The 72,089-nt window shown below is 50.8% G+C and overlaps 2 protein-coding genes across 2 annotated transcripts; both read left to right on the top strand.

Annotated features, from left to right (window-relative positions):
• The first annotated feature begins 33,510 nt into the window (after positions 1–33,510).
• On the top strand, positions 33,511–35,487 carry LOC140222417 (uncharacterized). The gene has a single exon (XM_072292939.1). It carries the CDS (start codon positions 34,286–34,288, stop codon positions 35,348–35,350), a length of 1,065 nt encoding a protein of 354 aa, XP_072149040.1. The 5' UTR covers positions 33,511–34,285; the 3' UTR covers positions 35,351–35,487.
• Positions 35,488–43,446: 7,959 nt separating this feature from the next.
• LOC140222418 (uncharacterized) lies at positions 43,447–45,340 on the top strand. Its single transcript, XM_072292940.1, has one exon. It carries the CDS (start codon positions 44,222–44,224, stop codon positions 45,284–45,286), a length of 1,065 nt encoding a protein of 354 aa, XP_072149041.1. The 5' UTR covers positions 43,447–44,221; the 3' UTR covers positions 45,287–45,340.
• Positions 45,341–72,089: the final 26,749 nt, after the last annotated feature.

Consider the following 72,089-nt stretch of genomic DNA (forward strand, 5'->3'; position numbering starts at 1 on the left):
TCGGTTCCCACCGTAACCGCGGACGCGATAATACCCACAACAATGACACAGATAAACCTCGTCATAACGATGCTCGGAATTCCTATCCAGGTAATCATAATCGCAAAAGGAAGCTCGACAACACTGTTGCTGCCATGACCAGCTCCAGGAAAAAAAAGATAGCGCATAAACGACGACGGACCAACTTTCACGGAGCTACTCAAAAAGCAGTGCCCATGGCACCCGACTAGCAAGCACTCCGCATTGGATTGTTACAGCATGTGCCGAGTCATGCAAGATCTACCAGCACCACCAACTCCTGAAGAGTATGCCAAAAACAGAGACAAGGGTAAAAACAAAGCCCGCAACAATGAAGATGAAGACGGCGATTTCCAACCAGCCTCAAAAACTGTCAACATCATTTTTGGTGGCATTCCTGGCACAGTGTCCAAGCGAGCCAACAAACTCGTACTCAGGGAGATCATGGCCATCGAGCCGACGGACCCCACACCGCTAAAATGGTTGGAAGTTCCAATTTCTTTCAGCAGAAAGGATCAATGGACAAAATTTTCAGAACCCGGCCGTTTTCCACTAGTCTTGGATCCAGTCGTGGCAGGTTCAAAGTTAACCAAAGTACTCATCGACGGCGGGAGCGGCCTCAACGTTATCTTTGCCAAAACATTAAGGAAAATGTGCCTCGACGTCACGGACATGCTTACTCCAACGGATTCACCTTTCTACGGCATTGTGCCCGGTAATGCGGCCATACCATTGGGGCAAGTCGTCCTTCCCGTCACCTTCGGAACAAAGGAACATTACCGCACCGAGTACATCAGATTCGAGGTCGCCGACTTCGAGACTTCTTATCACGCCATACTCGGACGGCCAGCACTTGCCAAGTTTATGGCCATACCACACTACGTCTACCTGGTACTCAAGATGCCAGGTCCTAAAGGAGAACTCACGCTCCGAGGAGATCTCCGGAGATCCTACGAATGCGACACCGAAGCCGTGGAAATTGCTGCGACTACTCAATCTCCTAGTCCCATGCAGCAAGTCTTCATAGCTTCAAAGAAACTCCACCCAACTGAACTCGAGATCCCGGAAAACAAGTCGGGCTCCACAAAGGTGAAACCCGCCAACGAGTAAGACTTCAAATCGATTGACCTCCATACTGGTGATCCCTCCAAGACAGCCCTGATCGGAATAGGGCTGGATCCTAAATAGGAATTCGCGCTCATCAGTTTCCTTCGGGCTAACCACGATATCTTCGCTTGGAAGCCAGCCGACATGCTAGGTGTGCCCAAGGAACTGATCGAGCATTCCCTCAACGTCGATCCCAAAGCTACTCCAAAATGGCAACGACTACGCCGGTTCGCTCAGGACAGACGCGACACCATCAAAAAAGAGTTAGCCAAGCTACTCGCGGCAGGATTCATCAAAGAAGTCTTCCATCCTGACTGGCTCGCCAATCCTGTGCTTGTTCGCAAGAAAAACAACGAATGGAGAATGTGTGTCGACTACACCGACCTCAACAACGAAAGATCCTTTTGGGCTACCCAGGATCGATCAAGTGGTTGACTCCACCACTGGGTGCGCCTTGCTATGCTTCCTTGATTGCTACTCCGGCTATCATCAGATAAGCCTCAAAGATGAAGATCAAGCCAAAACAGCGTTCATCACGCCCTTTGGAGTTTTCTGCTACAAAACAATGTCCTTCGGACTCAAGAACGCAGGAGCAACTTACCAAAGGGCCATACAGATGTGCTTTGAAAAACAACTTCATCGCAATGTCGAAGCTTACGTTGACGTCGTCGTTGTCAAAACAAGACACCGGGAGGAACTCATCGCCGACTTGGAGGAAACTTTCTCCAGTCTCCACGCTTTCCGATGGAAACTCAATCCTACTAAGTGCGTCTTCGGAGTACCTTCCGGCAAATTACTTAGGTTCATCATTAGCCATCATGGCATTGAAGCCAACCCTGAGAAGATATCTGCCATCACAAACATGCAGGCACCAGCCAGCATTAAGGATGTGTAGAAACTCACCGGCTGCATGGCCGCTCTCAACCGGTTCATCTCGAGACTTGGAGAACGGGGACTACCCTTCTTCAAGCTTCTCAAGCGCCAAGACAAGTTTAAATGGACGGAAGAGGCAGATCAGGCTTTCACACAACTCAAAGACTTCCTGTCAAAGCCTCCTGTACTCACCGCTCCCTCGCCGAACGAGGACTTGCTCCTATACATCTCCGCTACTACTCATGTCGTCAGCACGGCAATAGTAGTCGAGCGGTCTAAACCGGGCCACGCTTACAAGGTCCAACGACCTGTCTACTTCGTCAGTGAAGTACTCTCGGACTCCAAAACTCGGTACTCACCGATACAAAAGCTAGTATATGCTATTCTGCTCACCTCCCGGAAGCTACGCCATTACTTCCAAGAGCACAACATCACAGTCATCTCCGACTTCCCGCTTGGCAAAATTCTCCATAACAGAGACGCCACGGGTAGAATCTCCAAATGGGCAGTCAAACTCGGAGCTCTTACTTTGAGTTTCAAGCCGAGGACAGCCATCAAGTCTCAGGCTTTGGTCGATTTCATAGCCGAGTGGACCGAAAATCAAGTTCCTACTCCAGTCGAACGACCAGAGCATTGGGTAATGTACTTCGATGGATCCCTCAAACTTGAAGGGGCCGGCGCAGGTGTCTTACTCATCTCCCCCAAGGGAGACCAACTCAAGTACGTGCTGCAGATATTCTGGGAAGCATCCAATAACGAAGCTGAGTACGAAGCACTACTACACGGCCTTCGCCTTGCGATCTCTCTCGGCATCAAACGACTACTGGTGTACGGCGACTCCCTAGTCGTCATAAACCAGGTCAATGACGAGTGGGACCACAACAAGGACAACATGGACGCTTACTGCAAAGAAGTTCGTAAACTGGAAAACAAATTCTCCGGCTCGACTCGTGCAGAAGTTCCAGCAGGAATTTTTGTACACGAACTACGCAAGCCATCCATACCTGAACAGGTCACACCGCTAGTAGTCCCGACTACTGACACCTCCTGAGAGATCATGATGATAGAAGTCGACTGGAGGACACCCTTCATCGACTACATCAAAGATCACCAACTACCATCCGATAAGAATCAAGCTGAGCAAATCTCCCGACGAGTAAAAAATTACGTTCTAGTCGGAGACAAGCTCTACAGGAAAGGTGCATCATCTGGAGTACTCATGAAGTGCGTCACCAGAGAGGATGGCTAGGAAATCTTAGAAGAAATTCATAGAGGAATCTGCGGCAACCACGCCTCTTCGAGGACACTAGTCAGCAAGGCTTTCAGAGCAGGGTTCTACTGGCCGATGGCTCTGGCCGACGCCAAGCAACTAGTCCAGAAGTGCAAAGGTTGTCAATTCTTCACAAAACAGCAACATGTGTCGGCTTACAAGCTAGTCACAATACCTCCAACATGGCCATTTGCCTGCTGGGGGCTCGACATGATTGGCCCGTTACCAACTGCGCCAGGAGGAATCAACAGAGTACTCATGGAAATTGACAAGTTCACCAAGTGGATCGAGGTCAAACCGGTCACTTGCCCCAAGGCAGACCGAGTCCTTGACTTCTTGGATGAAATCGTACACCGCTATGGTTTTCCCAATAGGATTATCACAGATCTCGGGTCAAACTTCAATAATCACGACTTCTGAGAATATTGCAAGAATAGCGGCATCGATGTTCGCTATGTATCGGTTGCTCATCCGCGAGCCAATGGTCAAGTCGAGCGTGCCAATGGCATGATACTCGATGCTCTGAAGAAACGACTACATGACGTCGGCAACACCAAAGGTGGCCGATGGCTCAAAGAGTTACCCAATGCCTTGTGGGGCCTACGTACCCAACCATGCAAGACTACGGGGCTATCACCTTACTTTCTGGTATATGGCTCAGAAGCCATACTACCCGCCGACATCATGTGGCAATCACCATCCGTTGAACAATACAACGAAGAGCTTGCAATAGAAACACGGCGAACGGATCTCGACAGTTTGGAAGAAGCAAGATGCGCAACACTGGTGCAATCTGCCAGGTACCTTGACGGTTTAAGGCGTTATCACGACCGCAACGTCAAGGAAAGATCTTTTAACACGGGCGATATGGTCCTCAAGTGTATTCAAGACACGTCAGGATTACATAAACTCAATTCACCGTGGGAAGGTCCTTACATCGTATCAAAGGTTACAGGACCTGGATCTTACAGGCTCCAAGAGCTCTGAGGGGAAAAGGTGCCAAACTCCTGGAATATAGAACACCTTTGTCGCTATTACCCATAGCAGCTCTCGAGTACTTACTTCAAGGCAACTACTTGGGACGACTACTCGACTGCCGACTTCAAGGGGTGTTCGCTACGACACGCTACCAGTACAACGAGGATCATTGCCTTGATACAAAATCTTCATATCAATCTTTACTAAAACAAGAGTACATCAAGTTACATACGAGTACGAGGACTCGGCTCAACAAAGACTACAAGCAACTGCCTACTGGTGGGCTGCATTTAAGTCTCAGGCTTTTACTATATCACAAGGCCACTCAGGTCTGCCGACCGCAGGAAGGGCCTACACGCAAGGAAGCTGCGCAAAATGCAGCCACGCCCAGGTATCCTACCCAAGGCACGTCCAGGTACTCCATTACCGCCATCACCAGGACAGCGGCAATGTCAAAACCGGGAAGACGCGCCTAGAGGGAACCAAGGCTGCTCTTTTGCTAGCCTTGCGAAGCCTATCTACTCTATGGCCGCACCTCCACCATCTTTCAGAGCGGGATGAAGACTGCGACACTCGTTACCCATCACTCGCTACGAGTTCCAGTGCGTACTCCGTTGGATCAGTAGCTGGAAGATGAGGCACGCGACGAACCCTCCTACGAGGATTCTTCTAGCATCGCGGCTATCCCTACGAGCGCAAGAGCCTGTGGAGGCAAGGTGGCCTTAATCTACGAGGAATCTTCTAGCACCGGTGCGCTCTTTGCTGGCTCTCTACACTCAAACAGAAGCAACCGCAGGCAATCCATTGCTACTTAGGAGCTTGAGTTGGCTCAACCAGCAGATGGCCCTATTTATAGCCGAAAGCTACACCTACCACCGGCTCAAGAGTTACTATGCACCCGTGATCAATGAGTCTGACAACTCCTGACTCTACCCATGTGACTGCACTCATGCTGCAACAGATAAAGGTGCACAGTACACTCGTGCCTCCGCAACGGATAAAAGAGCATAGTACACCTGTACATCAACAAAGGACAGCCGAGTATAGTACACCCGTGTCCCTCAGAAGACGAGTACTCAAACAACATTACGACTACTCGACACTCGAGACTACTACAAGCCAAGGTTAGCCTACGTCCGGGGCTTCGACTACTCCAACCCAAGGACTCAGGGTTGGGCGAAACGGAGCCTCACTCGGGGTCGGGCGAGGCGGAGCTACCCTTCCACAGGGTTGGGTTCCGCCAACCCCAGGCCTCGGGGTCGGGCGAGGCGGAGCCTCACTCGGGGTCGGGCAAGGCGTAACTGCCCTTCCAGAGGGTCGGGTTCAGCCGACCCCAGGACTCAAGGTCGGGCGAAGCCGACCCCAAACCTCAAGGTCAAGCGAGATGAATCCCCTCCGCAGGGGGTCGGGCACAGCAGAGTTGCAATACATTGAGTTTAGACAAACTGGAGTAAACAACAACTGCTCTTTGCAAGACAACGACAACAAATCCAAAAGGCTCGACATTTCAAAATATCAATGTATTCAAATATAAGAGTACACAAACAGTTCAAAGCTCTTCTAAGGAAACAAACTCCGACATCTTGGCTGCAATGGGCTCCGCCTCTTCAAGGTACTGCGCATAGGCCTCCTTTGTGCAGTTGCGAGCCATGCCATCACCAGCTGCCGCCAAGTCTACCCTCGGGTAGTAGGACTTCACAACTGCAAGAACCTGTTTGCAAACAGTCTTGCAAAGTCTCGCTACTTTACTCGGGGCAGCTCTTAGTCGCTCTACTAGCGATTGCGGTCCTGCGCCTTCCTCCACGGGGGCTATGGCATTCACCAAATCTTCGGCCACTCCAGACAGCTCTCGAAGTTCGCCCCGAAGTCTTCCCAAGGTCTGGGCATGATCTCTACATACCACCATGGCCATGGCGAGCATCACGCCATTCTGCATCTTTCGGTCCCGCCGGTGCTCGCATGCAGCTTCTGCTTCAGTGAGCGCGGCCCGAAGATGTTCGGCTTCATCTGCCACTCAGTCATGAGCGTTCCTCCAATCAATGACTTGGTTCCTTGCAGACGCCTCCTGTTTCTTGAGCTCTACAAAGCAAAATAACTCAGGCCACAGCCAACTACAGTTGGACACACCCAAAGTAGTCGCAATGCTTACCTTGATACTTCTTGTTCAAGGATTTATAGCGGCTCTCCAGTTTCTCCTGTAGAATGGTGTGATCCGCGCGTTCCACGGCAAAGGATTTTGCCCCGACTTCATGAACCCGAAGCGCTTCTCTTAGTTGGGCACATTCCTGCTCCAGCTGATGGTTTCTTTCCTGAAAGGATTCGAGTACACTGTGGTGAGTTTCACGCCTCACGACTACTCGGATCATGAAGTAACATTGGCAATATCTATCTGGACGCCCCGGAACACATTCATGGCCCTCTGGAGTTCCAAGTCAGAAGGCAGGCTGAGTACTGGCCTTTGGGTACTCTCCACAAGATGAGGAATCGTACCCAGAGCAGCACCTACAACATTCACCATATCAGCTACCGACTACGACTACAATAACAAATTACAGGCACTTAACTGGAGCAGTCGTTTCTTTGGATTTCTCAACAACAGCCAGTGTTCCACCAGAGGATGATGATAGGTCGGCACTCCCCGAGCCTGACGCAGCAGCGGGTTCCTCTACTGAGCGAATCACGTCTTGAAGCATCGACATGGTAGCTCCTAGATGACCATCGTCAACCTCGGGTATTTCTTCAACAATGAAGTCCTCTAGCGGAATAGATGTTGTAGTTGTTGGAGGTATGCCCTAGAGGCAATCATAGAGATGATGATATTCCATTTGTATCCATGATTTGTATGTTGTGTTCATTGAATATCCATTGAAGGCTACTTGAATTGATTTGCAATTATGTGAATTGTATGTGAAACTCTTTACTTGTATGGTTATTCTAAAGTTGTCCCTAGTCGGAGTTCATGTGAGGACACACATGAATATTAGACTAGCACATGTATTAGTTGATGACTATATTTCACAAGTCATGGACATGGAGATGTTGAACTAATAATGTGGACACATGTGGAGACATGTGCTAGGACTGACCCAACACGAGAAGTAGTTCTCTCTTTAAACAACATATACGCTTTGTCCTTAGACCTGAGATTGTCGCATATGTTCTAGATGTGGATCGACCTACTTAGGGGCTATCAAACGCTACGCCATAACAGGGTAGTTATAAAGGTAGCTTTCGGGTTTGTCATGAAGCATGCTATGGGACATGGTCAATCAAGATGGGATTTGCCCCTCTCTGATTGAGAGTGATATCTCTGGGCCCCTTGAGTGATCGGATCCGAAAATGCATGGCCATGCTACGTACGGTTAAGAGTTAACCTACAAAGGGATTCCAAATCACAGGATCGAGAAAGAGCGGTCGGCTTGAAGCTAGACCAAATATCGTGAGGCAAAGGGAATAGCATGTATATTATGTTGTGATGGTTCGTCTGATATGATCTTCGTGTGCGTATAGGAGTTGGCACGTCTTGCTAGAGGCCGCTGCCGACTATTGGGCCGAGTAGGAGTACTCGGGCCATGTCTATACGTATCCGAACCCATAGGGTCACACACTTAAGGGGCTGGAAGCCCAATTCGGATCAGATCCGAGTTGGATTAGGTTTAGAAGTACTAATGGGCCTCGGATCCAGAGGCCCGTCAGGAACCTCTATAAATAGAGGGGTGGGGGCGCCCTAGGGCACACACCTTTTTGGCGAAACACACCTGCCGCGCCTCCCACGCCCTCGCCTGTTGCAACTCGCGGATCTAGCAGTCCGGCTTGCGACGCTTCCTCCCTGCACGTGTGGATACCTTGGAGGTGTTGCGCCTGCAGCACTTGGACGAGCTGCGACGAGCCACCGACGAGCCACGACGAGCCGACGACGAGCCGCGGCACCGGAGGCGATCTTGCTGCATGTGGACGAGCTGCTGAGGAGCTGCTGGACGTGATCGACTACGTACGACTACGTTGATCGACTACGTACGACTACATGATCGTCTTCACTGCATCGACGCATATCTACATCTTCCGCACCAGTAGTGCGTCGAGTGGTAATCCCGTGATCCTTATACGGCAGTTCTTCCTGGTTATACGCGGTAGAAATTTTAAATTGCACTAGTGTAGCCTACCTCGTATCCTAACAGTAGTCACAGATTTCGGCACTATCCCTGTCTCCACAAGGATAATCTCCTCTACGTCCTTGCACCACCAAAATGTCACTACTTGAAATTAAGACAATCCAACGGCATCCAGCAAGACAAGGAGGCTCACCGGGTTAAACGCGGCGGCAGTCGCACACGTTTTTTCTCAGCGACAGGCGGCCGAGTACTAGGAGCCGCGGGAACAACCGTCGACACCGTTTTCTCACCAAGACCTATAAAATCAAAGTCAAGACCAATAGTACTACTCAAATGACTACAATTGGAAGGGGCAATGCTTACCACTGGCGATCACATTGGATAGCAAGGTGCCAGTAGCAAATAATGGAGACACCTCCATTGCTACTCCAGCCGGCAGCCCCAGAACTGCCTGGTCGGCAATGGGCGGCATGGCAGCCGGAGGAGTTGGCGCAGTTAACTCGGGGGCTACCATAGTTTCTATTGATGGTACCCTCTCCGGCACCATGTCAACAGCCGCATCACCGACTTCAGGGTCGGACATGACTATTTCTTTAGAAGCAGCCTCATCTACAGCCTTCGCGAACCAAGACAAGATTCATCACATCAAAAATGCATCTCAAGTTCATCAGTAATATACAAGTTTTTGACTACATACCTTGATACCCCGAGACTTCTCAGTGGTTGCAACAGACTTAGCCGCAGCCATCTTGCAGACTACTCTGCGTCTCTTGACAGGAGGAGAAGGCTCGTCCTCCGACTCCTCGACAACGGCTTCTGATTCTTCCTCTGACTGTGCCACATAGCCGTCAAGAACTCGGGACTTCTAAACAACAAATCGGTGTCAGCAACAAGAATCCCAAGTCAAACGAAAACAAGTCAGGAGGGAAATACTTACCACCTCTGGCTCGTACCAGGACTCATACTGGCGAAGGGCTGCAGGGATTACTGGTACTCCCTGATAATTCCTGAAAAACTTGGCCAGTAGCGCCTCCACGTCATCGTCAGATATGTCCTCCTCAGACATACGCGATGGATCCTTCAGACCTCTGTACTCACTTCCCGGGTGAGCATGTTTTTGAAGTGGCTGGACCCTTCTCTTCAGAAAGCTGGCTGCCACATTGATCCCAGTCAGACCGAGTGCTTTCAACTCGGTGATCTGCTGCATCTGAAGATCAATCTCCGGGGTATCCTCAGGCTCGCTTATCCAATTTTCTGCATGCTTGGGCACGTGACCAGTCACCACAGGCAAGCGAGGATCATGGTTCCCGATGTAGAACCACCTTTTCTTCCAATCCCCATGGGAGTCGGTCAGATTATACTCAATATATGCACTCAAGTTCCTGAGTTGGAACCCGGCACCTCCAAAGACCTCTGTCCGCTGGGCACTCGGCTGAGGCTTGCAACGAAACAATTTCCTGAATAGCTCGAGACTTGGAGGTACTCCCAGGAAAACTTCGCATAGATGTACAAATATAGCCATGTGCAGTACTCCATTGGGATTCAAGTGGACGAGCTGAAGATTGTAGTACTCGAGAATACCTCTGAAGAAGTCGGAGGTGGGCACGGCCAGTCTCCTTTCCACGAAGTGAGCAAGCATCACCGTCTCCGCCGGATGCTCCTCAAACTGCCACGCATTGGGAAATGCGGGGCACCACTGCACGATTTCCTTTGGCTGAAGGAGCTTGGCATCGACTAGCGCTTGGACTCCTTCTTCCTTCATCACTGAGTGTTGCCAAGTTGCCCCAGGTGGCGGCGGAGTAGTCTGGTTCGTCAGCCCCACCTTCGGCACCGGCAGCACCAACTCCTTCCCCTTCTTGGATCTAACCTTGCCCGTCGCCAAAGCCTTGCCTTGGATCTTCTCGGGTTTCTTGCCCATCTTCTTGGAGCGCATTCGATGGACTCGACCTCAAGTTAAGGAAGAGGCTTCCACTCGGATCTATTCTTCAAAAGTGGAAATGGCGGCGGCGAGAAAGCAAGCGAAGGCGCAGAGGAGGAGGAAGAACAGATCTAATGCCCGTGCAGTGCCACAGCAACCGAAAAGGGGCTTTCCAGATTTATCTCCGCCGGCTCCGGATTCAACGCGTCAGTTGCGCAACGGACAGATTAAATCCCGTATTAATCGCAATAAACACCCAACGGTTACTACATTCAACGGATTGATGACCACTTCAACGACAGGAATCGCCTAAGTGCTCGGGGGCTGCGGGTACCGTACCCGTTGGTCAGTTTTTTCTTTTTCAACATCTCCGAGGGTAAATGGACAAAAGCTAGTTTGACCCTAAGCCTGATTCTTCGCTCAACCTAAGGCTCGGGGGCTACTCCATATGGAGTGCGATTGACATCGCACTACCATATAAAAACTACTCGGGACGGAGACAACTCGAAGCTGCAGAAAGAGTACCTTCCAGCCACGCGATAGTACTCGAGCACTTCAGTCTACAAAAACTACTCGGGTAGTGCCTGCAGTGCCTAAGACTATGGCGCACGACTACAAAGTACTCGGGGGCTTGTCGGGACTACTCCCCAGACCCACGAGTAGGCCTTGGACGGCCCACTAAGGGACGTACTCGGACGTGATCAGAACAAGGATGGGCGTATCCTACTCGGACTAGTCTTGTATGTTTATAGAAAACTACTCGGACCGGTACCGAGTAGAACTCTGTAATAGTACCCGACTAGGACTCAGACTTGTAACCCTGCCCTCCCGGGTATATAAGGCCGGGCAGGGACCCCCCTCAAACAAAAATCTCAGGACCAAGACATACATCAATACAAACCAACACACAGGACGTAGGGTATTACGCGATCTAGCGGCCTGAACCTGTCTAAATCATGTTCCTTGCGTCACCGTTGATTCCTTGATTCTCGATGACCCTTACCGCATAAAAGACCACCTAGGGTACCCCCTAGGCGGGTTGCCAGTCTAAAACACCGACAGAGGGGAAGTAGCGGGGGAGGGTAGAGGAGGCCATGGAGGCCCCATTTTGCTACTTACCCTTGGGATTTGGGTAGGGAGGGAGGTGCGACCGGTGATGGGTCCTTGGGCGGTGGCGCACGGGCGAGCGGCGCTACTGGCGGCGGCGGCAGCTTGGCACATGAGGAAGGGTGGTGAGCTAGGAGGAGGTGGAGCGGTGGGAGAGGCCGGGCGTTGAGGCCTTTTATAGGCCGGCGAGGGGCGGCCAGCGGTAGGGGACCGCCAATGGCCGGCGGGGTGGCTCGGTCGGCACGGCACCGGTAGCGTGCGGCGGGCGGCGCCGGAGGGGAGGTAGGGGCCGACGGGGCATGCCAGAGGGGCTGTGCGGGGGCCTGGCGTGGGGCGGCGCAGGGGCGTGCACGCGGGGCTGAGGCGGCCAAGCGCCGGAGCGGGGCGTCGCAGGTGGCCGGGGCCGGGTCGGGCGGCGCGGGTTCCAGGGCGCGTGGGGGGCCGGCCGGCTTGCAGTATGGCGCCAGGGGAAGGTGGGCGCCGGGAGGAGTTATGGCGTTGGGGCCGGGCGTGCGGTGCGCCAGGAAGAAGAAGGAGGAGGAGAGAGAAGGAGGAAGGAGGAAGAAGAAAGAAGAAGAAGAAAGGAAAAAGAGAGAGAAAGAAAAAGGAAGAGGGAAAATGGGAGGAAGAGAGAAAAAGAAAGGAGGGTGTCGGCGGCGATTGCGGCACGCGGTCGGAGCACGCGCGCGGCGGTCTGTCAACGGCACGCGGTGAAAATTACGGAAGGGGGTAAATGATGGCTCTCGGCGTAGGTGCCGGGGTGGCGAAATCGCCGGGAAGTGTTTAGATTTCCGGGAGCTCAGCGGTAAAAGGATTTTGAAAACGATTTTTAACGGGTGATTTAGGTTGGTGATTTTGCGGATGTTACAAACCTACCCCACTTAAATTGAATCTCGTCCTCGAGATTCGGCTGAGTCCTGAAAAGATGGGGAAATTCCTTCTTTAACGCGTCCTCGCGTTCCCACGTGGCTTCTTCTTCACCATGCCTACTCCATTGCACTCTGCAAATCCGGACTACCGAATTTCTTGTCTTCCTGGTGACAGTGTCCAAAATCTTGACAGACACTTCCTGATACCAAAGTTTTTTTTGCAAATCTATTGTCTCCGCCGGGACTTGTTCCTCCGGTACTCTCAAGCATTTTTTCAGCTGGGAGACATGAAATACCGGGTGTATATCCGTCATTTCTTTGGGTAGTTGGATACAGTATGCTACGGTTGCAACTCTCTTTAACACCTGGTACGGCCCAATATACCGAGGGGCTAGTTTTCCTTGCACTTGAAACCTTCGAGTACCCCGAATCGGGGAAACCTTGAGGTAGACAAAATCTCCCTCATTGAAGCACAATTCCCGTCTCCTCTTGTTCGAGTAGCTCTTTTGTCTGGATTGTGTGGCCTTTAGCTTTTCTCGGATTTCTGCCACACGGTCTTCTGCCTCCTTGATAAAAGCAGGTTTGACTAGGGAGCATTCTCCTACTTCTGACCATATCAAAGGGGTCCTGCACTTTCTACCATAGAGGGCCTCAAATGGTGACATGCCTAGACTGGCTTGGTAACTATTGTTGTATGAGAACTCTGCATAGGGTAAACTCTGTTCCCAATCCTTGCCATAGGTGAGGACACATGCTCTCAACATATCTTCCATGATTTGATTTACCCGCTCTGTTTGGCCATCAGTTTGGGGTGATAGGCGGAACTAAAGTCCAATTTAGTGCCCATGGCTTTATGCAAACTTCTCCAAAACCTAGAGGTGAATTGGTCCCTCTATCCGAGACGATCCTACTGGGCACACCATGCAGCTTCACTATGTTGTTGACGTAGAGTCGGGCTAGTCTTTCTCCACCATAGGTGGTCCGTACGGGTAGATAGTGAGCAACTTTAGTGAGTCGGTCCACCATTACCCATATGGAGTCATTTCCCTTCTGAGTTCTGGGCAAGCCTACTACAAAATCCACGCCGATCTCATCCCATTTCCAAACCGGGATAGGCAATGGTTGCAGCAAGCCATCCGGCTTCTGGTGCTCAGCCTTGACCCTTTGGCAAGTATCGCAACGGGCGACAAACTGAGCTATGTCCGCCTTCATTCCATTCCACCAGTACCTCTATTTTAAGTCCATATACATCTTGGTGGACCTGGGGTGGATGGAATATGCCGAGTTATGGGCTTCATCCATGATGGTCTGCCGGAAGTCACCTTCCTTGGGGACACAAATTCTGTCCTTGTACCATAAGGTTCCTTTGTCATCCACTCTAAAATCCGGGGCTTTATTTTCTCCGATTTGCTTGCGGATTTTTACTAAGTCTTGATCTGTGCCCTGGGCTTCTCGGATTTTATCCTCCAAGGTGGGTTGGATACTCAACTTACGGCCAGTATTCTGGGGAACTATGTGCACATTCAACCAGGCCATTTCCTCCTGTAGGTGAGCATTCTCGGGTCCGGGCTGTCCATAGGATTTCCGGCTTAAGGCATCAGCTACAACATTAGCTTTGCCGGGGTGGTAATGGATTTCTAGGTTGTAGTTCTTTACCAATTCTAACCACCTCCTTTGCCTTAAATTTAGATAAGGTTGGGTGAAGATGTACTTTAAGCTCTTATGGTCGGTGTAGATCTCGCACTTATTCCTAATCAGATAATGCCTCCAAATCTTGAGGGCATGCACTACGGCTGCAAACTCTAAGTCATGGGTTGGGTAATTCTGCTCATGAGGCTTGAGTTGACGGGAAGCATATGCCACAACCTTCCCATGTTGCATGAGGACACATCCTAATCCTTGTCGGGATGCATCACAATACAAATTCTGCCGCATGCCGATCGACAAACCGCCGCGTGTGCTCCGACCGTTTCCCGCACTCACCGTCGACTCCCCCCTTTCTTTTTCTCCTTTTCCCCTATTCCATTTTCTCTTTTCTTTTTCTTCCTTCTCTTTCTTCCTTTGTTTCTTCTTCCTTCCTCCTTTCTTCTTCCTTCTTCTTATTCCTTCTTCCTCCTTCTTTTCTTAACTGGTCACGCATGGCCACTGGCCTTGGCTCCCTCCAGCGCCTGGCCAGCCTTCTTCCCCCCTGGCCGTGTGCACCAGCGCTCCCAGGGCCCACGCTGTCGGGCGCTACCTCGCGACACCGTCAGTCGCGCCAGCACCCCTCGGGCCGTGCAAGCCTTGAGTGCTCCGGCGCCCTACGCGGCCCGTCCCCCACCGCCCAGCTCATCACCGCCGTACCCCGCCACTCACCCAGCTCCCCTACAACTACTTCGCCCCTGGCCCCTACCACCAGCCGCCGCCCGAGCTCGCCGGCCCCAGCCCCACACCGCCGGCCGCTCTCCCACTCCTTCCGCTGACTATAAAAGAGCCTCAATGCACGGCCTCCACACCCACCTCCCTTGCCACCAAGCTCCACCCATCCCGCGCCAAACCGCCGCTGCAAGGTAAGCCGCCCCCTCTCCCGTACGCCGCCACCTCCAGACCACCGCCGGTGCCCCGTTCCCTAGTGCCGCCCACCCAAGGTACAGGGCAAAACGGGTTCCCCTCACCCTCCTCTACCTCCCCCACCACTCGGCTCACCGCCAGCAAGGCCCGACCGGTCGGCCGCCGCCGGCCATCTCCTCCCCCACCTTCTCTATTCTTGAACCGAGGAAAGAGAAGAAGAAAACTCCTTCTCATTTCGATCTAACCCCCTACTTCTTTCTATTCACAAAATAGCCCTCCCACCTCTCTCAAAGTCTGTTTCACAGATCAACCCCTCCACCTTCCAAAAGTATTTACAAATAGGTCCCTGGTTCCTTGCAAACAGGCCCCTGATTCACGGTTTAACTCTTAAACACACCTTCGCCTCGTCATTTCATACGCCAAACTTCCTCCAATTAATCCCAAATTCGACCACGTCATCCTCTACTATATTTCCGCTGAGTCATCTACAAATTCCATGAAAATACTCATTCCTCCTTCTTTTCGTTTGCTTTCTCTGTTCGGGTTCAACGGGTAAAATCTTATTTTTCTTTTATTTATCGTGTGCCCGATTGTGTGTGCCGTAGATTGCGGAGTACCCGAGGAGGAGCACGAGGAGGAGTTTGACCGCAAGCCCGATCTCGAGGACCAGCACCGCGAGCAAGAACTCCCGGCCAACTACAAGGACGGCAAGTCCAATCTCACCCTTTGATGCATATTTATCCCAAGTCTTTCAAACATAACCTATTGGCCTGTTTTATAAAATTGCATATTGTTTTACTGATGAAACATGGTTGGATAGCCACCCCTTGATTGCTATGAACATTCCTTGATTGTCTTATAATTATCTCTAAATATGATTTTCTTTGTTTGGATGATAATTACTGCTAGAATGCTTAGGACCTTGTTACTCAATTCAATCATGACTACAATGGTTTATTTAAAGAATAAATGTGTGAGTGTTTTCAAATGAGAAAAACGGGTTTTTGGAAATAAAGAAAAGAGATGCTTAGATGAGATGGATGGGTGTTTCTTGTGTGAAATGCCAATAAGTTGGGCTCGTAGCTTTGTGGTTGAGCAAGGTTGGGAGATATCCATCTTGTCATAGTTAAGGACCGAGTTGATGTGCCATCTTGCCTAACCCACTATCATGCAACCACTCGACCGTTGTGTGGGTGGCGTCTTAGCATAAATCCCACTAGTTGGTCTATTAGCCATCAGGAGAGCTAGTGAGCAACGGGAGACCATGGAGAAGGACTAAAAACTTTGTGAACTTAGATCCTGGTTAAGACCTCGTTAGAAGGTCATTAGCCCCTTGGTTGCTTGCCTGTTGGTTAGTCAGTCTTAGCTAAGGTGGGTAATGGCTTTGATAGGATCTGCACCAACACTAAGGTGATCGTGTTGCGGTACCCTACTTGTGAGTAAAGAGTACAACCTCTGCAGTGTTAAAATCTATCCGGGTAGCCGTGTCCACGGTATTGAACGAGTTACGGCTTGGACACATAACTAGTGTTTGGATGATGGATGGTTTTCATGGTGTGAGTTGGATTTTGGAAGGTGTCTGGCAGTTGTGCCGTGAGCTACCGCGAACGGGGAGTCCAGTAGCATTAAAACTTGGATCCTTTGTGTAGGATCAACCCTTCTTATTGATTCAGTTACTAAAGAAAATGTTTTGTGAAAACCCTTTTGAAAATGTACCCTTGAATGAGTTGAAAAATCTAGCTTTATGGCAAATAAACCTTAGCCTTATCCTTGATATCTCCTGTGCATACTCTTGATTGTATCCCCCTCCGTGGATGGGGTTGGACTTGTTGAGTACTTTTGTACTCACCCTTGTTTTGTTGCTTCAGAGGAAGACCCGGACTTCGTCGCCGAGGATTTCGAGTAGAAGGTTGCTTCTGCACCCAACGCTGCCTGTGGTGTTGGCCTTTGCAGAATGCTTCCAATGTCGCTTAGTTCCAATTGTAGCCTAGAGTCCGACTGGATTGCAACTTGGATCTATATCGTTGTTGGTTTGTTTCTCCTTTGGGTGTGGCTTGCCCGCCCGCTCCTTCAGGAGTTGTACGGTTTTTGAACCATCTGTTAAATAAATATGTTATCAGCCTTCTAGGACTGGTACTTGTATCACATTTAGTCTCCACTGATGTGGGGATGCTTTAGGATGCTATCCTCTTGTCCTAGATCCAGTCATCACAGGCTCTCGCCTCACAAAAGTACTCATCGATGGTAGCAGCGGCCTCAACGTGCTCTTCGCCAAGACTTTGAGAAAGATGGGCCTCGATGTGATAGATATGCTCACCCCGACGAACTCTCCATTCTACGGGATTGTCCCAGGTAACACGGCTGTACCCCTTGGTCAGGTGGTTTTGCCAGTTACTTTCGGGACCAAGGATCATTACCAGACCGAGTACATCCGGTTCGAGGTGGCTGACTTCGAGACTTCTTATCACACCATCCTTACAAGACCAGCACTGGCTAAATTCATGGCCATCCCGCATTACGTGTACCTAGTACTCAGGATGCCAGGACCCAAGGGAGTACTTTCCCTACATGGAGACTTGAAAAGATCATACGACTGCGAAACAGAAGCTGTGCAACTGGCAGCGACTACTCAGATGCCAAACTCCATGATGCAAGTCTTTGTCGCCTCCAAGAAACTATCCCTGACAGAACTCGAAATCCTAGAGAAGAAGTTGGGGGCAACCATGGTCAAGCCAGCAGCAAAGGTTGATCTCAAAGCCATTGACCTCAAGATCGGCGATAGCTCCAAGACACCGATTGGCTCAGGGCAGGATCCCAAATAGGAAGACGCGCTCGTCAGCTTCCTTTGGGTCAACCGAGACATCTTTGCATGGAAGTCATCTGTTATGCCAGGGGTGCCCAGGGAGCTGATCTAGCACTTACTCAATGTGGATCCCAAAGCTATGCCCAAGCGACAACGACTACGCCGGTTTGCCCAAGGCAGAAGATAAGCCATTAAAAAAGAGTTGCGAAACTACTTATGGCTGGTTTCATAAAAGAAGTCCTTCATCCAGAGTGATTGGCTAACCCTATCTTGGTGCAGAAGAAAAACAACAACGAGTGAAGGATGTGTGTCGACTACACAAACTTCAACAAGCACTCAAGGAAAAAGACTAGATCAAGACCGCTTTCATCACCCCGTATGGAGCTTTCTGCTACACTTCAATATCCTTTGGGTTGAAGAACGTAGGCCCCACAAATCAATGAGCCATCAAGGAGTGCTTCAAGAACCAGCTACACAGCAATGTAGAGTCGTACGTGGATGATGTGGTCATAAAAACTAGAAATCCCCATGACTTCATTGCAGATCTAGAAGAAACCTTCACAAGCTTACGAGTATACCAGTGGAAACTGAACCCAACAAAGTGTGTGTTCGGTGTACCCTCCGGAAAACTACTCGAGTTCATCATCACCAACTTGCACACTCCATTGTGCATCAAGGACATCCAGAAGCTGACTGGATGCATGGCGGCCCTCAACAAATTCATCTCAAGACTTGGAGAACGTGGACTACCCTTATTCAAACTACTCAAGCGGCAAGAAAAGTTCCAATGGACCGAGGAGGCGGAACAAGACCTTCAACAGCTAAAGGATTTCCTATCAAAGCCACAGGTCCTCATGGTGCCTACTCCCAATGAAGACTTGTTGCTCCACATCACTGCGATTACTAACATCGTCATCACGGTGATTGTGATCGAAAGACCAGAACTAGGCTATGTATACAAAGTACAGAGGCCCATCTATTTCATCAACGAGGTCCTGTTAGACTCCAAAACTAGATACCTGCCAGTACAGAAATTGCTATATGTAATACTACTCACCTCGCGGAAGCTACGACACTACTTCCAGGAACACATCATCTCCATCATCACAGGCTTCCCCTTGGGAGACATACTCCACAACAGAGATGCAACAGGTAGAATCTCCAAGTGGGCAGTACAACTCGAAGCCTTATCCCTAGAAGCAAACCAAGGATTGTCATCAAGTCGCAAGCACTAGTCGATTTCATGGCAGAGTGGCAGGAAAATCAAGTACCCGCATCAGCAGAACGACCAGAGCATTGGGTCATGTACCTCGATAGATCACGCAAGCTCAAGGGTGCCAGTGCAGGAGTACTCTTAATCTCTCCTAAAGGCGAACAACTCAAGTACCTTCTGCAAATCTTCTGGGAGGTTTCCAGCAATGAAGCAAAATACAAAGCGTTACTGCACGGGCTCCGTCTGGCAGTCTCGTTAGGAATCAAACGGTTGTTGGTCTATGATGACTCAGTGGTAGTCATCAACCAAGTCAACGACGAGTGGGATCGCCAAAAGGACAACATGGATACGTACTACCTCGAAGTACGCAAGCTGGAGAATAAGTTCTCTGGCCTGAAATTCCATCACGTGGCTCATGACAACAACTTAGCCGCAGACGTCTTGTCCAAGCTCGAGTCAACTCATGCCAAAGTCCCAGCTGGGGTCTTTGTCCATGAACTACACAAGCCATCCATACAGGAGCTGGCACCATCTAAAACCACCGATCGCGGCAATGATGCGCCAGACCGGGAGGTTATGATGATCAACATAGATTGGAGAACCCCCTTCATCAACTACATCAAGGAGCACAAGTTGCCTCTCGACAAGACAGAAGCAGAGCAAGTCTCATGGCGCAGCAGGAACTACATTCTAGTCGGTGACAAGCTCTACAGACGAGGCTCATCATCAAGAATACTCATGAAGTGCGTCTCAGGCGAAGATAGCAAGGACATACTGGAGGAGATTCACAAAGGCATCTGCGGCAACCATGCATCATCCAGAATGATTGTTGACAAAGCTTTCAGAGTGGGATTCTACTAGCCTACAACTCTCAAAGACGCCAAAGAAATAGTCTGTCGGTGCCAAGGTTGTTAATTCTTTGCTAAGCAGCATCACGTCCCTGCCTACAAGCTGATCACTATACCGCCCTCCTGGCCCTTCGCATGCTGAGGGCTAGATATGATTGGCTCTCTGCCTACAGCACCTAGGGGTTTCAACCGAGTACTCATGGCGATCGACAAGTTCATCAAGTGGATCGAGGTGAAGCTAGTGACCTTCCCTAAGGCAGACAGAGTACTTGACTTCCGCGACGAGATCGTCCATCGCTACGGGTACTTGACTTCCTCAATGAGATCGTCCATCGCTATGGCTTACCCAATTGCCTCATCATAGACCTGGGCTCAAATTTCAACAATCACGAGTTCTGGGAGTACTGTGAGAATAATAGGATCGACATCCGGTACATCTCTGTCGCTCATCCATGGGCCAACGGCCAGGTTGAGCGCGCCAACGGGATGGTACTGGAAGCTCTCAAGAAGAGACTACACGATATGGGCAACACCAAAGGAGGCAAGTGGCTCAAGGAGCTACCCAATGTCCTCTAGGGGCTTCGCACACAGCCGTGCAAGCCCACAGGGTACTCACCCTACTTCCTAGTCTATGGATCAGAAGTCATCCTCCCCGCCGATGTCATGTGGAAATCTCAAATAGTCGATCACTACGAGGAGGGCACGGCTGAAGAAACAAGGCGTCTAGACTTAGACAGCCTCGAAGAATCTCGTTGTGCAGCACTCATCAAGTCAATAAGGTACCTTGAAGGAATTCGCCACTATCATGCTAATGTCAAGGAACTTTCGTTCAACACAGGCGACATGGTCCTCAAGCGTATTCAAGACACCAAGGGGCTACACAAGCTAAATTTACCTTCGGAGGGGCCTTACATCATCTCCAAGGTCACCGAACCTAGGTCGTACAGGCTCCAAACTCTCACTGCGAAGAAATCGACAGCTCGTGGAACATTGAACACTTGTATCGATTCTACCCATAGTCTACATACTCATGTGAACCGGCCATTGGCCATAGCTGTACAGTTCCAACTTAATAAAGCAGAGTTATTTTTAGTTGCAAAAGACTAATCTCTACCACCTTGCAACTTGTATTCACAAGTCTGCACAATAAATCCCCCGGGTTATTCAACTCGGTGGATAGCAGCGACTTGCACAGAAGCAAGCCTGCACATACAATTTCGAGCTAATAAGCTCCTGGGACAATTCTATCCTTGACGGTCTTCACAAACAGAAGTTGTCAGACAACTTGGGAGTTATCAACACTACCCGAATCCTTGTCTAGACAAGTCTGTCTAGCCACGGCTTGTAATAACAAGTTTCCAAATTCTAGGTTCTTCGAAGCACAGCACCCAAAACAACCTAAAGAGATGTAACGCCCGTAAAAATCTACCAAATTAAATCACCCGTTAAAATGCATTCCAAAATTTTTCCAACCGCTGAGCTCCGTCAAATCTTTTCCCTTCCTTCGGACCCGTCGTTCTGGCCCCGACTCGTCAACCCTCTTTTTCCGCTCCCCATAATTTTCGCCGCGTGCCCGTCCAATCCATCACGCGAGCCATCTAAATCCCGCAACTTTCGCCGAGGTGCCCCTCTCCTTTTTTTCCCTTTTTCTTTTTCTCCCTCCACTTCTTCTTCCTTCCTCCTCCTTTCTCTCTCTCCTTCCTTTTTCTCCTGCCGCCTCCTTCCTTGCTCCTGGCGCTTAGCGCCTGGCTTCTGGCGCCAGGCTGCGCCGCCCGACCCCACCGGCTCGGCCGCCCGTGCCCGACCCTCCCGCGCCCTACCTCCCGGCTCGGCCGCCCGCACCCGACCCGCCCGCGCCCGATCCTTCCGCGCCCGACATCCCGGCTCGGCTGCCTGCGCCAGGCCGCACCGCCCGACCCCACCGGCTCGGTCGCCCGCGCCTGGCCTCCTCGACGACCACGCCGCCACGCCATCCACGCGCAAGCTCACTCCGGCACGCCACTGGCCGGAAAAATCCCGGCCACCATCATTACCACCGGCCGCCCCCCCCCCTCGCCGGCCTATAAAAGGGGGGCAACGCCCCGGCTCTCCACACCACCACCGCCGCTAGCCTTGCCGCCGCCCCTCCCCTGCTCCCTCCCGTGCGCCCAACTGCCGCCTTCGCCGTGCGCCACCGCCCCACACTATTGCCGGCCGCCCCTTCCTCCACCTCCCCATCTCCAAGGTGAGCGGCAAAATAGAGCCTCCACGCCTCCCTCGGCCCCTACTCACCATCAGGGCCCGCCGCCGGCAAGGCCCGGCCACCCGGCCAACCACCGTCGGCCAAACCCCCTCCACTTCCTGTAACCGGCCAAAGGAAGAAGAAGGAGCTCCTTCAATTTCGATCTACCCCTCTACTCTCACTTATTTGCAATCCGGCCCTCCCACCTCTCTCAGAAAAGTTTCACAGATATGCCCTTCCACCTTTCCGAAATAATTACAAACAGGTCCCTGGTTCTCGCGGTTTAGCCCTAAACCCTATTTTGAAGCCCCTAATACTCCTTTAACCCGTCATTTCATGCACCAAACTTCCTCCAATCGATCCCAAATTCGACCGCGGCATCCTCTCATATATTTTCGCTGAGGCATATCCAAATTTCATGAAAATACCCCTCCTACCTATTTTTCGTTCATATTTCCTGTTCGGAGCTCAACGGGTAAAATCTTTTTCCTTTTTATTTATTGTGTGCTTGTTTGTGTGTGCCGTAGATCGCGGAGTACCCGAGGAGGAGCGCGAGGAGGAGTTCGACCGCGAGCCCGAGCCCGAGGACCAGTATCGCGAGCAGGAGCTCCTGGAAGGCTTTGAGAACGGCAAGTCCAATCTCACCCTTTGATGCATATTTAATACCCAGTTTTTCAGACACAACCTACTGGCCTGTTTTATAAAATGCATATTGTTTTATCGCAAGACATGGTTTGATAGCCACCCCTTGATTGTTATGATTATTCCTTGTCGTCCCATATTTATCTCTAAATATGAGTTGCTCTGTTTAGATGATAAATACTGCTAGAATGCTTAGGAACTCATTATCCAAATTCAATCATGACTACATCTGTTTATTCGGAAAATAAATGTGTGAGTATGTTCAACTGAGGAGTTGGGTTTTCGGGTGTAAGGAGAGGTGGTGGATGAGATGGATGGGCATTTCTTGTGTGGAATGCCGGATTGTTAAGCTCGTACCTTAGTGGTTGAGCAGAGTTGGGAGATATCCATCTTGTCAGGGCTAAGGACCGAGTTGATGTGTCATCTTGCCTAATTCCATCATCGTACAACCACTCGACCGTTGTATGGGCAACGGCTTAGCATAAACCCCACTAGCTAAACTGCTAGGCTTCAGGTGTGCTGGTGAGCAACGGGAGCCCTTGGAAAAGGACTAAGCTCTTGGTGACTTAGGTCCCGGTTTCGGCCCCGTGGTTGGGTTGCTAACCCCTTGGGTGCTTCCGTGTTGACTAGTCAGTGTTGGCTAAGGTGGGTAATGGCTTTGTTAGGATCCGTACCGTCACTAAGGTGATCGTGATACGGTACCCTACTTGTGGGAAAAGTGTACAACCTCTGCAGAGTTAAAACCTATCCGGGTAGCCGTGTTCACGGCATTGGACAAGTTACGGCTCGGTCACAGAACTAGCTTTTGGGGGATGACTGGTATTTACGGTGTGTGTGCGTGTGGAATTTTGGAAGTGTCCGGCAGTTGTGCCGTGCGCTACGGCGGACGGGGAGTCCGATAGCGATAAAACTTGGATCCTTTGTGTAGGATCAACCTTACTTGATATATCATTTATTAAGAAAATGTTTTATGAAAATTCTTTAAAAAGAAACCCTGCATATGTCAAAAATCTAGCTTTATTGCAAATAGACCTTAACCATATCCTTGTTGAATCATATGCATATTCTTGTTGTATCCCCCTCCGTGGATGGGGTTGGACTTGCTGAGTACTTTTGTACTCACCCTTGTGTTGTTGCTTCAGAGGAGGATCCGGACTTCGTCGCCGAGGACTTCGAGTAGGAGGTTGCGTCTGCACCCAACGCAGCCTGCGGTGTTGGCCCTTTTACAGGATGCTTCCGATGACGCATAGTTCCGATTGCAGCCCGGAGTCCGACTGGACTGCAACTTGGATTTGTATTGTTATCGCTTTAGTCTTGCTTTGGGTGTGGCTTGCCCGCCCGCTCCTTCAGGAGTTGTACGGTTTTTGAACTATCTGTTGAATAAATGTGTTATTAGCCTCCTGGGACTGATAATTGGATCACATTTAGTCTCTACTTATGTGGGGATGCTTCAGGTGGTATCAGAGCCGTCGTTGGCCGTAGGACGTAACCATTAGGACCGGAAAAGCCTTTTTGACCAAATTAAATGATTTACAAAATCTCTTACTTCCTCTGCTCAATTGCAAAACTGATTTACACCCCGATTCTTTCCAGATGGCCGAAGAAGGTTGGATCAACAGCCATTGCCTGGAGGAAATTGGTTTTCCCAGGTTGCTGTTCGCCTGCATGGACCGCCTCGGGATTTACGAGCGTCCGGAGTACTCTAGCCGGGAGTATGAAGACCGTGGGACTCTCCGGTGTGAGATGACCATCTTTGTGGGCAGGAGCAGCCCCTTCCCCGACATTCAGCCCTGGAATGTGTCTGCCACTGGTTTCCGGTGAAAAGACACTTACCAGGCGGCAGCTCGGAAAGCCCTGCGCTACCTGTGCCAAATTTATGAGAGGCACATCGGACGCACACCGATGAGGTTCTACCCGCCTGTCAAGAAGAACCGCCCGGTTTGGCTGGCCTGGGTGAGGACTTTGGAAGGACGTGGACAGCACGAGGATGACCCCACCGTGCTCCATATGGCTGCCTATCTCCTCACTTTGGATGAACTCTGCGATGAGCAGGCCGCCCATCTGAAGCAGCAGATCCGCAGAGCCGAGGACGCCGAGGTTATGGTGAGGAGGCTCCAGGTGAGATTGGCAGCAGCTGAAGCCCGAGCCGCGGCCGCCCAAAGCAATGAGGCCCTCACCATCGAGGCCCTCAAAGAGGCCGAGGACCGGCACGCGCGGGCACTGAAGGAAGTCCACCACTCGAACCGCATGAGAAGGAAAATGCGGGTCGTGGAGGACGATGAGGCCCCAGTATTGGATGGAGTCCCTGTTGCCCAAGGGTCCGGGAAGCGGAAGAGCCCCGATGCCCCACCAACACCACCGCCTTCGGAAAGGGACTCTGAGGTGGCCAATGGGGAAGCCTCGGAACCCCCTCCCGCAGGTGGGACCCTAAGAGACGAGGTGCTGGCCCTCCTTATTCCGCCAGAAGACCACTCCGCGCAGTGTGCAGACTCGTCCCACGAGTAGAGTGCCCCACCTAGAGTTGTACTCTAGAAGGAGTCCCGAGTCTAGATTTGTACCCCCAGTTGTGTTGTTGTACCGGTCGTGTAGCGCATGTTTTGGCCCTACCCCAAGTGTTGTAACCGCCCCGGCAAAATAATAAAATCATTTGTGCTTGTTGTTTGTTAGTCTGTGTGCTTGTCGACAGAAGGTGGATTCTGTCTCTTCGAAAATTCAAATTAATTAACTAAACATCACCTTAATATCCAAATCTAAGCCTCATGAAAGTTCACTCAATCTGCAGATGCCTCCCAAGCGTGCCACCAGGACCTCCCCGAGTCAAGCACGTGCCACTCCTAGTGCAGAAAGACAGCTGGAAAGGCAGGGACCCCCACCAGTAGTGCACCATGAGGAGCAAGAGGTGAATCAGCCCGAGGGCAGGGGAGAGAGTCAAGTGGGAGCACAGGAGCTACCACCCCCACCGGTCATTGATTTGGTACAAGTCATGAACAACCAGACCCTTCTGCTGGAATCTTTGGCCAATGCCATCACTCGCCAAAGGCCCCACGGACAGGGCATGAATGAGAAACTGACAGACTTCCTCCGGACCAAGCCACCCACTTTTGGCGGGTCCATCAACCCTTTGGACACAGATGACTGGCTACGGGTCATCCAGAGGAAGCTAGAGCCATTCGGCTTTGAGAGCAGGGACAAGGTTCTCCTGGCCGCTCATCAACTCACTGGGACTGCTTTAGCTTGGTGGGAGAACTACTGCACTGCCGCCCAGAATGCCTCCACTATCACCTGGGATGAGTTCGTGACAGAGTTCGACCGCTATCACATCCCTGCAGCTATCATGAAGCGCAAGGCGGATGAATTCTATGAACTGCACCAAGGCAACAAGTCCGTGGAAGAGTACACCTATCAGTTCATGGAGTTGGCCTGCTATGCTCCAGAAGAAGTAGACAAGGATGAGAAGAAGCAAGACATGTTCAAGAAGGGTTTGAGCGCAGAACTGAGGACCCTGCTTACTCCTCAGATCTACCCTGACTTCAACACTCTGATGAACATGGCCATCGTGACTGAGAGGGCCAAGGCAGATGAAAGGAGGGACAACAAGCACCGGTTCCTGGACAGCAAGGCCCACCAGCAGGACAGGTTCCAGAAACCAAGGAGCTTTGGTCCCTTCATGCCCAGGTCCCAAGCTCCCATGCAGTACCAGACTCAGTCTCAAGCATCCGGGTCCCATCAGACCAATGCCCCATTCAGAAGCCAGAACCCTGTCAAGGCCCCACAGAACAACGCCAGCCAAGTCACCAACAACGGCAGGGCATGCTTCAATTGCCGTGAGCCAGGGCATTTCATTGCCAACTGCCCCTACGCCAACAAGCCCGCTGCATCGTCCTTCTCCAACGCAGTGACTGGGCCAAGGGCAGCAGTGTCAGGAGCCAACCGTGTTCCCGTCCGCAGCAACAACCCCGGCAACAACAACAACAGCTAGCAGATGAGGCAGCCCCAGCAGTCATTTGGACGAGCCCGCGTCAACCACATCAGCGCGCAAGAGGCTCAGGAAGCTCAGGGCGTTGTACTCGGTGAGTTCCTAGTCAGCTCAGTTTTGGCAACAATACTCTTCGATTCTGGAGCATCACATTCATTTATATCATCAAGCTTTGTGGATAAGCACCACATACCTATAGTACTACTAAAGGTACCCCTAATAACCCGAACGCCTGGAGCCGACATCCAGTGTCGACTAGGTTGTTCCCGGGTACGGATCAATTTAAGTGGGGTAGAATTCCTAGTAGATTTGGTAGTACTTGAGTCTAAGGGGATAGATGTGATCCTTGGAATGGATTGGCTAAGCCTACATGATGGACACATAGGATGTGCTGATAAGGTAGTGCGCCTAATTAACCAGGATGGCGTGCAAGTGACCTGTCACACCCGGGGAAGTGGGCCCGACCCAATGGTTTTCAGCATGGAAGCCAAGGCCATAGAAGGAGTCCCGGTAGTGAGTGAATACCCGGATGTCTTTCCTGAAGAACTACCTGGAATGCCCCCGGACAGGGATATTGAGTTTGTGATCGACCTTATCCCTGGAACCTCCCCTATAGCCAAGAGGCCCTATAGAATGGCAGGATCTGAGTTAGCAGAGCTGAAGAAACAGTTAGGTGAACTGCAACAGAGTGGCTTTATCAGACCTAGCTCATCCCCGTGGGGAGCCCCAGTGCTCTTTGTCAAGAAGAAAGACGGAAGTATGAGGATGTGCGTGGATTATCGCGCACTAAATGAGGTCACCATCAAGAATAAATATCCTCTCCCCAGAATAGATGACCTATTTGACCAGTTGAAAGGAGCCAAGTATTTCTCCAAAATAGATTTGAGATTAGGGTACCACCAGCTCAAGATCAAGGAAAGTGATATCCCAAAGACAACTTTTGTTACCCGATATGGCCAATTTGAATTCACAGTGATGTCATTTGGACTGACCAATGCTCCTACTTATTTCATGAATCTCATGAACAAGGTGTTTGTGGAGGAGTTAGACAAGTTTGTCGTGGTCTTTATCGACGACGTACTTATTTACTCCAAGAGTGTCCAAGAGCATGAGCAACATCTACGAGTAGTGCTGGAGAAATTGAGAGCCCACCGACTTTATGCTAAATTCAGTAAATGTGAATTTTGGCTAGAGAAGGTGGCATTTCTTGGTCACATTTTGACCGCAGAAGGAGTAGCAGTCGACCCCGAGAAAGTTGAAGCCGTCTCCAACTGGCAGCAACCCACCAATGTTAGTGAAATCAGGAGTTTTCTTGGTTTAGCTGGGTATTATCGGAGGTTTATTGAAGGATTCTCTAAGATAGCCCGACCCATGACAGAGCTACTTAGGAAGGACAAGAAATTTAATTGGACTGAGTCATGTGAGAGGAGTTTTCAGGAACTGAAAAGAAGGTTGACGACCGCCCCAGTGTTAACCCTACCGGATATCCAGCAGGACTTCGTCATTTATTGTGATGCTTCCCGACAAGGGTTAGGGTGTGTCCTGATGCAGCATGGGAAGGTAGTAGCATATGCCTCCCTCCAACTTAAGCCCCATGAACAAAATTACCCCACCCATGATTTGGAATTTGCAGCCGTAGTGCATGCCCTCAAGATCTGGAGGCACTACCTAATCGGGAACAAGTGTGAGATCTACACGGACCACAAAAGCCTAAAATATATCTTCACCCAACCAGATCTGAATTTAAGGCAAAGAAGATGGTTAGAGTTGGTCAAGGATTATAATCTGGAAATTCACTACCACCCCGGTAAGGCCAATGTGGTAGCGGATGCGTTAAGCAGGAAATCCTATGGGCAGATCGGACCTAAGGACCCCCACCTACAAGAAGAAATGGCCCGATTAAATTTACATATCATTGCTCAGAATACCAGCCGCAAGCTAAGTGTTCAGCCCACCCTGGAAGAAAGGATCCGAGAGGCCCAAGGATCAAACCCGGACCTGGGGAGGATTCGCAGGCAAACTGGAGAAAATAAAGCCCCATACTTCAGAGTGGATGAAAAGGGAACCTTGTGGTACAAGGATAGGATTTGTGTGCCCAAGGAAGGTGAATTCTGGCAAACCATCATGGATGAGGCCCATAACTCAGCATATTCCATCCACCCGGGATCCACCAAGATGTACATGGACTTAAAGCAAAAATACTGGTGGAGTGGGATGAAAGCGGACATAGCCCAGTTCGTCGCTCATTGCGATATTTGCCAAAGAGTTAAGGCCGAGCATCAGAAGCCAGCCGGTTTACTGCAACCACTACCCATTCCAGCTTGGAAATGGGACGAGGTTGGTATGGATTTTTGTAACGGCCTCGGACAAAAATCCTTCGCGTCAATCTTAATCCGAGCCCTGATCACCTGTCTTAGTTTTTCCAAGCCTAAGTGTTCAACCTCCAGATCTTCCGACCCCTGCGATCCGACCCCTTACCGTGGTCTCCCCAGTTCCGACCCCGCCGACCCCCAACCCACCGTCGGATCTTCCTAAGCCATCCCGCAGCATCACCCTCCAGTTCGAGCCGTGGACCACCGAGGCTGATCGGTAGGCCCACGAGATCTTTTCCCCAAGATCTCCCGCGACAGGCGCACTCGAGTTGCATGCTCGCTTCAGAGTTCCCCCGCCACGTGGCTCAACTCCTCCGACGCCCGCCGCTCCGCCTCGTCTTCGGCCCGCGACCGGATGGATTCTCGCGCCCCCTTCCCCAATCGCGGCGGAAGCTCCCCTGCTACCCTTTCTGCAGCACCTCGCCGCCTGCGCCCATCATCACATCGCCAGATCCCGGCCGCAGAGCCCGATGCCGCCCGTCTTTTCCATCACCTCGCCACAGTCGCGCCGCCCCGGTCTTCGCTACACGACGATTCCTCCTCCGCCAACCCAGATCGCGGCAGCGACAGCTCCTTTTCCCGCCCTGTCAGAAGCCGCCCCGACAATCTGTTGCTCCGCGCTCGCCCGCGCGCCCGCAGCCGCCTGTCTTCTCACCTGTGCGCCCTCGTTCCTAGCGCCGTTTTACCGGTCACTTCCATCAAATCCACTGCACGACGACGCCCGCCTCCGCCAAATCTCAACCACCGGCAAACCTGCGCCTGCGCCACCCTGACGTCAGTGCCCAATGACCGCCGGCGTCATCACCGAAGTCCTGCTCCACCGCCCTCATTGCTCAATCGCCGCCCGGGCAGAGCACTCCACCTAAGTCTGAGGAACTCTCCTCTCTGCTCAAGCACCACCTTTTCCCCAATCCACCAGCCACTGCTTTTAGTGCTGCCCAAGAGTAGCTTGAGATCCACAGGAAGCACCGCCACCGCCGGAACACCGCCGGACGTTCTCGCCGCCGTCCCAAGCCCTTAGTCCTTTCCGCCCCAAGCCTTCTCCGTAAGACGAAGGTAGGCTGCCGACCCCTGTTCGCTTCGTCCGACCCCTTTTATCCGCCCGACCCCGATTCCATCTCGCCCGACCCTATCTGTTCCGCCGACCCTTCTCTGCCTCGCCTGAGGGCTCGGCTGTATCTTTTTCTTTGAACCGAGGGTGTATGTGTAAAACTTGGGGACTTCTCAGCGTTAAGTCTGAGGACCCCTAGCACCTCTATTCCTCTAGATTAAGGGTCAGATCATAAGTTCCTTCCCTCCGACCCTTACTTCTTGATCTCCATCAACTCCACTGAACCTCCCCACCATCCTGTAACTTGTCGCAAGTTTCTGGGCTCAGACTTGCAAGTGTTGCTGTTGAAATAACCGTCTATGCTAACTAATACATTGCATTCGTGTAGAGCTACGTCTCGCCGACGGCTACTACGAGCTGCACCCGGCGCCAGAAGACGACGGTGTAGCTGAGCTCCTGCCCCCAGAAGCCGAAGCTGCCCCAGAAGTCGAGCAGTTCCCTTCCTCCTTGCTCGAAGGCAAGCCCCGGATGCATGAATCCCCCTATGTTTTACCAGACTTGCGCATGCCTTCTTTAACATGCTTGTGCATTTACATATAGGAGTTGCTTGGAACCCTAGATGCATAACTTAGCTCCCTTGATCTGAACACTAGCTGTTGGACCAAGTAGATGCTTTGCTTAAATAGGAAAACGGTAAAAGCCGAGTGATTTGCTGTCACTCGCGAGTATAGGATTTGGATGTCTACCCTTCTGTTACAACTATAAGGACGATGGACAGGGCAGGGTTACGGGTAACTCTTTGGTGGTCGGTTGATCGTCCCGTCTATCTTTGCAACTTGCTAAGGCCCGACAGTGGTGGTGTTCGTGATCAAGTGTTTGAAAGTACTAATCTCATACCTAGTATGGGATGGGGAAGCCTAGTACCTGATTGAACTAGGGCGTGGCTTATACCCCTGCTGTCCCTGGAACGAGGTTCCCATGGTGCATCATGTGGGTGCAAGTGCAGTCACAGTACGGCAGAGGCCAGGACTGTGGAGCATTGCATGCCAAGGGAAGTTTGGACCTGACACGTGCCTAGGAATTGATGGGGACGGCCGACACGGGAAGCGACCCTTGTGGTGCGCGGATGTCGTGAGATTAGGTTCGCCATGCATGGTTAAGAAACTCGAATCGAGTCGTCTGCCTCTCACAGTTTGAGATTGCTTGATCGCTATGTCATCCTGAGTAAACAAGGAATCTGATGATGACATGGTTTTGTTGATGTTGTATATACCTTTTGGTTGGTTCTATGCTTGCTTAGAATAGGTTGCAAACTAAGACCGGATAATGAACTTAAAACCGGAGCTAAAACTTGAAAGTAGGGATACATCTAGAGCTTTTGGCAAACAAACCCCTCAGCCAAAAAGCCTTGCATGTCTAGAAGGGGTAGTTTAGAGCGCTCCCTGTCGGATAAGTCTTGTTGAGCTTAGTAGCTCAGCTTTGTTGTGGCTCTTTCTTTTTAGGTGAAGTTGCTGCCTCCGAGCCTCCTTCTGCTGGCACTTGGCCACCCCAACTCCCTCCGGGTTGGACGGTTGAGTGGGATCCCTCCTCGGATGGCGAGGAGAGGGATCATTGACATCCCGGTTGGCCTCACCAGGGATGTCCGACCCCGACGAAGTAGCTTCCGCTTGTTGTTTTATCTTCTGTGGTTTTCTTTCAAACCTTGTAAACTCTGATGATGTTTTATAACCAAACTAGATGGTTAAATTGCTTAACTTAGTGGACTTGCTGTAGTCTCTGGAACCGCTCACCTTCATGTGGGTTTGCTATTCGGTCCTGTTCAAGTGGTTAAATCGGATGAAATCCGACGGCACTTCGTGTTTACTTGGTGAAGGCATGAGTGTCGCATATCAGGCGGCTTAATCATGTTGAATCAAGCAAATCCGAAGTGGATCCGCCACAGCTGGTACCAGAGCCAGTTTAGCAAGACAGAGAACACAACAAGCCCTAACACATTTCTTTGAAAAGATAAAAGTTGCAAGAAACTCTTTGAAAATTTTCTCGTACAATCGTTAACGACGACTTTAGTGCGAGAGGCCCTAGGGGATTTTGGGGTTGTTTTAGGTGGCTAATATTTATTTGGTTATCTTGATAACCCTTCCAGCACTTCTCCACGTTTATCATATGTGTGCCGAGTTCCGCATCACGAGTATGCGAGGGTTGATAGGGAGTTCTATTCAAAGGACCCTATCATCGCGGTTGTTTCGCCCACGTCTATCATACGTGCGCAGGTTCCGTATGTAATCCATACGAAGGTTGGTACGGTTCGATTCCAACGAGCCTATCAGCACGGTTGTTCGCCACGTCTATTACACGTGCGCCGATTCCGCATCGCGAGTATGCGAAGGGTTATACGGTTCAATTCAAAGGGGACCTATTTCCACGGTTGAGTGCTATCCATGCAGCCTTGAACGCATGGGTGTCGTTCCTATAGTGAGCGGTAATGTTTGGGAACGCTTTCGTGGGTGCTGGCACGAAAGGTTCGTGTGGTTGTGTTTTTTTCTGTAGGTACACTAACCGCGTTCGCTTAGGAGACGTTGCTAGAACCGACTAGTTATTATAGGGAGAGACGTACTGGTTGCCTTGCCACCGGCACTAACCGCGTAAGACCAAGTTTTGGCAGTTGTTTTGGTTGAGAACGAGGTAGGCCGTGCATGCGACATAAGCTTAAAATCTGTAAAGTCACCCTCCTCAAAAGCAACCTTGCTCGGAGAAGCTCTTCTTCGGTTCTAAGGATTTCTAGTTCCTCCAGCTTGTTTTCGGTTAAAATCTGGATGCTTTCTCTGTCCGACCCCTGACCTTTAGAGTTCATCTCACGTGGTTTTGGTTCTTGGTTCCAGATGGTCGCCCCCGGACATGTCCTGTATGGAGCGGATGGCACCTTCCATTCGACATGTCTACACTTCGAGGGCTTTCCCGCGATCTTGTGGGATACCTTGAAATGGTTCGGGTACCAATCTCCACCGTTGTATGCGGGACGATTGTACCTGGAGCAAGGCGTCCAAACGTGCAACGTACAAGCAGTAGTACCTCCCCCTCCTGTGCGGCCCGACTGGCCCTCGTTTGGGATATCAGCATACGGCCTTGCCCCGGAAGACACCTGGGAGTCAGCCGCTCTTCAGCTCCTTACTCAATTCTGTCAGCTGCACCCACTAAAGGTCACCCTAGACCCTATCGGCCTGTTCCCTGCCAGGAACCGGTTGGACCCGGAGTGGCTCGACCGCGTCAGCAATATCGAGGTGCTGGCCACCACCTACTCAATGGTCACCATCTCTACCAACATCCGGTGTATGTCAGCCCCCTATCGGCTGATTGAGCTCCAAGGACGAGCCATGACTATCCTTGCTTGGACCGCCGTGGATGCCCAAGGACACCTCCAGGCCGCCAAAAGAGACCTGGTGGGCCAAACATATCAGCTCATCCAACGAGGCGTTCAGATCCATGACATGCAGGACAGAATCTCTGAGCTCGAGGGAGAAGTAGCCGACTTGGTGGACGGCATGATCGAGCTATCAGAAGAAAAGATGGAGGTGGAAATGGAGCTGGCGGTTGCCAATGCTCATCTGGACGAGCATCACGCCGAGCTCGATGATATGCATGCCCTCCAGATGCAGCTGGAAGCTCAAGAGGACCCTGAGGAGGTTGAGGAAGCGTCCAGCATGGACATTGAAGAGGACGACGCCCCTTCTCCTACTCATAGTGTTCCTTTGTAGATGGAGAGTAGCAGGGAACCCATTCTTTTGTTGTACTCCTCGGCAGCCTAAATTTTGGAAAGTTCTGTAATAGGTTAGCCTTGAGTCGAGTACTCCTTGTCTTTTAGAGCACCTCTGTAAAAAGATCCCAATGAAATCAAATCCTGAGTCTGACTTTTAACTCTTTACAAAATGTTGGAATGTTAGACTAAGTGAGTTGTGCTGTGACCACACACGCTGTTTTCCGTGGGTCTGTTCAAGTTGGCCGACCCCGGTTCGCGAGATCGGATGCGCCCGACCCTTCGAGGCAGTTCTCCGCCTCACCCGACCTCTTTTTGGTGTGGATCGTTGCCGACCCCTTTTCTCGGGATGCTCGCCTAGCCCGACCCTTTGGCTTAAGTTCAGAAATAAGAGAATTCCAGGAGTCTGGGTATGGTTCGCCCGAAGTCGGGTACAAGGCTAAGATAGATGCTAACTAACATGACCATAGGAAGAGTGTGTGTCTCCCTTATGAGGACATGTGTTGCATTATCGGCAAGAGTTGCATTGGAGGATTTAACTTGTGCGTTCCTATCGGTTGGAGTATTTCTAAGATTATGAATTTAATAGGATGTTAACTCTTGCAGATGGCGCATCGCACCAGATCTGGTTCTGTGCCCGGCAGCAGCGAGCAAAGACAAGATCTTCCCCCACCTCCACCCCCATCTCCACTAGAGGCGATCTTAGCGGCCCAGACCGAGCTGCTGAGACACCTGGTACAAGGACAACAACAACAACAGCCGCCCCATGGCGGAAGGGCTCAGCAACAACCTCATGTTGCTCGGTATGAAGACTTTTTGGGGACGCAGCCCCCATTGTTCCAGAAGACCCAAGACCCGCTCGATGCAAACGCCTGGGTTCGCACCATCGAATCCAAGTTCGAGCTTCTCACCGCCCAGTGCCCCGATCACAACAAGGCCCGGTTTGCAGCCCAGCAGTTACATGGTTCCGCTCAGCTATGGTGGGATCACTACCACGCCATGTTGCCGGCCAACCATGTCATCAGCTGGAATGAGTTCAAGACTGCGTTCAGAGCGCACCACATTCCGGAGGGTCTCCTGGAGCGCAAGCTCAATGAATTTCTGGCTCTTCACCAAGGAAACCGAGATGTGTTACACTACGCTCAGGCCTTCAACGACCTGTGTCGTTATGCTGGATATCACGCGGACACCGACGAGAAGAAGAAGGACAGATTCCGCAGAGGGCTGAGCTTGGAGCTCAGAGAAAGGTTAAACCCGATAAGGGTGGATACGTACAATGAGTTGGTCAACCTAGCCATCTCCCAAGAGGACTGCATGAAGGCTCTGGCAGCCGAGAGGAAGAGGAAAGCCCCGCTGCCAACGCCCAGCCCACCTGCGCAGCGTTTCAGAGTGGTTCCACCCCAGGCGCCCAGCCGACCCCAGCAGTCGGGAAGGTGGATTGCCCGACCCCCACCAGCAGCAGCGCCCCGTTTTCCCGGTTTCCAACCACAGGCGCCCCGGCCAAACCTGCCGCCATCCCCACGCCTTGCAACGGGTAACCGCTGTTATGCCTGCGGCGATGTGGGACATTTCACCAAGGACTGCCCCAGAAATCAGAGCCCGCGCCCACGGCAGAACAATGCAACGCCCAACAAAGGAAAGAGGCCCAAGGTGCAAGTTCGCCAAGGTTGACTGAACTTCACCCACGCAGCAGAGCTTCCTGAAGGTGCGCCAATAATGACGGGTACCTTTCTGATTCACAGTTTTTCAGCTTTGGTTTTGTTTGACTCGGGAGCTTCACATAGTTTTATCGGGAGAAAGACCCGTGACAAGTGTGGGTTACAAGAATGCCAAACCAGAGGGTCTTTTAGAATATCCACCCCGGGTGGAGTGATCACATCTGAAAGGATAAGTATCAATGTGCCTATTCAGCTGGGCCAAAACCTTTTTAAGGAAAAATCTGATCATCCTTGGCCTGGAAGGAATAGATATCATTCTTGGAATGGATTGGATGACCCGACACCAAGTGGTTCTAGACCCAGCCGCCCGAACCCTCCACATCAACTCGCCCTTTTATGGCAATTCTACCCTGTTCTTGAACCCTCCTAAATCTGCACTCCCCTGTACGTACCCTCTATCGTAAGCCCGACTAGAGAGCCTCCCTGTTGTCTCTGAGTACCCTGATGTGTTCCCAGAGGACTTGCCTAGCATGCCACCTGATAGAGACGTGGAGTTTACCATAGAGTTGATCCCCGGCACCGCCCCCATCTCCAAAAGACCCTATCGAATGCCACCAGCTGAGCTGGCCGAGTTGAAGACCCAGTTGCATGATCTGTTGGAGAAAGGTTTCATCCGACCCAGTGCATCACCTTGGGGTTGCGCAGCCCTGTTTGTGAAGAAGAAGGATGGCAGTCTACGCATGTGTGTAGACTACCGACCTCTCAATGCGGTGACAATCAAGAACAAGTACCCACTCCCCCGCATTGATGTCTTGTTTGATCAGTTAGCTGGAGCTAGAGTGTTCTCCAAGATCAATCTTCGTTCAAGCTATCACCAGATCAAGATCCGACCATGTGACATCCCTAAGACTGCCTTCTCCACAAGATATGGACTCTACGAGTACCTGGTCATATCTTTTGGACTCACCAATGCACCCACATACTTCATGTACCTCATGAACTCGGTATTCATGCCCGAGTTGGACAAGTTTGTAGTGGTGTTCATTGATGATATCTTGGTATACTCGAAGAGCGAAGAAGAACATGCCAACCATCTTCGCATAGTTCTCCAACGGCTGAGAGACCATCGGCTCTATGCCAAATTTTCCAAGTGTGAGTTATGGTTGGATAGTGTCAAGTTCTTAGGACATACTATCTCTAAGAATGGCATAGCCGTCGACCCCAGCAAGGTACAGGAAGTCATAGACTGGAAGCCTCCTGCCTCAGTGCACCAGATCCGAAGTTTCCTTGGACTGGCAGGCTACTATCGGTGTTTCATACCGGATTTCTCCAAGATAGCTAAGCTGATGACAGAGTTGCTGAAGAAAGATGTCAGATTCGTGTGGAACGACAAGTGTGAAGAAGCCTTCAAGACCCTGAAGCACTTGCTGACCACAGCCCCAGTTTTGGCCCAACCCGACCCCTCTAGGACCTTTGACGTGTACTGTGACGCCTCTGGCACTGGACTTGGGTGTGTTCTTATGCAAGACAACCGAGTCATTGCCTCTGCCTCACGAGCGTTACGACCTCATGAGCTGAACTACCCGACCCATGATCTTGAGTTGGCCGCAGTGATCCATTCCTTAAAGATATGGAGACATTATCTGATGGGCACCCGCTGCAACATCTACACCGACCACAAGAGCCTCAAGTATATCTTTACCCAAGCCGACCTCAACATGCGCCAAAGAAGATGGCTGGAGTTGATAAAGGATTATGAATTGGAAGTACACTATCACCCCGGCAAGGCCAATGTAGTGGCCGACGCTCTTAGCCGCAAGCCCTATTGCAACTGTTTGTTGGCGACGACCTTCACCGAAACTTTGTGTCATGAGATGGGAAAACTCAGTTTGGAAATTGTTTCCCCTGGAACCCTCGGCCACATCACCCTTGACTCTGTTTTAGAAGAACAAATAAGGTCAGCACAAGTAAAGGATGAGGAAGTACAGCGGATCACCAGGAAGATCTCCTGGAAAGATGAAGGATATAAGCAGTTTTGGCAGGACGAAACTGAAAACGTATATTATGGAAACCGACTGGTTGTACCGGCCGACCCCAACTTGAGGAAGCAGATCCTAGATGAAGCTCACCTCTCCAAATTCTCAATCCACCCAGGCAACAATAAGATGTACCATGATCTATGCCAAACTTTCTGGTGGAGCGGAATGAAACAGGAAATTGCCCGGTACGTTTCAGAGTGCGACACTTGCCAGTGTGTCAAGGCCAGTCATCTAAAGGTAGCAGGTACTTTACAACCCCTACCTATTCCCTCTTGGAAATGGGAAGATGTCAGCATGGATTTCATTGTCGGACTGCCTCTTTCATCGCAGCGACATGATTCCATTTGGGTTATAGTGGACCGTCTGACCAAGACCGCCCACTTCCTTCCTGTCCACACCACCCACACAGTCAAGCAGTATGCAGAGCTGTACCTTGACCGCATAGTCTCCCTACACGGTGTGCCTAAGACCATCATCTCTGATCGAGGAATTCAGTTTGTAGCACGCTTTTGGGAACAGCTACAAGCATCCATGGGCACCAAACTCATCCATAGCTCAACCTATCATCCTCAAACCGACGGTCAAACCGAAAGGGTAAATCAGATCCTAGAAGACATGTTAAGAGCTTGTGTCATCCACTATGACAAGAATTGGGACAAATGCTTGCCATTGGCGGAGTTCTCCTACAACAATAGTTACCAAGCCAGTTTGAAGATGGCACCATTTGAAGCATTGTACGGACGGAGATGCCGGACCCCATTGAACTGGTCCCAAGCGGGAGAGAGACAAGTTTATGGCCCTGACTTAGTAGTAGAAGCCGAAGAACAAGTGAAGGTAATTCAAGCAAATCTCAAGGCTGCCCAATCTCGACAGAAGAGTTACTCCGATAGGCGAAGAAGGCCCCTACAGTTTGACATTGGTGATCATGTGTATCTTCGAGTTTCCCCAACCAAAGGAGTGCAACGGTTTGGAGTAAAAGGAAAATTGGCTCCCCGTTACATCGGCCCGTATGAAGTTGTGGAAATTTGTGGACCCGTTGCCTATTGGATCCAACTCCCAAAACAACTATCAACCATACACGACATTTTCCATGTGTCTCAGCTGAAGAGATGTGTCCAAGTTCCAACCGAGATCTTAGAACAAGAGCAGCTACAAATCAAGCCTGACCTGACCTATGCAGAGTATCCGGCCAAGGTCCTTGACCAGAAAGAAAGGCATACCTGGCGCCAAATGGTCAAAATGTACAAGATCCTCTGGAAGAACCACACGGAGGATGAAGCAATGTGGGAAACAGAAGAGTACTTGAACAAGCACTTCCCCAGTTTTCTTCCCAGCCAAGGAGGTAAAGGCTACACACCCCCATCGGTTACTTCTACATTCGAATCTCGGGACGAGATTCTTTTTAAGGGGGGTAGGCTGTAACGGCCTCGGACAAAAATCCTTCGCATCAATCTTAATCCGAGCCCTGATCACCTGTTCTAGTTTTTCCAAGCCTAAGTGTTCAACCTCCAGATCTTCCGACCCCTGCGATCTGACCCCTCGCCGTGGTCTCCCCAGTTCCGACCCCGCCGACCCCCAACCCACCGTCGGATCTTCCTAAGCCATCCCGCAGCATCACCCTCCAGTTCGAGCCGTGGACCACCGAGGCTGACCGGTAGGCCCACGAGATCTTTTCCCCAAGATCTCCCGCGACAGGCGCACTCGAGTTGCATGCTCGCTTCAGAGTTCCCCCGCCACGTGGCTCAACTCCTCCGACGCCCGCCGCTCCGCCTCGTCTTCGGCCCGCGACCGGATGGATTCTCGCGCCCCCTTCCCCAATCGCGGCGGAAGCTCCCCTGCTACCCTTTCTGCAGCACCTCGCCGCCTGCGCCCATCATCACATCGCCAGATCCCGGCCGCAGAGCCCGATGCCGCCCGTCTTTTCCATCACCTCGCCACAGTCGCGCCGCCCCGGTCTTCGCTACACGACGATTCCTCCTCCGCCAACCCAGATCGCGGCAGCGACAGCTCCTTTTCCCGCCCTGTCAGAAGCCGCCCCGACAATCTGTTGCTCCGCGCTCGCCCGCGCGCCCGCAGCCGCCTGTCTTCTCACCTGTGCGCCCTCGTTCCTAGCGCCGTTTTACCGGTCACTTCCATCAAATCCACTGCACGACGACGCCCGCCTCCGCCAAATCTCAACCACCGGCAAACCTGCGCCTGCGCCACCCTGACGTCAGTGCCCAATGACCGCCGGCGTCATCACCGAAGTCCTGCTCCACCGCCCTCATTGCTCAATCGCCGCCCGGGCAGAGCACTCCACCTAAGTCTGAGGAACTCTCCTCTCTGCTCAAGCACCACCTTTTCCCCAATCCACCAGCCACTGCTTTTAGTGCTGCCCAAGAGTAGCTTGAGATCCACAGGAAGCACCGCCACCGCCGGAACACCGCCGGACGTTCTCGCCGCCGTCCCAAGCCCTTAGTCCTTTCCGCCCCAAGCCTTCTCCGTAAGACGAAGGTAGGCTGCCGACCCCTGTTCGCTTCGTCCGACCCCTTTTATCCGCCCGACCCCGATTCCATCTCGCCCGACCCTATCTGTTCCGCCGACCCTTCTCTGCCTCGCCTGAGGGCTCGGCTGTATCTTTTTCTTTGAACCGAGGGTGTATGTGTAAAACTTGGGGACTTCTCAGCGTTAAGTCTGAGGACCCCTAGCACCTCTATTCCTCTAGATTAAGGGTCAGATCATAAGTTCCTTCCCTCCGACCCTTACTTCTTGATCTCCATCAACTCCACTGAACCTCCCCACCATCCTGTAACTTGTCGCAAGTTTCTGGGCTCAGACTTGCAAGTGTTGCTGTTGAAATAACCGTCTATGCTAACTAATACATTGCATTCGTGTAGAGCTACGTCTCGCCGACGGCTACTACGAGCTGCACCCGGCGCCAGAAGACGACGGTGTAGCTGAGCTCCTGCCCCCAGAAGCCGAAGCTGCCCCAGAAGTCGAGCAGTTCCCTTCCTCCTTGCTCGAAGGCAAGCCCCGGATGCATGAATCCCCCTATGTTTTACCAGACTTGCGCATGCCTTCTTTAACATGCTTGTGCATTTACATATAGGAGTTGCTTGGAACCCTAGATGCATAACTTAGCTCCCTTGATCTGAACACTAGCTGTTGGACCAAGTAGATGCTTTGCTTAAATAGGAAAACGGTAAAAGCCGAGTGATTTGCTGTCACTCGCGAGTATAGGATTTGGATGTCTACCCTTCTGTTACAACTATAAGGACGATGGACAGGGCAGGGTTACGGGTAACTCTTTCGTGGTCGGTTGATCGTCCCGTCTATCTTTGCAACTTGCTAAGGCCCGACAGTGGTGGTGTTCGTGATCAAGTGTTTGAAAGTACTAATCTCATACCTAGTATGGGATGGGGAAGCCTAGTACCTGATTGAACTAGGGCGTGGCTTATACCCCTGCTGTCCCTGGAACGAGGTTCCCATGGTGCATCATGTGGGTGCAAGTGCAGTCACAGTACGGCAGAGGCCAGGACTGTGGAGCATTGCATGCCAAGGGAAGTTTGGACCTGACACGTGCCTAGGAATTGATGGGGACGGCCGACACGGGAAGCGACCCTTGTGGTGCGCGGATGTCGTGAGATTAGGTTCGCCATGCATGGTTAAGAAACTCGAATCGAGTCGTCTGCCTCTCACAGTTTGAGATTGCTTGATCGCTATGTCATCCTGAGTAAACAAGGAATCTGATGATGACATGGTTTTGTTGATGTTGTATATACCTTTTGGTTGGTTCTATGCTTGCTTAGAATAGGTTGCAAACTAAGACCGGATAATGAACTTAAAACCGGAGCTAAAACTTGAAAGTAGGGATACATCTAGAGCTTTTGGCAAACAAACCCCTCAGCCAAAAAGCCTTGCATGTCTAGAAGGGGTAGTTTAGAGCGCTCCCTATCGGATAAGTCTTGTTGAGCTTAGTAGCTCAGCTTTGTTGTGGCTCTTTCTTTTTAGGTGAAGTTGCTGCCTCCGAGCCTCCTTCTGCTGGCACTTGGCCACCCCAACTCCCTCCGGGTTGGACGGTTGAGTGGGATCCCTCCTCGGATGGCGAGGAGAGGGATCATTGACATCCCGGTTGGCCTCACCAGGGATGTCCGACCCCGACGAAGTAGCTTCCGCTTGTTGTTTTATCTTCTGTGGTTTTCTTTCAAACCTTGTAAACTCTGATGATGTTTTATAACCAAACTAGATGGTTAAATTGCTTAACTTAGTGGACTTGCTGTAGTCTCTGGAACCGCTCACCTTCATGTGGGTTTGCTATTCGGTCCTGTTCAAGTGGTTAATTCGGATGAAATCCGACGGCACTTCGTGTTTACTTGGTGAAGGCATGAGTGTCGCATATCAGGCGGCTTAATCATGTTGAATCAAGCAAATCCGAAGTGGATCCGCCACAGCTGGTACCAGAGCCAGTTTAGCAAGACAGAGAACACAACAAGCCCTAACACATTTCTTTGAAAAGATAAAAGTTGCAAGAAACTCTTTGAAAATTTTCTCGTACAATCGTTAACGACGACTTTAGTGCGAGAGGCCCTAGGGGATTTTGGGGTTGTTTTAGGTGGCTAATATTTATTTGGTTATCTTGATAACCCTTCCAGCACTTCTCCACGTTTATCATATGTGTGCCGAGTTCCGCATCACGAGTATGCGAGGGTTGATAGGGAGTTCTATTCAAAGGACCCTATCATCGCGGTTGTTTCGCCCACGTCTATCATACGTGCGCAGGTTCCGTATGTAATCCATACGAAGGTTGGTACGGTTCGATTCCAACGAGCCTATCAGCACGGTTGTTCGCCACGTCTATTACACGTGCGCCGATTCCGCATCGCGAGTATGCGAAGGGTTATACGGTTCAATTCAAAGGGGACCTATTTCCACGGTTGAGTGCTATCCATGCAGCCTTGAACGCATGGGTGTCGTTCCTATAGTGAGCGGTAATGTTTGGGAACGCTTTCGTGGGTGCTGGCACGAAAGGTTCGTGTGGTTGTGTTTTTTTCTGTAGGTACACTAACCGCGTTCGCTTAGGAGACGTTGCTAGAACCGACTAGTTATTATAGGGAGAGACGTACTGGTTGCCTTGCCACCGGCACTAACCGCGTAAGACCAAGTTTTGGCAGTTGTTTTGGTTGAGAACGAGGTAGGCCGTGCATGCGACATAAGCTTAAAATCTGTAAAGTCACCCTCCTCAAAAGCAACCTTGCTCGGAGAAGCTCTTCTTCGGTTCTAAGGATTTCTAGTTCCTCCAGCTTGTTTTCGGTTAAAATCTGGATGCTTTCTCTGTCCGACCCCTGACCTTTAGAGTTCATCTCACGTGGTTTTGGTTCTTGGTTCCAGATGGTCGCCCCCGGACATGTCCTGTATGGAGCGGATGGCACCTTCCATTCGACATGTCTACACTTCGAGGGCTTTCCCGCGATCTTGTGGGATACCTTGAAATGGTTCGGGTACCAATCTCCACCGTTGTATGCGGGACGATTGTACCTGGAGCAAGGCGTCCAAACGTGCAACGTACAAGCAGTAGTACCTCCCCCTCCTGTGCGGCCCGACTGGCCCTCGTTTGGGATATCAGCATACGGCCTTGCCCCGGAAGACACCTGGGAGTCAGCCGCTCTTCAGCTCCTTACTCAATTCTGTCAGCTGCACCCACTAAAGGTCACCCTAGACCCCATCGGCCTGTTCCCTGCCAGGAACCGGTTGGACCCGGAGTGGCTCGACCGCGTCAGCAATATCGAGGTGCTGGCCACCACCTACTCAATGGTCACCATCTCTACCAACATCCGGTGTATGTCAGCCCCCTATCGGCTGATTGAGCTCCAAGGACGAGCCATGACTATCCTTGCTTGGACCGCCGTGGATGCCCAAGGACACCTCCAGGCCGCCAAAAGAGACCTGGTGGGCCAAACATATCAGCTCATCCAACGAGGCGTTCAGATCCATGACATGCAGGACAGAATCTCTGAGCTCGAGGGAGAAGTAGCCGACTTGGTGGACGGCATGATCGAGCTATCAGAAGAAAAGATGGAGGTGGAAATGGAGCTGGCGGTTGCCAATGCTCATCTGGACGAGCATCACGCCGAGCTCGATGATATGCATGCCCTCCAGATGCAGCTGGAAGCTCAAGAGGACCCTGAGGAGGTTGAGGAAGCGTCCAGCATGGACATTGAAGAGGACGACGCCCCTTCTCCTACTCATAGTGTTCCTTTGTAGATGGAGAGTAGCAGGGAACCCATTCTTTTGTTGTACTCCTCGGCAGCCTAAATTTTGGAAAGTTCTGTAATAGGTTAGCCTTGAGTCGAGTACTCCTTGTCTTTTAGAGCACCTCTGTAAAAAGATCCCAATGAAATCAAATCCTGAGTCTGACTTTTAACTCTTTACAAAATGTTGGAATGTTAGACTAAGTGAGTTGTGCTGTGACCACACACGCTGTTTTCCGTGGGTCTGTTCAAGTTGGCCGACCTCGGTTCGCGAGATCGGATGCGCCCGACCCTTCGAGGCAGTTCTCCGCCTCACCCGACCTCTTTTTGGTGTGGATCGTTGCCGACCCCTTTTCTCGGGATGCTCGCCTAGCCCGACCCTTTGGCTTAAGTTCAGAAATAAGAGAATTCCAGGAGTCTGGGTATGGTTCGCCCGAAGTCGGGTACAAGGCTAAGATAGATGCTAACTAACATGACCATAGGAAGAGTGTGTGTCTCCCTTATGAGGACATGTGTTGCATTATCGGCAAGAGTTGCATTGGAGGATTTAACTTGTGCGTTCCTATCGGTTGGAGTATTTCTAAGATTATGAATTTAATAGGATGTTAACTCTTGCAGATGGCGCATCGCACCAGATCTGGTTCTGTGCCCGGCAGCAGCGAGCAAAGACAAGATCTTCCCCCACCTCCACCCCCATCTCCACTAGAGGCGATCTTAGCGGCCCAGACCGAGCTGCTGAGACACCTGGTACAAGGACAACAACAACAACAGCCGCCCCATGGCGGAAGGGCTCAGCAACAACCTCATGTTGCTCGGTATGAAGACTTTTTGGGGACGCAGCCCCCATTGTTCCAGAAGACCCAAGACCCGCTCGATGCAAACGCCTGGGTTCGCACCATCGAATCCAAGTTCGAGCTTCTCACCGCCCAGTGCCCCGATCACAACAAGGCCCGGTTTGCAGCCCAGCAGTTACATGGTTCCGCTCAGCTATGGTGGGATCACTACCACGCCATGTTGCCGGCCAACCATGTCATCAGCTGGAATGAGTTCAAGACTGCGTTCAGAGCGCACCACATTCCGGAGGGTCTCCTGGAGCGCAAGCTCAATGAATTTCTGGCTCTTCACCAAGGAAACCGAGATGTGTTACACTACGCTCAGGCCTTCAACGACCTGTGTCGTTATGCTGGATATCACGCGGACACCGACGAGAAGAAGAAGGACAGATTCCGCAGAGGGCTGAGCTTGGAGCTCAGAGAAAGGTTAAACCCGATAAGGGTGGATACGTACAATGAGTTGGTCAACCTAGCCATCTCCCAAGAGGACTGCATGAAGGCTCTGGCAGCCGAGAGGAAGAGGAAAGCCCCGCTGCCAACGCCCAGCCCACCTGCGCAGCGTTTCAGAGTGGTTCCACCCCAGGCGCCCAGCCGACCCCAGCAGTCGGGAAGGTGGATTGCCCGACCCCCACCAGCAGCAGCGCCCCGTTTTCCCGGTTTCCAACCACAGGCGCCCCGGCCAAACCTGCCGCCATCCCCACGCCTTGCAACGGGTAACCGCTGTTATGCCTGCGGCGATGTGGGACATTTCACCAAGGACTGCCCCAGAAATCAGAGCCCGCGCCCACGGCAGAACAATGCAACGCCCAACAAAGGAAAGAGGCCCAAGGTGCAAGTTCGCCAAGGTTGACTGAACTTCACCCACGCAGCAGAGCTTCCTGAAGGTGCGCCAATAATGACGGGTACCTTTCTGATTCACAGTTTTTCAGCTTTGGTTTTGTTTGACTCGGGAGCTTCACATAGTTTTATCGGGAGAAAGACCCGTGACAAGTGTGGGTTACAAGAATGCCAAACCAGAGGGTCTTTTAGAATATCCACCCCGGGTGGAGTGATCACATCTGAAAGGATGAGTATCAATGTGCCTATTCAGCTGGGCCAAAACCTTTTTAAGGAAAAATCTGATCATCCTTGGCCTGGAAGGAATAGATATCATTCTTGGAATGGATTGGATGACCCGACACCAAGTGGTTCTAGACCCAGCCGCCCGAACCCTCCACATCAACTCGCCCTTTTATGGCAATTCTACCCTGTTCTTGAACCCTCCTAAATCTGCACTCCCCTGTGCGTACCCTCTATCGTAAGCCCGACTAGAGAGCCTCCCTGTTGTCTCTGAGTACCCTGATGTGTTCCCAGAGGACTTGCCTAGCATGCCACCTGATAGAGACGTGGAGTTTACCATAGAGTTGATCCCCGGCACCGCCCCCATCTCCAAAAGACCCTATCGAATGCCACCAGCTGAGCTGGCCGAGTTGAAGACCCAGTTGCATGATCTGTTGGAGAAAGGTTTCATCCGACCCAGTGCATCACCTTGGGGTTGCGCGGCCCTGTTTGTGAAGAAGAAGGATGGCAGTCTACGCATGTGTGTAGACTACCGACCTCTCAATGCGGTGACAATCAAGAACAAGTACCCACTCCCCCGCATTGATGTCTTGTTTGATCAGTTAGCTGGAGCTAGAGTGTTCTCCAAGATCAATCTTCGTTCAAGCTATCACCAGATCAAGATCCGACCATGTGACATCCCTAAGACTGCCTTCTCCACAAGATATGGACTCTACGAGTACCTGGTCATATCTTTTGGACTCACCAATGCACCCACATACTTCATGTACCTCATGAACTCGGTATTCATGCCCGAGTTGGACAAGTTTGTAGTGGTGTTCATTGATGATATCTTGGTATACTCGAAGAGCGAAGAAGAACATGCCAACCATCTTCGCATAGTTCTCCAACGGCTGAGAGACCATCGGCTCTATGCCAAATTTTCCAAGTGTGAGTTATGGTTGGATAGTGTCAAGTTCTTAGGACATACTATCTCTAAGAATGGCATAGCCGTCGACCCCAGCAAGGTACAGGAAGTCATAGACTGGAAGCCTCCTGCCTCAGTGCACCAGATCCGAAGTTTCCTTGGACTGGCAGGCTACTATCGGTGTTTCATACCGGATTTCTCCAAGATAGCTAAGCTGATGACAGAGTTGCTGAAGAAAGATGTCAGATTCGTGTGGAACGACAAGTGTGAAGAAGCCTTCAAGACCCTGAAGCACTTGCTGACCACAGCCCCAGTTTTGGCCCAACCCGACCCCTCTAGGACCTTTGACGTGTACTGTGACGCCTCTGGCACTGGACTTGGGTGTGTTCTTATGCAAGACAACCGAGTCATTGCCTCTGCCTCACGAGCGTTACGACCTCATGAGCTGAACTACCCGACCCATGATCTTGAGTTGGCCGCAGTGATCCATTCCTTAAAGATATGGAGACATTATCTGATGGGCACCCGCTGCAACATCTACACCGACCACAAGAGCCTCAAGTATATCTTTACCCAAGCCGACCTCAACATGCGCCAAAGAAGATGGCTGGAGTTGATAAAGGATTATGAATTGGAAGTACACTATCACCCCGGCAAGGCCAATGTAGTGGCCGACGCTCTTAGCCGCAAGCCCTATTGCAACTGTTTGTTGGCGACGACCTTCACCGAAACTTTGTGTCATGAGATGGGAAAACTCAGTTTGGAAATTGTTTCCCCTGGAACCCTCGGCCACATCACCCTTGACTCTGTTTTAGAAGAACAAATAAGGTCAGCACAAGTAAAGGATGAGGAAGTACAGCGGATCACCAGGAAGATCTCCTGGAAAGATGAAGGATATAAGCAGTTTTGGCAGGACGAAACTGAAAACGTATATTATGGAAACCGACTGGTTGTACCGGCCGACCCCAACTTGAGGAAGCAGATCCTAGATGAAGCTCACCTCTCCAAATTCTCAATCCACCCAGGCAACAATAAGATGTACCATGATCTATGCCAAACTTTCTGGTGGAGCGGAATGAAACAGGAAATTGCCCGGTACGTTTCAGAGTGCGACACTTGCCAGTGTGTCAAGGCCAGTCATCTAAAGGTAGCAGGTACTTTACAACCCCTACCTATTCCCTCTTGGAAATGGGAAGATGTCAGCATGGATTTCATTGTCGGACTGCCTCTTTCATCGCAGCGACATGATTCCATTTGGGTTATAGTGGACCGTCTGACCAAGACCGCCCACTTCCTTCCTGTCCACACCACCCACACAGTCAAGCAGTATGCAGAGCTGTACCTTGACCGCATAGTCTCCCTACACGGTGTGCCTAAGACCATCATCTCTGATCGAGGAATTCAGTTTGTAGCACGCTTTTGGGAACAGCTACAAGCATCCATGGGCACCAAACTCATCCATAGCTCAACCTATCATCCTCAAACCGACGGTCAAACCGAAAGGGTAAATCAGATCCTAGAAGACATGTTAAGAGCTTATGTCATCCACTATGACAAGAATTGGGACAAATGCTTGCCATTGGCGGAGTTCTCCTACAACAATAGTTACCAAGCCAGTTTGAAGATGGCACCATTTGAAGCATTGTACGGACGGAGATGCCGGACCCCATTGAACTGGTCCCAAGCGGGAGAGAGACAAGTTTATGGCCCTGACTTAGTAGTAGAAGCCGAAGAACAAGTGAAGGTAATTCAAGCAAATCTCAAGGCTGCCCAATCTCGACAGAAGAGTTACTCCGATAGGCGAAGAAGGCCCCTACAGTTTGACATTGGTGATCATGTGTATCTTCGAGTTTCCCCAACCAAAGGAGTGCAACGGTTTGGAGTAAAAGGAAAATTGGCTCCCCGTTACATCGGCCCGTATGAAGTTGTGGAAATTTGTGGACCCGTTGCCTATTGGATCCAACTCCCAGAACAACTATCAACCATACACGACATTTTCCATGTGTCTCAGCTGAAGAGATGTGTCCAAGTTCCAACCGAGATCTTAGAACAAGAGCAGCTACAAATCAAGCCTGACCTGACCTATGCAGAGTATCCGGCCAAGGTCCTTGACTAGAAAGAAAGGCATACCTGGCGCCAAATGGTCAAAATGTACAAGATCCTCTGGAAGAACCACACGGAGGATGAAGCAATGTGGGAAACAGAAGAGTACTTGAACAAGCACTTCCCCAGTTTTCTTCCCAGCCAAGGAGGTAAAGGCTACACACCCCCATCGGTTACTTCTACATTCGAATCTCGGGACGAGATTCTTTTTAAGGGGGGTAGGCTGTAACGGCCTCGGACAAAAATCCTTCGCATCAATCTTAATCCGAGCCCTGATCACCTGTTCTAGTTTTTCCAAGCCTAAGTGTTCAACCTCCAGATCTTCCGACCCCTGCGATCTGACCCCTCGCCGTGGTCTCCCCAGTTCCGACCCCGCCGACCCCCAACCCACCGTCGGATCTTCCTAAGCCATCCCGCAGCATCACCCTCCAGTTCGAGCCGTGGACCACCGAGGCTGACCGGTAGGCCCACGAGATCTTTTCCCCCAGATCTCCCGCGACAGGCGCACTCGAGTTGCATGCCCGCTTCAGAGTTCCCCCGCCGTGTGGCTCAACTCCTCCGACGCCCGCCACTCCGCCTCGTCTTTGGCCCGCGACCGGATGGATTCTCGCACCCCCTTCCCCAATCGCGGCGGAAGCTCCCCTGCTACCCTTTCTGCAGCACCTCGCCGCCCGCGCCCATCATCACATCGCCAGATCCCGGCCACAGAGCCCGATGCCGCCCGTCTTTTCCGTCACCTCGCCACAGTCGCGCCGCCCCGGTCTTCGCTACACGACGATTCCTCCTCCGCCAACCCAGACTGCGGCAGCGACAGCTCCTTTTCCTGCCCTATTAGAAGCCACCCCAACAATCTGTTGCTCCGCGCTCGCCCGCACGCCCGCAGCCGCCTGTCTTCTCACCTGTGCGCCCTCGTTCCTAGCGCCGTTTTCCCAGTCACTTCCATCAGATCCACCGCACGACGACGCCCGCCTCCGCCAAATCTCAACCACCGGCAAACCCGCGCCTGCGCCGCCCTGACGTCAGTGCCCAATGACCACCGGCGTCATCCCCGAAGTCCTGCTCCACCGCCCTCGTCGCTAAATTGCTGCCCGGGCAGAGCACTCCATCGCTTCTTCCCCGGCCTTCGCGCCGCTCCCCCTTCTCACTTCCGCGCCGCTATAAAAGGGAATGCAGAAGTCCCGCCGGAGTTCCCCTTGCCCTAGCTGCCATCTCTCTTGCTCCCTGTTCGAGCTCACAGCGCCACCACCTAAGTCTGAGGAACTCTCCTCTCTGCTCAAGCACCACCTTTTCCCCAATCCACCAGCCACTGCTTTCAGTGCTGCCCAAGAGTAGCTTGAGATCCACAGGAAGCACCGCCGCCGCCGGAACACCGCCGGACGTTCTCGCCGCCGTCCCAAGCCCTTAGTCCTTTCCGCCCCAAGCCTTCTCCGTAAGATGAAGGTAGGCTGCCGATCCCTATTCGCTTCGTCCGACCCCTCTTATCCGCCCGACCCCGGTTCCGTCTCGCCCGACCCTGTCTGTTCCGCTGACCCTTCTCTGCCTCGCCCGAGGGCTCGGCTGTATCTTTTTCTTTGAACCGAGGGTGTATGTGTAAAACTTGGGGACTTCTCAGCGTTAAGTGTGAGGACCTCTAGCACCTCTATTCCTCTAGATTAAGGGTCAGATCATAAGTTCCTTCCCTCCGACCCTTACTTCTTGATCTCCATCAACTCCATTGAACCTTCCCACCCTCCTATAACTTGTCGCAAGTTTCTGGGCTCAGACTTGCAAGTGTTGCTATTGAAATAACCGTCTATGCTAACTAATACATTGCATTCGTGTAGAGCTGCGTCTCGTGACGGCTACTACGAGCTGCACCTGGCGCTAGAAGACGACGGTATAGCTGAGCTCCTGCCTCCAGAAGCTGAAGCTGCCCCAGAAGTCGAGCAGTTCCCTTCCTCCTTGCTCGAAGGCAAGCCCCGGATGCATGAATCCCCCTATGTTTTACCAGACTTGCGCATGCCTTCTTTAACATGCTTGTGCATTTACATATAGGAGTTGCTTGGAACCCTAGATGCATAACTTAGCTCCCTTGATCTGAACACTAGCTGTTGGACCAAGTAGATGCTTTGCTTAAATAGGAAAACGGTAAAAGCCGAGTGATTCGCTGTCACTCGCGAGTATAGGATTTGGATGTCTACCCTTCTGTTACAACTATAAGGACGATGGACGGGGCAGGGTTATGGGTAACTCTTTGGTGGTCGGTTGATCGTCCCGTCTATCTTTGCAACTTGCTAAGGCCCGACAGTGGTGGTGTTCGTGATCAAGTGTTTGAAAGTACTAATCTCATACCTAGTATGGGATGGGGAAGCCTAGTACCTGATTGAACTAGGGCGTGGCTTATACCCCTGCTGTCCCTGGAACGAGGTTCCCATGGTGCATCATGTGGGTGCAAGTGCAGTCACAGTATGGCAGAGGCCAGGACTGTGGAGCATTGCATGCCAAGGGAAGTTTGGACCTAACACGCGCCTAGGAATTGATGGGGACGGCCGACACGGGAAGCGACCCTTGTGGTGCGCGGATGTCGTGAGATTAGGTTCGCCATGCATGGTTAAGAAACTTGAATCGATTCGTCTGCCTCTCACAGTTTGAGATTGCTTGATCGCTATGTCATCCTGAGTAAACAAGGAATCGGATGATGACATGGTTTTGTTGATGTTGTATATACCTTTTGGTTGGTTCTATGCTTGCTTAGAATAGGTTGCAAACTTAGACCGGATAATGAACTTAGAACCAGAGCTAAAACTTGAAAGTAGGGATACATCTAGCGCTTTTGGCAAACAAACCCCTCAGCCAAAAAGCCTTGCATGTCTAGAAGGGGTAGTTTAGAGCGCTCCCTGTCAGATAAGTCTTGTTGAGCTTAATAGCTCAGCCTTGTTGTGGCTCTTTCTTTTCAGGTGAAGTTGCTACCTCCGAGCCTCCTTCTGCTGGCACTTGGCCGCCCCAACTCCCTCCGGGTTGGACGGTTGAGTGGGATCCCTCCTCGGACGGCGAGGAGAGGGATCATTGACATCCCGGTTGACCTCACCAGGGATGTCCGACCCCGACGAAGTAGCTTCCGCTTGTTGTTTTATCTTCTGTGGTTTTCTTTCAAACCTTGTAAACTATGATGATGTTTTATAACCAAACTAGATGGTTAAATTGCTTAACTTAGTGGCCTTGCTGTATTATCTAGAACCGCTCACCTTCATGTGGGTTTGCTATTCGGTCCTGTTCAAGTGGTTAAATCGGATGAAATCCGACGGCACTTCGTGTTTACTTGGTGAAGGCATGAGTGTCGCATATCAGGCGGCTTAATCATGTTGAATCAAGCAAATCCGAAGTGGATCCGCCACAATTTTGTAGTGGGATTGCCCAAGACTCAAAAAGGGAATGACTCCATATGGGTGATAGTTGACCGACTCACTAAAGTTGCCCACTACTTACCCGTACGGACCACCTATGGTGGAGAAAAGCTGGCTCGACTCTATGTAGACCACATAGTGAAGCTGCATGGTGTGCCTAGCAGAATTATTTCGGATAGAGAGACCCAATTTACCTCTAGATTCTGGAAGAGTCTGCATAAGGCTATGGGCACCAAACTGGACTTTAGTTCAGCTTATCACCCCCAGACCGATGGCCAAACAGAGATGGTAAATCAGATCATGGAAGACATGTTGAGGGCATGTGTCCTTACTTATGGCAAGGACTGGGAACAGAGTCTACCATATGCAGAGTTCTCATATAACAACAGATACCAAGCCAGCTTAGGCATGTCACCGTTTGAGGCTCTCTATAGGAGAAAGTGCAGGACCCCGTTGATGTGGTCGAAAGTAGGAGAGCGCACCCTAGTAGGACCCGCCTTTATCAAAGAAGCAGAAGAACGAGTGGCTGAAATACGAGAGAAGTTGAAAGCAGCACAGTCTAGACAGAAAAGCTACTCCGATAAAAGAAGACGAGAGTTGATTTTCAGGGAAGGAGACTTCGTGTACCTTAAGGTCTCCCCGATTCGAGGTACCCGAAGGTTCCAAGTGCAAGCGAAATTAGCCCCTCGGTATATAGGACCATACTAGGTGTTAAAAAGAGTGGCAGCTATAGTCTACCGTATTCAGCTACCCGAAGAAATGTCGGATATCCACCCGGTATTCCATGTGTCCCAGCTAAGAAAATGCCTGAGAGTGCCAGAAGAGCAAGTGCCGGTGGAAACCATAGATTTGTAGAAGGATCTGCGATATCAGGAGGTACCCGTCAAGATTCTAGACACCGTCACCAGAAGAACAAGGAATTCAGTAGTGCGGATTTGCAGAGTCCAATGGAGTAGACATGATGAAGAAGAAGCTACTTGGAAACACGAGGATGCGTTAAAGAAGGAGTTTCCCCATCTTTTCAGGATTCAGCCAAATCTCGAGGACGAGATTCAATTTAAGTGGGGTAGGTTTGTAATGCCCGTAAAAATCTACCAAATTAAATCACCCGTTAAAATGCATTCCAAAATTTTTCCAACCACTGAGCTCCGTCAACTCTTTTCCCTTCCGTCGGACCCGTCGTTCTGGCCCCGACTCGTCAACCCTCTTTTTCCGCTCCCCGTAATTTTTGCCGCGTGCCCGTCCAATCCATCACGCGAGCCATCTAAATCCCGCAACTTTCGCCGAGCTGCCCCTCTCCTTTTTTTCCCTTTTTCTTTTTCTCCCTCCTCTTCTTCTTCCTTCCTCCTCCTTTCTCTCTCTCCTTCCTTTTTCTCCTGCCGCCTCCTTCCTTGCTCCTAGCACTTAGCGCCTGGCTTCTGGCGTCAGGCCGCGCCGCCCGACCCCACCGGCTCGGCCGCCCGCGCCCGACCTGCCCGCACCCGACCCTTCCGCGCCCGACATCCCGGCTCGGCCGCCTGCACTAGGCCGCGCCGCCCGACCCCACCGGCTCGGTCGCCCGCGCCCGGCCGACCGCGCCCAGCCGACCGCGCCCAGCCACCCGCTTCCAGCTGCCCGCGCCCGGCCAACGCCGCCGCACGCGCGCCTGCGCACGTGTTGCTCTGGCGCCGCCGGCCGCGCCGAGCCGTCCGCCGGCCGGTCTTCAGCCGTCCCTTCCCGGCACGCCCCCCCCACAAGGTCGCCGCCCCCTATGCCTCCTCGACGACCACGCCGCCACGCCATCCACGCGCAAGCTCACTCCGGCACGCCACCGGCCGGAAAAATCCTGGCCACCATCATTACCATCGGCCGCCCCCCCCCCCCTCGCCGGCCTATAAAAGGGGGGCAACGCCCCGGCTCTCCACACCACCACCGCCGCTAGCCTTGCCGCCGCCCCTCCCCTGCTCCCTCCCGTGCGCCCAACCGCCGCCTTCGCCGTGCGCCACCGCCCCACACCATTGCCGGCCGCCCCTTCCTCCACCTCCCCATCTCCAAGGTGAGTGGCAAAATAGAGCCTCCACGCCTCCCTCGGCCCCTACTCACCATCAGGGCCCGCCGCCGGCAAGGCCCGGCCGCCCGGCCAGCCACCGTCGGCCAAACCCCCTCCACTTCCTGTAACCGGCCAAAGGAAGAAGAAGGAGCTCCTTCAATTTCGATCTACCCCTCTACTCTCACTTATTTGCAATCCGGCCCTCCCACCTCTCTCAGAAAAGTTTCACAGATATGCCCTTCCACCTTTCCGAAATAATTACAAATAGGTCCCTGGTTCTCGCGGTTTAGCCCTAAACCCTATTTTGAAGCCCCTAATACTCCTTTAACCCGTCATTTCATGCACCAAACTTCCTCCAATCGATCCCAAATTCGACCGCGGCCTCCTCTCATATATTTTCGCTGAGGCATATCCAAATTTCATGAAAATACCCCTCCTACCTATTTTCCGTTCATATTTCCTGTTCGGAGCTCAACGGGTAAAATCTTTTTCCTTTTTATTTATTGTGTGCTCGTTTGTGTGTGCCGTAGATCGCGGAGTACCCGAGGAGGAGCGCGAGGAGGAGTTCGACCGCGAGCCCGAGCCCGAGGACCAGTATCGCGAGCAGGAGCTCCTGGAAGGCTTTGAGAACGGCAAGTCCAATCTCACCCTTTGATGCATATTTAATACCCAGTTTTTCAGACACAACCTACTGGCCTGTTTTATAAAATGCATATTGTTTTATCGCAAGACATGGTTTGATAGCCACCCCTTGATTGTTATGATTATTCCTTGTCGTCCCATATTTATCTCTAAATATGAGTTGCTCTGTTTAGATGATAAATACTGCTAGAATGCTTAGGAACTCATTATCCAAATTCAATCATGACTACATCTGTTTATTCGGAAAATAAATGTGTGAGTATGTTCAACTGAGGAGTTGGGTTTTCGGGTGTAAGGAGAGGTGGTGGATGAGATGGATGGGCATTTCTTGTGTGGAATGCCGGATTGTTAAGCTCGTACCTTAATGGTTGAGCAGAGTTGGGAGATATACATCTTGCCAGGGCTAAGGACCGAGTTGATGTGTCATCTTGCCTAATTCCATCATCGTACAACCACTCGACCGTTGTATGGGCAACGGCTTAGCATAAACCCCACTAGCTAAACTGCTAGGCTTCAGGTGTGCTGGTGAGCAACGGGAGCCCTTGGAAAAGGACTAAGCTCTTGGTGACTTAGGTCCCGGTTTCGGCCCCGTGGTTGGGTTGCTAACCCCTTGGGTGCTTCCGTGTTGACTAGTCAGTGTTGGCTAAGGTGGGTAATGGCTTTGTTAGGATCCGTACCGTCACTAAGGTGATCGTGATACGGTACCCTACTTGTGGGAAAAGTGTACAACCTCTGCAGAGTTAAAACCTATCCGGGTAGCCATGTCCACGGAATTGGATGAGTTACGGCTCGGTCGCACAACTAGCTTTTGGGGGATGATTGGTATTTACGGTGTGTGTGTGTGTGGAATTTTGGAAGTGTCCGGCAGTTGTGCCGTGCACTACGGCGGACGGGGAGTCCGGTAGCGATAAAACTTGGATCCTTTGTGTAGGATCAACCCCACTTGATATATCATTTATTAAGAAAATGTTTTATGAAAATTCTTTAAAAAGAAACCCTGCATATGTCAAAAATCTAGCTTTATTGCAAATAGACCTTAACCATATCCTTGTTGAATCATATGCATATTCTTGTTGTATCCCCCTCCGTGGATGGGGTTGGACTTGCTGAGTACTTTTGTACTCACCCTTGTGTTGTTGCTTCAGAGGAGGATCCGGACTTCGTCGCCGAGGACTTCGAGTAGGAGGTTGCGTCTGCACCCAACGCTGCCTGCGGTGTTGGCCCTTTTGGAGGATGCTTCCGCTGACGCATAGTTCCGATTGCCGCCCGGAGTCCGACTGGACTGCAACTTGGATTTGTATTGTTATCGCTTTAGTCTTGCTTTGGGTGTGGCTTGCCCGCCCGCTCCTTCGGGAGTTGTACAGTTTCTGAACTATCTGTTGAATAAATGTGTTATCAGCCTCCTGGGACTGATAATTGGATCACATTTAGTCTCTACTTATGTGGGGACGCTTCAAGAGGTTGCAAAGGTAAGCTCCAGTTCAAGAAGTCCTAAATATTCTACTCACCTAAAGAGTTTGGCTACCTAGATACACGAGTGTTGGAGCTCCGCAGAAAGGAGTCACATCCCAAAGGTACTCTTAATGGTGTATTTAAGGAGGCTCCTAGGAGCAGCCTTGTGCGCGGACTCTCACGACTACCAAACGAGCAAACATCTAGGTAGTCTGTGAGATGCACTAAACCGAAGAAATTCAAGCAAGTCGACAAGCAAACACATATTGTGACAAGACTTCAAACAATTTGCATTAACATAACTTGTTTATATTATAGACAATTGTTTTTGCAGATTACTCAAGGTCTATCTAATCGGTTACTTCTTGAGCAATGGGAGCTATCTTCTCCAAGTACTGCTAGAACTGCTCATCAGAGTAGTCCTCGACAAAGCCTTCTGCCACAAGAGCCAAGTTGGCTTGTGGGTAGAATGACTTCACCATCGACAGCGATTGCTTGGAGACAGACTCCGGAGTCTTCTTCACGTAGTCGGTGAACTTCTTGGGTACATCCTTGAGTATCTCCACCAAGGGACGAGGCTCCGCGCCTTCCTTCGAGGGCGCCACCATATCAGCAATGGGTTGAGCGGCTTCTGATAGCTCCTCGAGAGCAAGGTTCTTCACCTCCAACTTAGTCTGCTGCGCTCAAAGTTTCTCCATCAGGTCTACAAGTTGGACCTCCCCGTCCTTGCGCAGATGCTTCTCCTTGTCAAACTTGTGTTCCAGGGTCTCGTACTTCTTGATCACCTTATCATACTCATCGGTGACCCGGTAGTACGCGTTTTGCCTGTCCACAGCACGACCCTAGAGATCGTTATTCTCCTTGGTGAGCTCTACAACAACAAAGGCAAAAGAACAAGTCAGCATCAGCAAGGGCAAACAGGTACTCAAAAGCAACGAAGGACAAACAGCCTACCTTTGTTTTGAGTCCTTAGGCATCTGTTGAGTACCCAGAGCCGATCCTTTTCTTCATCAGCTTTCTACAAGAGGTTCCGGTACTCAGCGGCTTGCCCATCATACTTCATCAATAGTCGGGAGGAGTACTGCCTCTCCTCAGCCAATTTTTGCTCCAACGCCTTGGCCCACTGGATGGTGTCTCCAACTACTTCGAGAACTTTCGACTTCTCGGGGGAGCGCTGGATCAGTGTCTACAACATAAGAGCAAGTGCTCGTACTCAGTAACGAGTACCAATTTAAAGGCGAAGATCAAGATAGTAGTGAAACTTACCTGTGTGTACTCGCCTACTTGGTGATACATGTCCATGAATGTGGCCTCAAAATTCACAATGGCCAGCGGGTCAGCTCTCAGCCGGCTCTCTCTTGGTTTGTCATGGGAGGGAGCTGCGTGTCATCATGTTCCACGGCACCCGGCGCACCGAGAGGGACCATCGCCCGGCTGGTCTATGGACCAGCCTCTAAATACAAAGAGGTAGTCGCCACGCGACTAGTCGACGCCCTCGCCTCAGACAGCGGGACAACAGGCAACACTTGCAGCGTCCCGGCAGCCTCCACGTCAGCTTCTGGCTCGGGGGCTACATGTGCACCCTCGACTTCATCGGTGGCTGCCACTTCAACCTCGGCTTCTGGCTCCACCTCGACCTCTAGTTCTAGCTCAGCATCCAGATTCAACATCATGGCCACCAGGTCCGTCACCAATGCAGAAGTACTCTCCACGACGGGTTCAGCCCCGGCAGCTTGGGGGCTGGTACTACAGAAATGTCAAGTGACGATAACATGTCGTGCATAAGAGCTGCGACAAGAGATACTGCACCTAGGCAACCTCGGGCGCAAGCTGCTCCTCCGGCAGTGGGATAGCGGGCTCCAAGGCGAGCTCGGGGGCTAAGCGGATTCTGCCATCAGCACTAGAACCCAAGGTGACTTCCTGGGTTGAGTGGCTACCGCCATCAGCACCAGACATCATACTTGGGCCCTCAGTGTCCACGCTGGCGGATCTCCTACAACAAGATAAGCATCACAACATATTACTCGGTGATACTACTCGACGACATCAAGTCGACATCGGTACATGGATACTTACTGGGTGGTCCTCCTTATCCTGAGGGAGGGCCCACTTCCTAGGCGCAGGGCTTTCACAGTACGTGACGACTTCTTTGGTGCGGCTTACTGGATCGCAGTCGGATCCTTGCCAGCCTTTGCCACCATCTCCTCTCGTTGAGTACTTGACGCTGGGACTTCTTGTATAGTCAGCAGCCTTCACCGCCATAGGATCAGAGTAGTCGATTCTTCCACCTCTGTCTCCTCCTCAACTATCTGCACATCAGCAGTGTCCAAGTCAGATTCTGGTGATAAAACAAACAACAACGGGTACTCGATCCTTAAGATCTTGTTACCTGAGGAGGGACTTCATCGGCCGACGACTTCTTGGCCACCCTCTTGGTAGTGGTAGTACGTGTCTTCTTAGGGGGTGGCGTCACATGGCCTCCTCATGAAGCTAAAGGCCACACCGACGCTGGTCAGGCCATTACTCTTGAGGCGGGTGATCTTTTTAATCAGGTCCGGCAGTTGAAAGCTATCGAAACTACTTAGCTCATCTAGCCAGTGGTTGTTCCACACTGGACGATAGCCGGTGACCTTGGGAAGATGGGGCCCATGATTTGCAATGTAGAACCACCGTTGCTTCCATCTAGAATGGGAATCAATCAGCTCATACTCGATGTATTGGCTCTTGTACTGCTCCCAAAGCTGGATCCCCGCCCCTCCGACTACTTGTTGGGATACGAGGTAGGCTACACTAGCACAAATCAAAATTTCTACCGCGTAAAACCAGGAAAAAACTGCCGTATAAGGATCACGGGATTACCACTTGACGCACTACAGGTGCGGAAGATGTAGATTTGCGTCGATGCAGTGAAGTCGATCAACGTAGTTGTACGTAGTCGGTCACGTCAACGTCCAGCAGCTCGTCAGCAGCTCCTCCACGTGCAGCAAGATCGCCCTCGTGCCGCGGCTCGTCGTCAGCTCGTCGTGGCTCGTCGGCGACTCGTCGTGGTTCGTCGGCGGCTCGTCCAAGTGCTGCAGGCGCAACACCTCCAAGGTATCCACACGTGCAGGGAGGAAGTGTCGCAAGCCGGACTGCTAGGTCCGCGAGATGCAACAGGGCGAGGGTGTGGGAGGCGCGGCAGATGTGTTTCGCCAAAAGGTGTAAACCCTAGGGCGCCCCCACCCCTCTATTTATAGAGGTTCCTGACGGGCCTCTGGGTCCGAGGCCCATTAGTACTTCTAAACCTAATCCAACTCGGATCACATCCGAATTGGGCTTCCAGCCCCTTAAGTGTGTGACCCTATGGGTTCGGATACATATAGACATGGCCCGAGTACTCCTACTCGGCCCAATAGTCGGTAGCGGCCTCTAGCAAGACGTGCCAACTCCTATATGCACACGAAGATCATATCAGATGAACCATCACAACATTATATACATGCTATTCCCTTTGCCTCACGATATTTGGTCTAGCTTCAAGCCGACCGCTCTTTCTCGATCCTGTGATTCAAAATCCCTTTGTAGGTTAACTCTTAACCGTACGTAGCATGGCCATGCATTTTCGGATCCGATCACTCGAGGGGCTCAGAGATATCACTCTTAATCAGAGACGGACAAATCCAATCTTGATTGACCATGTCTCATAGCATGCTTCTTGACAAACCCGAAAGCTACCTTTATAACTACCCTGTTACAGCGTAGCGTTTGATAGCCCCTAAGTAGGTCGATCCACATCTTGAATACATGCGACAATCTCAGGTCTAAGGACAAAGCGTATATGTTGTTTAAAGAGAGAACTACTTCTCGTGTTGGGTCAGTCCTATCACATGTCTCCACATGTGCCCACATTATTAGTTCAACATCTCCATGTCCGTGACTTGTGAAACATAGTCATCAACTAATACATGTGCTAGTCTAATATTCATGTGTGTCCTCACATGAACTCCAACTAGGGACAACTTTAGAATAACCATACAAGTAAAGAGTTTCACACACAATTCATATAATTGCAAATTAATTCAAGTAGCCTTTAATGGATATTCAAGGAACACAATATAAATCATGGATACAAATGGAATATCATCATCTCTATGATTGCCTCTAGGGCATACCTCCAACAGTACTAGCGTCTAGTCCATCCGGGGTTGGGGCTTCACTCTGAAGAACTTCCTGAACAGCTAGAAATGGGGCTGAATCCCCAGGAAGGCCTCGCAAAGGTGCACGAAGATGGCAATGTGCAAAATGGAGTTGGGGTTGAGGTGGACAAGTTCCAAATTGTAATATCTCAGTAACCCCCTGTAAAACTCGGACGACAGCAAAGCCAGCCTGCGCTCGATGAAGTGTGCGAAGATCACTGTCTTGTCCGGGTACACCTCAAAGGGCCACGGGTTTCCGGCTGCCTCCCTCCAATCCCCAAACTCCTTCTCCTGGAGCAGATTCGCATTTACTAGTACCTGGATGTCCGCCTCCTTCAAGGTGGACGGCTTCCAGGACATGGCTTGATTCAGGGGCGCCGTTTGGTTGGTCTTCCTGTACTTGGGCGTCGGCAGTTGGACCTTCTTCTCTTTCTTAGCAGCCTTGCGCTTCTTCGATTCCGCCTCTTAGCTCGAAGATGCCTTCTTGGGCACCATTGCTCCGATGGTCTTCTGGCGCATCAGTTGGATGGCTACATAGTAGGGCGTAGCAGCGCTCAAGGATGGCAAGCGGCAGCGCTAGGGCAACAATGCTCGGGGAGTGCAAGCGGTGGCGCTAAGGCAACAATGGAGAAGATGAATGGCTCGAGTGCACTAGCTCGGGTAACGGAAGGGATAAGATTCCTCCGTCATTTATAACCGCAGCACAAGGTAACTGAGCGGCGAAGATTACAGGGAATGTTCCATTTTTTAAGTCATCATTTATCGCCAGAATGGTTACCAAGTTTTTCGGAAGAGATTAGTTTCTAAAGACAAACGGTCACATTGGACCAGTGGTTGACCCTTATACCCAAACTAGTCGTGTAACGGCTTGGGGGTTGCGTGCCACGTGCCCGTTGGACAAAAAGTCTTTTCTTCAAGTTTTAGGGGGAAAAATGTGAAATTACAAGATTGTCCATCAGCCTAAGGCTCGGGGGCTACTCCATATGGAGTGCGATTTTTTCAAATCGCACTTCCATATAAGATTCAAGATTCCAAACTAAGTTAAATAAGGATTGAGCACATTCTAGCTGCATGGTAGTACTCAAGCACAGTCAAAGACTCAATTTGATGGAGTGCTCAAAAGAGCACCACAAGGTAGTCGGAAACGTCTAAAAAAGTATTCGGGACTGTTGCATTTGACTGAAAAGTACTCAAGGGCTTATCAACCATACACCTATGGATCCACTGGGAGGCTTGGACAGTCCTACAATACTAGGCTGTACACCAAGATGTATCAAACATGGAGACTATGCTGGAATATGAGGCTTAGACACTTATCTCAAATTTGCCCTTAAAAGCTCAAATTGGAGTTTAAATCGAAACTTGAAATTTTGTATAGAAACATAAAATTTTGCCAAACTAAAAGTTGTAGAGTTTTACATTCCTAACAACTTTCCTTATTAGTACTTTTGCTAGTTTGGAGTGGAAGAGGTTCAAAAATTAGAATCAAAATCACAAGCAATTGAAACTCACTTCAAAAACTCCAAGTGCTGAAACCAGTGAAAAATCTTAAATTGGCAGCCTTGTTTCTCACAAATACGTATAAGAACTCAAGTCAAACCCTTTATACAAGTTTAAGTGCTTCAAGTCCTTTACAACTTCACTTAATAGAGTTTGGCCAAAATCTGCATAAAAACCCTTCAAAAATCGAGTCAAAGTCGACCAGAATGGTCAACTCAGCCCAAACCAGCAAATAGTTCTAAGTCTGGAGACAGTTCAAAGTATGTATCTTGGCAAGCAAATTACTCACAAAACTCAAACTAAACTTAAGCAAAACCCTTTATAATAGTTTGAGACCCAAGTCTATAAAACAACTTTGTAAATTAAACTTTTGCCAAATACATATCAGAAGCCTTTCAAATTTCAAGACAAAAATAGCTAAATCACTGAAATCACCTCAAAACTGCAGAATTGCCTAAGTCAGGAAAAATAGGCGTTCTATCAAACTTTGAACCCTTATAGATCCAAATCTATCTCGATTTTGAGCAAATACCTTTTGTAAGTTTTAAACTTTGAAATGAGGGCTACAAGTTTGAGAAAGGAAGATTTTGAAGTTCAGTTCAAAATTTTAGTTTTTTGGCCCCCAAACCCTGGCCTTTCGCCCTGCCCGCGATGAACGCAATGCCAGCGCGCGCACGGCACATGCGCCTGTGTGATGTCGCTGCGTGGCCGCGCAGCACCGGCGAGCCGCCACGCCCTATCGCCGGCGCGATGCGACTACTCAGCTCACCCACTTGCCCAATACCCTGCCGCGCACATCCTCGTCCTGCCACACGATCCCCTTTGTCCAATGCCGCGACGCGCCTCTACCACCTCCCTCCGCCACACCATGGCCCCGTGTTGGCTGAGCTCCGCCTCCCTAATCCGCCGCTTGACAGCGACAGGATGACACCTGGCTTGCCCAATCACTCCACCCGACAAAGAGGATCTTGCACACCTCCTATCTCCCATGCCCAATCGCCGGAAGATCTCTACGCGCGCCCGCATTCTCCATCCGCCAATGAGTGCTGCCGGGCAATGGCGCTGCCCTGTTCTTCTCCCCCGCTCGCCTCCAACCATGTCCGGTGCCAGCATTCGCTCCACCTCACCCCTCCGCACCTCCCCGGCCCTATAAAAGGGGTGAATGCCACGCCAGCACAGCTCACTCGCGCGCTCGCCCTCTGCCTCGCCGCGAAGCGCTGCCACTGCACAACCACCCCTCCATGGAGCTCTCTGTTCCACACCACCCCGCTCTGCTCCGCACCTTGCCGCGACCTCCGCAAGCTCCGCCACAACCACGCGCAGCTCACCACCCCCTCCGTTGGCCGCCCGAAGCACCGCTAGCCCTATAAAGCCGACGAACCGCCGCCACACCCGAGCTTTCGTCCTCGTGCCAGTTCCACTCCGCCAAGCCTCCGCCGCCACCCCCAAACCTTCGCCAAGCCCCCACGGTGAGCCAGCACGCCTCCCCAGCCACTTCTCCCCCTCGTTTAAACCCTAGGTTCGCCGGAATCGCAGTCGCCCGCCGCCGGATGCCATAGGGACCGATTTGAAGAGTTTTAGAAGTTGCAGGGGCCTAGTTGTAGAACCTGAGGGCAGATCTATGAATGTTTGAGAAGTCCTAGGGCCTATTTATAAAACCGCCACGGCTTTATCCGTTTTAAATGGTTTTTAATGAACTGAATTTGGAAAAGCACAGATAAACGTAGAAAAATCAGAAAAATGCCAAACCACTTTTGTTAGACTCAGTGAACAAAATAGTTTCATAGAAAAATAACTTTGCGCATGTTACTATCAGAAATAATGCTCTATAATTTTATTTCTTGTTTAGGCCAATTAAATCATAATAAATCACAGAAAAATGTAAAAATAACAAAACCACCTCTGAGATGTTTGCTGTAGTGAGAAGAACCTTAGAAAAATACTTTGCAGCCTAGTTTGGAACTTAAATCACAGTTTAACTTCTATTTATGAAATCTATGGTTAAATTTATCTTTTCGCTTAGAGATTAATCTATAGTAGAGAAAAATGTGAAACCACTTGGAGTAGTTCAGTTTTGAAGTATAGATCTTAGGAAAAATATGAAACCTTGGTTGACACTTAATGAGGCACACCTTCTTTTTTATGGAAAGATAAATAGGGGATATATGTGGAAAATAGATGTCCTTCACTAAAAATTATAAAAAATTCACCAAAGTCTCTGTCACACACATTTAACCCACTGCTAAAGTTTCAACCTCAGAATCACTGTACATTTTGAGATAAAAATGGTTAAGTACATGCTACCTTTGGGTAATAAAACAATTTTAATTACTTTTGTACTAGTCCAATGGATTCCAAATTTTTATAGTAACTCAGTGCTAACATGATTGAGTTACTGCTAAATTCTTAGTGTCATATGTTGCTGTTTGAATATGGGAACCAAATTTGGAAGATGAACTGGTTTAAATGAATAAAAGAAAATGTTAAGACATAGTAAGGTTAAAATGGTAATTTATGGAAGAGGTACGTGCTGACATGATTGAGTTACTGCTAAATTCTCAGTGTCATATGTTGCTGTTTGAATATGGAAACAAAATTTGGAAGATGAACCGGTTTAAATGAATAAAAGAAAACGTTAAGACACAGTAAGGTTAAAATGGTAATTTATGGAAAAAGGTACAAGAAAGCCTTTCAGAGAAAGGATAACTTTCCAAATGAACCTTGAGAAACCCAGAGTGACTCCACTTTCTTTGTGAAGTCTAAATTGTAAAACCTTAAATGTGTACACAATCACCATCAAAGTCAATCCCGAGTTTTATACCACAACACACCTTACTTCATGAAGATAATGAAAGTCTAGAACCTTGTTTAGGTGAATGTGGTCAAAATGCAATTTATACTTCAATAATAATTCATGTCTTGCATCCTTCATGTGAAAGCATGGAAAACTGAACCACCTGCATATGCGTATCGTGTAGAAGTTAATATCATCGACGGAACCTACGAGCTCCACCCCACGCCAGAAGAGGAACCCATCGCAGAGCTACATCACATGGAAGCTGAGCTCGAACCAGATCAAGACCCCGAAGACCAGCTAACTCTCCCTGAACTTGAAGGCAAGCCCTGGTGCATGATTCCCTGTGTTAAACTTATGCAATATGTTGATGCTTATGATGCATTTACGTTTCTAGGAGTTGATCGAAACCATAGATGCATGAACTTAGTACCCTTTTGATCTGAACACTAGTTACTAGAGTCGAGTAGATGCAATGCTTAAATAGGACTCGGTAAAAGTCGAGTGATTGCCTATCACTCGCGAGCTATAGGAGATGATTGCTTCACTTATGTTATAACCATAAGGATGATGGACGGGGCCAGGCTTTATTGTTCGGTACTCAGTGGTTTGCCCCGTCTATCTACTTAAAATGGACTAAGGTTGAAAAGTGATAGTGTTCGTGATCAAGTGTTTGAAAGTACTAATCTTATACCTAGCATGGGATGGGGAAGCCTAGTACCTGATTGAACCAGGACGTGAGCGTTTCGTTCCACTATCTCTAGAAACTGAGTTTTCCCCTGGTGCATCATGTGGTGACAAGTGCAGTCACAGTATGGTAGAGGCTAGGACTGTAGAGCCTTGTACCAAGGGAAGTGGACCCGACACGTGCCTGGGAATTGATGGGGACGGCTGACAAATGAAGCGACTCGTTGTGGTGCGCGGATGTCGTGGGATTAGGTTCGCCATGCATGGTTGATAAACTCGATTCGAATCGTCTGCCTCTCACAGTTTGGGACTACTTGATCGCTATGCTGCATTAAGTAAAGATGGAACATGATGGAAATATTAAACTTGATGCTTGTCGTTAAATTGTTTGAAAACTATGTTTGCTTAGTATAAATTGCTAATTTAGATTGATTAATGAACTTAAACCTGAGCTAAAATATTGAAAGTAAGGACCAACATTAGTCGCTTTTGGCAAAAACAAACCCACAACCAAATAGCCTACATGTCTAGAAGTTAGTGGTTTAGCAATCACTATCGGGTCAATCTTGCTGAGTATTAGTTGCTCAGCCTTGCTTGTGGCATAACTTTTCAGGTAATGTCGATAGTTTGGCTGCTAGCGGCACTTGGCCTACCCAGCTCCCTCCGGATTGGACGGTCGAGTGGGATCCCTCCTCGGACGGCGAGGACAGAGGTTATTGATGTCATGGTCGGCTTCACCGTGATATCGTGTATTGACGTTTAGCTTCCGCATATTTTACTTCTTCGTTGTTTACAACCTTGCAAACTCTGTCTGAATTTTGAAAACTCTGATGTAATAAATTGTTGAACTACCTTAATATGATGCGAATGTTGTAATCTCTATAACCACTTACCTTTGTGTGAGCAATGCTTCTCGATCCTGAGTATGTGGTTTATCGGATGAAATCCGACAGACGATCCAAATGGCTTGTTTAAAGTGCATGATCGAGTGTTAGGCGACTTAAGTGCATTTTAGTCAAGTTAATTTGGACGGTTCCGCCACAGGACAGTGTGGTCTACGTGGCTGACAAGGACTAGTCAAAGATTAGGAAACTACTCGCAGCAATTAGAGTAGGACTTTTTGGTTGAATCCAACTAGTACTCTTGTACAACAACCGACCTGTAACCCTACCCCCGGCACTATAGAGCAAGATAGGGACCCCCTCCAAACATCTCATCAATCAATACAATCCAACCAACACACAAGATGTAGGGTATTACGCGACATAAGCAGCCTGAACCTATCTAAATCGTGTGTTCGAGTTCACCTTTGAGTTCCTGGTTTTCGGCGAGCCCCACACACAAAGCACTACCTCAGGTACCCCCTCGGTAAGTTGCCGGATCTAAACACTGACACCGCCTGTCAAAGCCCAGGAAGCTGGGTGCGGCCAGGCTGGGCTTGTCTGGACGCTGTAGGAAGGCGACTTGGCGAGGGCGAGGAGGTAGGGGACAAGGAGTACCACGATGGCGATCTCCGAGAGTGGGACCATCATGGAGAAGGGCAACACGGCAGCCACGCTTAGCATGTTGAGCTACTTGATGGATAAGATGTAGTGGTGGTACGGGCACATGTTGGGGGGCACCCATGGATGGCCTATCATTGAACCGATGCCCTGTCATGCGAGTGACACTGATGCCCTATCATGCGAGTGAGCGAGCGAGGGGGCCTGCAACGCGCGTTGTGGTGTTGATTTGGTTGGATACTGGAAGCGATAGCGAGCCACGGAGGTGTTTGGGCCTCACGAGAGCAGTGCGGGAGGAAGTACGCGAGCCACGATGCCCCAGCAAGCACCGCGTGGGCTAGGACAAGATTTGTGTTGGATCATTTTACTCGCATGGGAGAATAGCGCAATAGAGAGCTAGAGAGTCCTTTGGGTTTGGTTATACTTGTTGTTGAGTTGTGAGCTGCTTAGGGTCAGACCCTTCCCCAGCATCGTACTGATATGAATAATGGATGGGAGCTATGTGTTAAAGAGCAAGTGCAAGCCATCAACCCTGAAACTTATAAGAAGTCGCAAACTTAATTTCACGAAGGAGGATATGTTCTGTATGAATTTTTTTACCAGTGGATTGACTTGAGAATGGGTAGAACTCATAGCAACGCACGAGCATTTCTACTATCTTAGTAATATCTTATAGAGATATATAGCTGGCCGACGTGTCTCTATTGTTTTACCTTTTTAGTTAAGTTTTGGGTCATTTGGATGAACTGAAATTAAAGTTTAACCGCAATTAAAGTTTAGACATTAGATTTTAGTTGACTAAAATTAGTCCTATTCTGTTTGGAGCTAGTTTCTAGTTCATGTGTTAATAAAAGTCCATTCTACCTGGGGTGGTGGAGAAGAAAGGATAAAATTTTTGGTGGAATGATATTTTGATCCTTTTCCATTCCTATCTAAAATTAACTCTCGTTATCTGAGTTTGGAGGGCCAATGAACTAATTTGACATTTGGTCAGGAATGGTAACACAAATGCAAACATCAAATCGCGCTGATAATGGATATAATGCAAGCTAATATCAATTTTGTTTTTTAAATCTACCTAACAGAATCAAAAGGCGTCATACGACCACCTCTGGACCCTCCTCGCAACTGGCCATCCCATGTAGCCTCCACTTGCTGAACTATCCTATTTATAGGTCGTTTCGGCTTTTCTACATGCATACTTTTAGCTATGCACTTAAATATGTATTTATGTCTAGATACATAGCAAATATTATGAATTTAGAAAAAAAAATCAAAATGACCTATAATTTGAAACAGAGGGAGTAGATCAGGCCCCATGATCAGTTGTTGCTCGCGTGTGGGCCTGCCATGTGGCACTGCAAGTTATCTGTTAACACCCAGAGTTCGGCGGCATCAAGTTTCTAAACGTGGTAACTGATTATCTATTTAGGCCTCCCCCAACGGTGCTTGGTCAGCTAGCTCAAAGGTTGCTGATGTAGGATTTATGCCGACGTGGGGGAGAGAGAAGATCGGAAAATCGCAACGCTAGCATCGATGCCTCGAGAAATAGCCGGTCCCACAGCGTGAGCACCTGTTCCCCGCCGCTTCTTTTCCTCGAAGAAGCTGAAGCTGAATAACACGCGTCTCTGCTCGCCCACCGCCGATCGCACGCACGTCGATGATGGGATCCTGTTGCCACTGGAGGAGAGGGAGGTTGAGCCTGCACTGCTGGAGGAAAGGGAAGCCAAGCTTGCATCGCTGGAATCAAGCTCACACTGACGAATTGATGAGGGTGCACAGTACCGCATCCATGGTCGAGCTCGCCACAGCCGCATCCATGGCCGAGCTCCCCAGCAGGATCCATGGTTGAGCTCGCCACATGCAGTGTAGATGGAGTTAGCAGGCGGCTGGATCTGCGCGAGCTGAAGCCAGCTGCTTGGCCCCTCCCGGCGTCGCTTTTCCTCGCGCTCCCTCAGCGTCCATGCGATGGTGGATACCACGGAGACCTGTGGGGGTGCCACCCCTTCTTTCCTTTTCTTTTTTTATTGGTGTAGTCTTTGCTACGGCGAAAGATGAGTAAGGATGGCAGCGGATCGGGTTCTGGGTGGATATCCGCAGGTTTTGCGTCCGCGGGTTTCGGTTTTGGTTCCTAATTTTCACGCATGGTTTTTTGGGTTCGGATACCCGAAATACTACGGATTTGGGGCGGATTCTTAAATTCACATGTGGAGCTCCATCGGGGCCCCGAAACATTCAGCCCTTTTAAAAGCCCACCTAACAACCCTAGGTATATAAGCCACGCTATCCCGCACAGCCGCACCCTGGCACCCCATCCCCGCACCCTGCCATCTCGGCGTCCCGCGAGGCCGTGACTCCTGCACACCGCATCCAGCTGCGCCCGCCTCCTGTTCCTCTGCCCCGCTGCCCGCTCCTCCACCGTCCACTCCACCCCACCCGCTCCTTTGCCTCGCGCCGCCCTCCGTCTCCTCCACCCCTCCTACTCCTCCGCCGCCTCGCCCGCTCCACCCCGCCCGCTCCTCCGCCGCCCGCCGCCCACCGGCTCCTCCACCCCACCTGCTCCTCCGCCACTCTGCCCGACGTCGCGATTCCAGCAAGCCAAGAGGTACGGTGGCACATCCCTTCCCTAGATCTCAAATTTCATGCATCATCTAAGTGTCAAACTAGTATAGAGACTAATCCCATGTGTGTTTGCCTTTTTTTGCATTTGTAAGGAAGTGAGCAATGTCAGCTCCTGGTGCTTCGAGTGAATCTCAAGCTGCTGCTGCATCTCAATCTGTGGGTTCTCGTCCTCAAACTCATCGATGTCTTGCAGCCAATTCAGTAACACCGCCATCCAATTTAGCAGCATCGGCAACTGATTCTGCAATTGTAGGTAATACTGATGTGGTAGAGGTAGAAGATGATATTCCTGTTGGTAGTAAGAGGAAGCTAAGATATGAAGTATGGAAAGACTTTGATTTGAATAATGTAAATGGGGTTTGGAAAGCAAAATGTAAAATGGTGTAGAAGACATTTAGCTAGGGAGACAAGAAATGGTACAACTCATTCAAAGAATCATATTGCCGACAGAGCTACTAGAAAAGGTTTAACACAGACAACTCTTAAATTATCTGCAAACCCACAAGATGGCACAATCACATTAGAGAAGTATGTGTTCGATCAAGATGTCACTTCTACCTTGGGTTGCTTCTACCTTTGTACTGAACTTGTGAATTGTTTTGTGATTCTCCAGTTCTATACCTTTGTGGCGTTGCTTTTTTTTAATAATCTCTGAACTTGTGAACTGTTATATTATTCTCTAGTTCGTTATTTGCATGTTATTCTCCGATCCTTGTTAATTTTTTGCAATATTCTCGAGTTTCGGTTAATCTGTCGGGTTTCAAGTATCCGCGGGTTTCGATTTCAGGGATGGATTTTTACCCGAATCGGTGTTCGAGGTGGATTCGGGTTTTAGGTTCGGGTTTCGGTTTTGGATGCCCAGACACTCCACCCGATCCGAACCCGCCCCGTTGCCATCCCTAAAGATGAGGATGTGAATACATGGGTCCCATCGTTTCGTAGAAGATCGTATTAGAGCAGCTGCAGTAGCGTGTAAGGCCCTGTTTGGCATGGCTCCAGCTCTAGGTGGAGATGCTCTACTCCAAAACTCCAGGTAGAGTCAGCTCCACTCCAGAACTCCAGAAATAAAATGGGGTGTTTGGCTAGATGGGTACTCTCAGCTCCAAAAAAAATCAATTTCAGTGTTAATTGCCATTGTTGCCCCCAATTCAGGCCCCACTTGTCATCCTCTCCCCCCCTTTCTTCCTCCTTTCTTTTTCCTCTCTCTGCCGTTGTCCACTGGTCACCCGAAGGAAGAGGAGGGGAAGGCATCAGCAGGTGGGTGGTGCTGCCGGCGGCGGGGCTAGCGCGGGCGGCGGGGGGTACGGCCGGCAGCGGGGCTCGGGCGGGCGGCGGTGGGGGTGGCCGGCGGCGGGGCTCGGGTGGGCGGCGGGGATCGGGCGGGCGGCGGGGGGTGCGACCGGTGTAACACCCAAAAATTTGAATAATTTAAATTCATTAAAATTTGCTCAAATTAAGGTGTCATTTAAATTCTAGGCATTTAATTTCATTTTCTTTAAGTAAATTAATTCATCATAGGAATTATTTGTGCATTCATGCTGGTGCATTTATTTTGATTGCTTGAGTCTGATTTAAATCTTGAATTTCCAAATTTGAATTCAATTTCCAAATCAATTTCTATTTCTCTTTCTCTCTTTTTCCTTCTTCTTCACCTGGGCCGAAACCTTCCTTCCTTCCCCTTTCTTTTTCTTCCGCGCGGCCCAGCCGCAGCAGCCCGCCGGCCTCCTCCTTTTTCCTGCCGGCCCAGCTCCCCGCCGCTTCACCCCTCCTCCTCTTTCCTTCTGCCGGCCCACGCAGCCGCCCCGGCCTGCTCCGCCCGCCCGCTCGCCCTTCTCCTCGCGGCCCAGCGCCCCGCTCGCCCGGCGCCTAGCGGCCCACGAGCGCACGCGCCGGCCCAGCTATCGCGCCAGCCCGCCTTCGCCCGCGGTCGCCGACAGGTGGGGCCCACCGCCGTCTCCCACCTCCGGCCGAACTCCTCCCGCAACCGCCGCGCGCCGTCTCCGCCGCGGACTCCCTCCGCTCCGCCTCCTTCGGAGGGGTTTAAACCCCCGGGGCTCTATCTCTAGGCCCCTATAAAAGCCGCCGCCTCCTCCCGGTCTCCTCCGCCCAAACGCAAGCGCCGCAGCACCCGAAACCCTAGCCGCCCGAGCTCCTAGCGCCGCCGCCTCTTCCTCGCCGTCGCCCGCCGCCTCCGGTGAGCTCCCGACGACGAGGACCCCCAAAACGGGTTCGCCGTGCCCTCCGCTCTCTTTTGGTGCAACCCGCGCTTCAATTGGTGCCCCGGAGCGCCGTTTCGGCCAACTCCGGCGACCCGCCGCCGCTCGTCGTCGCGCGCCGCCGCTCGCCGCCGCCGCCGCTCTGTTTCCCCGCCGCTGTCGCGAGTCGTGGATGACCGTGGCCGTCCGATCTCGATCTGACGGTCGGACGCGAGTCAATCAAGATCGCGTACCGGTCAACCGAGCCGCGCCGCGCCGCTTTTGCACTTGAGCCCCTGTCTTTTCCGCAAATCAACCCGCGGTCCAGATCGCGTTGAAAATAATTCCAGATCTGCCCTCGCATCTTTCGGTTTAGCCCTTGAGCTTTCCAGAAATCAACCCACCGTCCGGGTTTGGTGTTTTTACGCGTCAGACCCTCGGTTTATACGCATAATTATGTATAAGCCCTCGGTTTTCGCGGATAGGCCCTGAAACTTTTGTTTTTCTCACAGAAAAGCCCCTGGATCTTGTTTTAATCATATCTTTTGCATCTTAACTCCGTTTTTCGTGTTCTTTATATCCACGTGTTCGTTTTAAAGCATA

Source organism: Setaria viridis, chromosome 4, assembly GCF_005286985.2.
Source record: "Setaria viridis chromosome 4, Setaria_viridis_v4.0, whole genome shotgun sequence".
Classification (NCBI taxonomy): domain Eukaryota; kingdom Viridiplantae; phylum Streptophyta; class Magnoliopsida; order Poales; family Poaceae; genus Setaria; species Setaria viridis.

Bases quoted from the DNA above. Each gene is read 5' to 3' on its own strand.
- LOC140222417 (XM_072292939.1), top strand. From the start codon at position 34,286: ATGGCGCATCGCACCAGATCTGGTTCTGTGCCCGGCAGCAGCGAGCAA.
- LOC140222418 (XM_072292940.1), top strand. From the start codon at position 44,222: ATGGCGCATCGCACCAGATCTGGTTCTGTGCCCGGCAGCAGCGAGCAA.